This window comes from Homarus americanus, unplaced genomic scaffold (assembly GCF_018991925.1).
Source record: "Homarus americanus isolate GMGI-L3 unplaced genomic scaffold, GMGI_Hamer_2.0 scaffold30535, whole genome shotgun sequence".
In the NCBI taxonomy this organism is placed as follows: domain Eukaryota; kingdom Metazoa; phylum Arthropoda; class Malacostraca; order Decapoda; family Nephropidae; genus Homarus; species Homarus americanus.
Window position 1 is genome coordinate 2,824,672 of NW_024732440.1, and position 72,089 is coordinate 2,896,760.

Below are 72,089 nucleotides of genomic sequence, written 5' to 3' on the forward strand. Positions count from 1 at the left end.
TACGAGCCCTGTATGAGACGAACGACTATCTCAATTTTACATTATAATATGAGTGTTTGTCATATGTTTTCATATGGATTCAAGGCGGGTAGGTAGTGAAGAAAATCCCACAAGGAACTCAGACTATTCTTTAAGTTTCATTCACCCCCAGAACTTACCTTCCTCAATATACCTGACCCACTGTGCTTTGAAATCAATGAACAGCCCGTCAGGCTCTATGTCTAAAGTTGCGTGTGATATTAAAAGGAATGTGATAACTGCCAATGAGAACAACTTTCGTATCGAATTTGTGTGGATTCCGTCCCATGTTGGAATCAGGTATCATGACCATGTTGATAGACTGGCCAATGAGGCATGTAAGAAACAAAATGTTGACCGCGACCTTGGTCTGTCCAATGCTGTAATTAAAAACATTCAAGTCAGAATCATGAACTCTGATCTAGATGAAGTGAGAAATGCAGAGAGACCTGACAGTTGTAGCATTAGTAAATATGACAAATTTTGTAACAAGAGGTACCGGTATGGCCAGCATAAGGACAGAACCAGACAATGTGATGTAGTCGTGGCCAGAATTAGGCTAGGATACAGACACATCTGGCAAGTTAGTAACGCTGTACCCATACCGGAACACTCAGCATGTAAACTTTGTGATAAACCTTTGAAGCATACACTTGAACACTATATTATTGAATGTGACACTGTCAAAGACTTCAGGCCACCTGACTTACTGTATCTTGAACTATGTAATTACTTCATTGAATCAGGTGTGCTTGAGGACATTCTTGCTGTTTATCCCAAATTTGCTAGCCCACACTGATTAGTCTTCAATTAGAATATGACTCCAATGTATGTGATCCACTGACCTATATATGCTACTGGTGAATGTGATGTATTTCCTTCTTTGTGTACGAACCTCTGTCCTGCGTGGCAGTGAACAGTGGCATTACCCACATGAATCTGACCTATATATAGTGTCAATGAATATGATGCATTCTTTGTGTACGAACCTCTGTCCTGTATGGCAGTGAAAAGTGACATTACCCACATGAATCTGACCGACGTATATGTATGTATGTGTGCGTGTGTGCATGTATATGTGCGTGTACGTGTATATGTGTATGTATATACGTATATGTATGTATATGTGTGTGTGCGTGTTTATATATATGTATATGTACTGTCAATGAATATGATGCAACTCTTTGTGTACGAACCTCTGTCCTGCATGGCAGTGAACAGTGACATTATCCATTTGAATCTGACCTCTATACATTTATAGTTGTTAATGAATATGATGTATTTCTTTGTGTGTGAACCTCTGTCCTGCGTGACAGTGAGAAGTGATACCACCCTCAGTGTCAAGACCTGACTGAATTACTCAGAATAGGCAAACTGTACTACAAGCTCTGCCAATAAATTTGTTAAACTAAAAAACACTGTAGTGCGTCGACCGGGTGTGTTTAATAGCGTCCCTACCAACCCTCTCTACGGTACCTGTTAAAATTTCCCAAAAGTTAACGTTAAGGCCCAACCACAACTTTTCGGTAGTTTCAGAAGTCATCGTTCAACATGACCTACCTCTCTAGTGCTGGTGTTGCGAGTCTGGCCAGTGAAGGTGCTGTTGTCATCTACCCAGGAACTGCGTCAATTAAGCCACGAAACACCTTGTGCCATAACTCCATAAGGGCTATTACCTGCCTCGTCTTACTTCTTCACGCTTGGTGAGTTTACATTTGGAACATGATGCCGACCCACACAAAAACCCTGACCAACTATCGGGCAACTCGGCTGGAAGGGAGGACTAAAATTACTCTTTAAGGTGGATACGTCATAGTGGCTCTGGGGATCGAACCATAAAGATTACATAATATTCTGAGATCCTTCTTTTATGTGAGCCTTCTAGTATCAACAAACTACGCAGTATTCTTAGGTTTCTGCAATGTGAACAGACATAAATCAAACTGGTCACTTGGCTACTGCGTAAATAGAATGAAAGATAATAGATGAAGTGATAAATGTTCTCTAGATTGTTATTATCATTAATTGATTATTATCTATCACTTAAACCATATGCGTGAAGTAAGAGATATAGTAGATGGGGATCATTAAACATTAAGAAGAGAGATGTATAGAAGTATTTGGAGGGAGACGAATTAGAGAGTTAATGGATGCTACAACTACTACTAATAATAATTAATTAATGGTTGATTGAAAGAGCATGGCAGTCGAAAGGCTGAACATATACAGTTACATAATTGGGGAATGGATCACTTGATTGGCAAATAATATACAGTACAAGTAACATAAGTGATACAAATGTAATATATAACAACAAGGTGGGGAGAAGGTTATACTACAGGGCATTTTAACTAATATAACAGTGCAAAAAGGTGAGACGGTGTGTTGGTGGTAGGGAGGAGAATTTCGTGGAAGTAATACAGGAAGGCGATGGAGAAGAGAGCTTAAGATACACCTGTCTTTGCTCTTTGCTTACATAAATGCTCCCTTGATTTTATTTCCCTGTTGTGTAAAGCATAAAAAGATGACCGATTGAAGAATTTTGATGGTTTGGTGCAGATTTTATCCAACCACTATAATTCGAGGGACAAAAGATGTTTTCAATGATGTGTTTGATAGAGACGGGATGCATATAGCAAATATTCCTTCACTGATATCGTTCTTATACAGTCCTAACAAAGGTGAATGAGGAAGTTCATGGTGCAGAACTGCTTGAATGAAGCCTTTTACAACTCGTCTATAGTGGCCGGAGGCGTTGACTGTCACTATGTGTACTCCATGATGTGGTGCGTGTGCCAGGGAGTCAGTCTTCCATTGTGTATGGACTGGGAGGTGTTACACGCTTATTTTAACAAATACTAAATGAGAGAACGTGAGAAAGCCACATGAAGCGCGGAAAGGTCTGCTGCCGCTACTTGGACCACACGCACCAGCTGTAGACAAGTCGTAACCTTAATGATGATTGATGGTAATTAGACACAAAGCTCATTCAGGTATTGTGTTAAAGTCCTGGCGGTTGGCACAAATAGTTCTGGTACTATTCTCAAGGTATATAAATGTCAGTTATATATAGAAGCCTTGAATTGCATATATATTACTTGAGTTATGAGTTTGCTTTACTAAAATGATAATATGTGTGGATTATAATTCAATGTTGATTATTTATTACGACTTAATTGATAAGAAATAGTGTTACCTGCAAAAAGTGACTTGAGGGCGAGAAGCCACTTGTCTTAAGTTTACTGCTTACATCACAGGCAAGTTATCATACTGTAAAGATATAAACATAGTGTTAATGATTATGAAACATACATCATCTGTAATGATTCACTCAATAATAAAACCACCGTAAAGGAATTTAGAGACTTGAATGAAATGGAGAGTAGAAAGAACATAAGAGACAATTAATCCTGTCTATGAAATTTCTGTAGTTGGGTATCTCATGACTTTCTAGTACTACATAGCTAACACGCTGCTGTCGTCCAGTTTGTGTGGTAGATCACTAGTTCAAACATATGATCAAGATTACCTTAATAACTTCGACAAGAATGCTGCAGCCTCCAAGACTCTCCATGTGCCACAAGATTTGACAGGCCTCCCTCCAATCACCAAAAACGTTGAAAAACTTTTGCCTCGGTCCCTTAAGTTCTGTAGTGTCATTACATTGAAATAACGCGTTTTGCTTAGACCTTTATCTGCTCACACGATTTTTTGTGTGGTGGTTTTCCTTATGGCGCCATCTTCGTCAAGTTATGTTGGAGTACAAATGGTAAGCAAGCTCACGTCTCTGGTTTTAGGCACCACGAAAATTTCAAGAACACCTCGGAATAATTGCGTCCCGTTTTCTTATATGCTAAAGTTTGGCGTACGTCCACAATAGTCCTGACGATTTGCTCGTTATTTTGTCTTCTAGAAACTCTGATTTGGTGAGTTCCAGAAATCTTGTCATTCCTGAGTTAATGTGTAATATTTTATCCCTGTTGGAAATACCGCCTTCCTGTGATGCTGTAGTTAAATGTCTGAGAGAGAGAGAGAGGACGCGATGAGTCAAGCAAACTTAGTGTGTGGATATATAACAACAATCCCGACTAGAGTTATGACCCCTCGGACTTCATTATGGCGTAGTTAAAAAATTACCGTACGAAATTTTTTTGACAGTCTTGTAGCCATTTAAACAGAGGTGGTGGTTGGTTACGTTAGAGATGATTGTATGTTAATTGTTTGGTTAAATAGCTTGTGTTAGGTATTTGATTACGAGGCAGACACCGTCACTCATAGTTGATATCACGAGTTGCCCTGAGTAGTTGAGAGAGCGTCCAGGCTTCCTCACTCTTTATCAGTCTTTATTCATTTATCCACACGTCTCACGAGGGAGGACTGACTGATAACAGGGATCATATAGAAGCCCCCACCAAAGCTGTTCATCATATCACCCTCCCAAACACACCACCAAGTGAAAGAGACACACCCGAGAAGGACAACAAGTCTACCTCACCTCAGTCTGTTTCTCAGAAATCCCCCGGCGACCCTGAGAGATGAAACCTGATTGATACTTTGTATCCTAGCTCTCTCGCGCATACAACATTATTATATACTGTACGAATTATAAGCCAAACTAAGATGCAAGGCAAACTAAGGCAAACAGAGTATTGTGTTTTATATCTAGAAGTGTAAGTAATAAGAGTGCAGAGGTCTTATTGCAACTATATCTTGCGCTAGTCAGGCCGCACCTCGATTATGCGGTTCAGTTCTAGTGCCTTATTATAGAATGGATATCAATTCACTAGAGTCGGTGCAGCGAAGAATGACGAAAATGATTCCGAGACTTAGAAACCTTCCATATCAGGATAGGTTAAAGAAACTAAACTTGCATTCCCTAGAAAGACGAAGAGTGCGGGGAGATATGATAGAAGTATTTAAGTGGGTGAAAGGAATCAATAAAGGGGATATAGATAAAGTTCTTATAATATCCGAGCAGGATAGGACTCGGAGCAACGGATTTAAGTTGGATAAGTTTAGGTTTAGGAGGGAGATAGGGAGGAACTGGTTCACAAATCGGGTGGTGGACGAGTGGAACAAGCTTAGCAGCTTTGTAATAAGTGCTGGAACGCTGGAAAGTTTTAAAAGGAGGCTGGATAGATTCATGGCTGATAGAGAGTGGTAGTAACTCTCGACAGGAGCTGCCACGCACAGGCCAACCGGCCTATTGCAGACTCCTTATTTTCTTATGTTCTTTTATCAGTAATTTCTTTAAGTTCATCTTATTTTATGCTTCCTAATCTCAGTAGTTGAATAGAATTGCAACATATTATTGGAATGTGTAAATGTTGTTTTCCTGGTATTTTAATTGTTTTTCACGAGAACAAAATGATAAATACAAGGAAGTATTTTTCCAGTTAAGTGCACGAAGCGATGTACCTTGAACTCATCGTCAACCCTTTTACTTCTTGGAAATAATCTTAACGTGGTCTTTAATGAACTCCAGGTGACCCCCCACTGTTCATGAGCCTTGAAACATACAATTGTAATATTTGTACTATAGGTGTTTTTACCGTCACAACACACAAAAACACAGTTTGGTCACTACTGTACTCGGTCGCCTCCACTTCTCCACCTATAAAGAGCAATACTCATTCACAGCTGATTGGAGTGGGTTTGCCCCTGCCGTGAACCATCGCATTGCATCCACTCAGCCGCCACGCCCCAAAATGTCCCTGAAAAACAATACATGTACTCTCCAACACTGAAACACAACCTAAACTTAAGAATAAATATAACCGTTATATTACATAATATACATCGTTCGTCAACCAGAGACAAGTAGCACTGACGCATACAGTATATGACAGTTATACTTTTAAGGTTAAAAAGTATAACACATCGTATGTTATAAACAGAGTATATGTACATCGCCAGAGTAAATAAGGGAGTGAGAGAATTAACAAGAATATTGTATATGATAGAAAGATGTTGTCACTATAAAACTCCCGTAACACTGTAAACTGTATGAGGAGTCTCTTTTTTCATTGCATAGTGTGATGGGGCGGGTGATAGTGTCAATGCCTCGGGCCAAAAGGTTCACGAAATTGATTTAAATTTGCTCATGCGAGTTGTAATAAAATCAGACAAATTCTAGTTTTTGCTGTGATCTGCATTCCTAAAAGTAGAGCCTCGTTCTAGATTCTTCGAACACTACTGGAGACAGCTGGCAACTCAAGGAAGGCCGTTTGTTTACAATAGTAACGGGGAACTAAGTAACCAATCACCAATCACGTTTACTTTTATTCATAATTTTTACAACGTATTAAAGTAAACAACTAGCCTTGAGTTGCCAGCTGTTTCCAGCAGTGTTCGAAGAATCTTGAACGAGACTGTACGTCTTCTGTGTATATGTGTGCGTCAATTCAGCACCGTAAGAGATATAACATTAACTGCTAGGTATTTTACATGACGCAACACTAGTTTACTCAAAAAATTGGCTGCAGTTTGGTCATAAATTTTTAATTGAGATTTTATCACCAATTAAAGAACCGGTCCAGTGGGGACGAACTGTTACTTCCAGTTGTGTTGAATGCTGCTACACTCAGTACAGCCTGCCAGTACAATATTTCCCCATACACCTCACTCCCCACCCCTACACATTTGTCTCATCACTCCTACACATGTCTCCCCACTCCTACACATCTGTCTCATCACTCCTACACATGTCTCCCCACTCCTACACATCTGTCTCATCACTTCTACACATTTGTCTCATCACTCCTACACATCTGTCTCCTCACTCCTACACACCCATCTTCCCACTCCTGCACACCTGTCTCCCCACTCCTACACACCTGTCTCCACTCTCCTAACACACCTGTCTCTCCACTCCTACACACCTGTTTTCTCACGCCTACACAGAGGACCGACCTTATGGCTAACTCAAAATCAGAGTAATAATGTTTAGTTCTGCCAAACAGAGGAAACCTCATTCATTAGTAATATCGAGGTAGGGAACGAACTAGGTAACAGAAATCACAGAGAAGTGGGATTTGAAGAAGTTCATGTGAGACGCAAGGAAAATTCCATTAAAGTCCCAGATTTCAGAAGGGCAAACTTTGAAAGGTTGAAAAGGCAGCTGAGAGAAGGGGTATTAAGATTGGGGGTGAATTATATGACCGCACGTGAGGTGATCTCACACAATTTACCCGCAGAGGGCGACCTCACTTTACCTGGTGACCTGACAACGATAACCTCACAGAAAATGACGGTTAAGGATTACCTGACCACGAGATCTAAGGTTGACGAGCTCCACAACAGTTTAAATAATGAGTTATGCGCAAAGACAGAATCTACCATACAGAAAACTCAGATCAAATAACAATGACCCCAAATGGATAAATAATGATTTAAAGAATATTATTACATTAGAACATAAGAAAATAAGGAGTCGGCAATAGGCCGGTTGGCCTGTGCATGGCAGCTCCTGTAGAGAGCTACACCCACCCTCTATCGTCCATGAATCTATCTAGCCTCCTTTTAAAACTTTCCAGCGTCCTAGCACTTACTACAAAGTTGCTAAACTTTGTAGGGTTCCCTATCGTTTGTGACCAGTAGCAAGAGTAGCAGAGTGAGTTAAACGATAGCTTAGTTGGAGATAAGCATTGCTGTTCTCATTTTAGGATTTTTTATCAAATCTTGAAAAATTAATTAGGTTGATAATATATCCTCGTTTTTTTACGATCACTTAGAATAAGAGACATCGATCGTCCCATCATGTTAGCCACCAATCATCAGAAAATCTCTTGGAGCCAATCAGAGCTCACCCCCATGCTGCTGGTAAATTTACTGAGCCTTTTGAAAAAGTGAACGAAGGCTCAACAAACTTTAATGGCGTAATTTACTACTATCCAATAACGTCTGCCTCGCCAAGTCGGAGAGGGATGTGGGGAGGAGGGAGGCAAATCGCAAGCACATACAGTGATCGAGACTATAACCTTCCTAACCCAAGCCGGGGGGAACCTGTAACGACTTCCCCCCAAAATTTCAAACTTAAGAAGACACGAGTTGGTCAAAAGATAAAAGAAGAAAACGCGTTATAGGAGCGATGACGCAACTAATGCCCTACAGGAGAAACATCCACACAAAGAGCTCCTTGTGACAACGGTGAGCAGCCTAGGACACCGCCGTCAGGAACTCATTAATTCTGCACGAGACAGAGGTGTACACAGCGGGAGTATCGTTCCCGGTAGTAATAAAATTATATTCAAATAAACGCCTTCAATTAGACCAGAACGGCTGTGGTGATCAAAACAGTCCACTCTCTTCTGTACCCATAACCCTCCTGTTTTTGTGACCATGAAGTCATTTCTGCAGAAGGCGTTCAAGCAAGGGGATCCACTCGCCTCACTCCCTTGTTAGGTAACAACGAAGAAACTCATAGAAAGCCTGTCCAGCAAACTTAACACTTAGTTCTTATGTGATGGAACAATAATATATAACATTTACTTCAAATTTAACTATAAACATTAAAAAAGTTTCTGACTATTTTCCACGACAAGGACAACACTATTCCATTCTGCCCCAAACTCGTAATTTCAGGGAAGAGTTATTAAGACGTCACTTCTTCTTTTTTTATGAATTTCGGAAAAAATCAGTTACTCCGACAACAATATTATTATCAGGCCAATTATGTTATCTCATTTAACCGGTGGTACTTCAACTCGTCCCCCGGTTATTAGGATTGGGGACCCATAAGAATGGACGTGTAACAAAGGGTCTCGTTACAGTTGGGTCCGTCTCGATGGTTATGCTAGGTTTCAGCCAAGAATAACTTGGACCCATTAGGATTGTGACCAAGTTAACCAGTCACCACATCGTACTCCTTTGGTAAACACGCCCGTGGAAAGTTAAACATACACACACACACACACACAGTCTTCCAGTTTTAGTCTCCACCTCTGCTGCCGTCTCAAGTCCCTCGGAGTTCCCGCGCTTGAGCTCCTCAGTGTTTACTCAACAGTCACACTTTCCAAGCTCACCTATGCCTCCCCTGCTTGTGTCTTCCTCCCTAAACGCCACACAACGGAAACACCTAGAAAAGGTTCAGAGGAGGGCGGGCAAGATTATTCTCTCCCCCTCCTACTTCACATATCAAGAAGCGCTCAACACACTGACCCTCTCGGCTCTCTCTGATCGTCACCACGACCTCATCTGCAAGTCTGGGGAGAAGCTTCTGCACCATCATCGACTCCGTCTCCTGCTTCCACCCGAGATCCCTCGTCCGAATTGCTGTTCGACACTACAACAGCATCCAGCCCATACGACCACGTACTGATCGCTGTAAGAACAGCCCAGTCCCAACCACTGTAAAAATTATCAGCATCTTGTAGTTAACCAGTGTGTTCACTCCCAACCAACCTTACTTTTGTATTGTTACTATGCTGAAATTTCCTGTTGAATAACCCCCCCCCCCACTCCCCACTCCTTTTATTATATATCATATTTGTACCAATTATGTAATTGTAAATTTTCAGCCTTTTTAGCTCTTCTCTAAACATAACTTGTCTTGTTAAGATGGTGATATGTAAATGCTGTAATTACCTGAGGGTAAATGTACTGTAAGCTGTGGAACCTTAATAATTTCACAAGTGATAATATTTTTATCACCTGCACTTAAAAAGAAAAAAGTTAATCTGGTTCCGGCTTTTATTGATGCACTTTACTTCTAAGAAACTGTTGATTATCTCGCTTGGTTCTCGGTATGGCAGAGACAATGTACAGAACAAAATAATCGTTGAAAAACAAATTTAAAAAATGAATTGGAAGAAAAACAAGATTTACACATACTGTAATTTCATAGATTGAATTTCATAATTATTAAGTGAACTATTTACAACAGCGATCGGTGAATTAAATATAGAACTTTCCAAATCAAAAGTAGCTGATATTCGCATTATGTGTTAACGAGATCCAAGAAACCGGATACAAATTATAAGTCTAGAAGGATATACATCTACTAAAAGATTATTGTGAACCTTTACGGGGTATTGCAATATGACACACCGGACCAAGACCTCTGACAACACACAATTAGTTAAGCTGTAATCAAATTAATATTAATACTCATTTAATGTCAAATACAACACCAACAACACAAATTACAATAATATGGTTTTCGTTTTAAGAAACCCAACACCACAACGTTGCCCATCGAGCCTTCCATAATGAGAGTTAGACAGCCCCACCTACACCCATGCTAAGCCAGTTAAGCTATTAGTCTGTCCTCTGGCGTTCCCATTCCATAAACCATAGAAAGTCATGTTACCCTCTTGTGTAAACTACGATAAAAAACTTTCGTATAACTTCTGTCTGCAGTGACGATCTTTTTTATGGGTGGAGCACTGTTGGCTGGAGAGTAGCATGGTCTCCGGGGCGCTGTAGGATGCTTCACGAACGTAATAAAAGATAAGATTCGTCAGTTTCCCTCACTCACTCTCTCATATACATACACACGACTTTTATATTCACCTCTCATTAGAGATATACAGTATACTAGTATTTAAAACCTGATTTATCTAAACTTGTCCGAAAAATATCATAAAGCCTGTCTTCTCACAAATATTAGTTCGTCAGGCCTGCAATACCGCAGTATCATTAGGAGATTGTATGTGTGAGAGAAAGAGTTCCACGTGTTACTTCATTACGACAGTGGAAAGGTAAGTGTGGCTACGAGATGGACTTTTCAGTGTCGGTGTCAAGGACTTTGAGCCAAGATATGGTGAGAGGGAGGTGTTACTAGAGAACCAGATTGTAGGGGTGTGTTACACATGCTATCAGAAGCGCCACACAGCCCAGGTGTATTATTATCAACGCTGTACGTCTGCGTCTCTTTATCTCTTCTGGTTCCCTGTCACCTCACCCAAGGCTTCACACTAATTAACAAGGAAGAGAGTGCAAGGGAATCCTACAAGAATAGTGAATGAGAGGGCGTGTCCTCATTAGATGGTTTTAATAATATATAAGTTTAATTCTAACATGGTATGGGACACGGTATGAGACCTATAAAATATACCAGATATCAGTCACACACACTACGGCTACGCTTCTTTTTTCTTTTTTTTTCTTTTTTACGGGGAGTAGCCCACCCTGGCACAGGTCACTGACCAACATCAGGTCCTGGATGTAATGAGGACAAACACAAACAGGAAATAGAACAATTTGTTGCTATCAGGGCGAGCCACATGTGAGAGCAGGAGAGTCACAGGGGGGCGGCCTGTGTCTGGAGAACCCAGAATCAATTAAAGAATCGAGTGTATTCGAGATGACTCAGAATATCAGCTGGACTCTAATCTACGAGGATTAAAATGAGCCAAAATGCTACCCGAGGTATTGTTTTTACCATAATAGACCAAAGTAGAATCTGGGAAATTTGCAATGGTCAGTTAGAACTTTCAGTATACTGTACTCTAATACGGAAATTCAAATTTGTCCAAGTGAAACACAGAGGCTATGTTGAAAAGACAAGCACTGGGTCAGATGGAAGCTTGAAGGTAGTTTGGGAGAACATGGGAGTTAGGTGGGAGAGAGAACATCGTCAAAGAGAGTGAGGGGAGTGCTAGAGTGACCTTTATAAAATGTTATGTGATCAAAGGCACCTGGAATATGATTGGTCAGGACGCTGAAGCCTGTTTGAATAGTATTCCGGGAAATCCCGGATGGAGCCCTTCTGGCATAAGAGCGGGAAGAACATTGGGTTCTTCCAGTTCGTTGGCTGTGGTCAAGGTGAGGAACCAAAGTCTCTTATTACATAATGTATAAGAGTTTGTGGTGAAACTTTTCTCTCTTATCTTCATTTCTGCTTTATAATATTTCTTCTGAGGTAGTTTATATTTAGAGACAGATAATGGTTATATTTGTTTCGACTCGGTTACAAAGCTAAGTAAACAGACAAATGAAACAATTACACAAAGTGTAAGGTAAGACGCCACTTATAAACAGGTAATGTTGCCAACACATCAATACAGGCCAACTATTACTCTTAGTATCCATAAAGATTATTTTATTATTTACTTATTATGAGACTATCAAAAGATAATTTTATACCTCTCATGTGATTCATAGAAGACTGTAGTAGTGAGTGAAAAAAAAAAGTTGGTTCAGCAACAGCAGGTGCCCGACCCATGAGCGTGTCCGCAGGCCTGCCTCAGACGCCCGCCTCAGACGCCCGCCTCACATTATTAACAGGATCAATAGATTTCCTAACAGTTTTACTACTATGGAAAGGTGCAGGAATATACCAGAGTATTATATGAAGTAGAACACGGATTCTAAAAACGAAACTATTGCTATAGAGAGAATAGTTACCGACCATATACGCGAATTTACGATGGGGGGCCGTGGGAGGTGATGAACCAGACATGTATTGTGAATTAGTACTACACGAGACTCACACGAGACTCTTAATGTGGTGGTTGTGGGTTTTGTCTCGTTTACTTTATGTTAGTTGGGGGATGTGTGTGTGTGTGTGTGTGTGTGTGTGTGTGTGTGTAATAATAATAATAATAATAAACGGTTTATTAATAGAGTTGCAGCCGGTGGCTGATAATATACAAACTTACATGTGATTTAAACATAATGATTTGCGTTCAATACATTTACATGGCTGTACAGTACATTAATCAGGAGTTGTTTATTATTTTAACAATAGATGGGATGGTGCTATTCTTATATCTATCGGTGCGGGCTCTTATGGGCTGAATTTTGTTGTAGTGGCGGACTGCGCGAGGTGGATGGGGGGGTGCCGGTGGCAGGAGGTGGCGATGACGAGGGTGGTGCAATAGTTGGCTGCCAAACCTTCCAGTGGTGGAGAGCGCGTTGGTGTAGCCGGAGTAGTCAGCGCCGAGCATGATTCTGCAGGCCCTTTTCTGTACCTTCTCTAGCTGACGTTGTTGGGTGGAGTTGAGGGAAGACGACCAGGCTGGTGACGCATACGTTAGTTTGGGGAGAATAAAAGCGTTGTAGATGGTCCTCAGCTCTGGCGTGGGTGTCCCAAGTGACCTAAGTCGTCGTAGCATGTAGAGACGATATGAGGCTGCCTTGACTGTGTTATTTACATGGGCCTTCCAGTCAAGTTTGTTATCTATAGTAACACCCAGGAGTTTGGCAGACTGCACCAGCTGGAGAGGATGGGCACCCACTGTGACTGCTGGGGCTTGCACTGGAGTGGTGGCGGTATTGATGTGCATGACTACGGTTTTGGTGTGGTTGATGGTGACCTTGTTCTCCGTAGTCCATGCCTGTAGCCTGTCCAGGGTGCCTTGTAGCGATGAGTAGTCTGGTGCGGTGTTGTCCACTGAAACCCCCACAGTGCAGTCATCCACGTACTTCCACCTGTGAGGAGTGTCCGATAGAGCGTCGTTGATCAGGATGAGGAAGCACAGTGGTCCCATCTTGTGTGTGTGTGTGTGTGTGTGTGTGTTTCTTTATCTCTAGGAGCAGCTGACATAACAACAAAATACGCCTAAAGAAAATTAATATATAAATAAACAGATACCTTTAATACGTTTTGTGAAAGAGTTAAATATCACGTTTAATAAGACAGAATCTTTGTCAATAGAATGACTGACAGAGCATGGTGTAGAAGGACGTAGATGGAGAGAATGACTTAAGTAGAGATGTAAGGATGAAGATGTTTAATAATATGGGCGTTAGCGTGCTAGGGATGTGCGAGTGACTTAGTGGATAGTCACTCCACTTCTACCCTATTTTTTGTTATAGCCCGGAAGAAGCTTGGTAACTCGCCTATTATTATATATAAATTCTGTATTTGTTTCTAAGAATATTCATAGTCTTATTTTAACATAATGCTATTGTACGCTTCATATCACATTGTGGGAATACTGATGCTAAAATATTGAACCATATGCATTACAGATATGCCTCTCATAATGTTTAATCGTGATGGACTAGTGTAATTACTCATATTATTACGCACTTACAAATATATGCTGTTGTAGCTAAGTGATAACATTATAACATCACCAGTGAGTCTTGAAAGTGTATACATAAGGTTAAAACAACAAATAGCAATCCAATCAAGTGGCATAGGAAACCCTTGGTATGGGTATGGGGAACCTTGAGGTAGTGGTAGCCTGGTATATAAGGCGGGAGAGCTGACAAGGACTACATTCCCCGGGTACCTCCACCGCGACCATGAAGCTCCAGGTTAGTAACGCCTCTATTATTAATATACTATAAGTCTGCCCTCGGCCTTTCTGTTGCGAGCATAGGTTGTAATTCTCTCTCTCTCCCCCTAGCTTTAGTTACACTTGGTTCAGTTACTAATTTAATTTAGATAATACACCTGGATAGACAAGAACAAGCATAAATATTAAAGCTCTTTATAAAAAAAAATATACATTCACAAATCTTTCACGCACGATATTTTAAATTATAGACATAAAGTTTCGTCACATGATCTGAGGAGGATCTTGGGAAGCTTTAAATGTAGGTAGTGTGTAAACAGGAGCAGCCTCGCATGTCCAATTAACAAGTTGCTGTAGTGTACTATGTTCGTTTATTCTTTGTATGTGTGTATGTGTGTGTGTGTGATGTAGGTATTTTCATTACTTTGTGTAAAATAACGAACTACTTTATCTAAGAGATATAATTCTGAATATTGTTTTGATAATTTTGAGTATTATTCGTTTTTCTTAACCATTGTACGTGTTTAATATACAAGTTGTCATCAGTAAATACACGTGTTATTTCAGCTGATTGCAAATTATTAAAATTCATCTGAAAATATTTGACTAACGTAAAGAACTAATAGCAATGCTGGAAGTACTTCGGAAATATAATCCCCATTCTCTCCCTCTCTCAGATCCTCCTCGGTGTTGTGATGTGTGTCTACACAGCCTCAGCGATGCCCCAGACCTACGAGGCTTTGGGGGTGCTGCAGCCCAGTACCAGAGACCTCGGCCCCTACGACAACATGGTCGCCGCCACCATCGACATCCTCCCAGAGATCGCACAAGTCTTCGAGCAGATAACGAGTGACCCAGCTCGCAGCAACAACTTCGATTCTGGCTTCGTAGAGAGAGTTATCCTGGCCTTTCTCCCCATTTCTCGCAAGGTGATGGAGGCCATGGCCAAGGCTGAAGGCAAGAGTGTCCAGCAGGAAGACCTTGATAGACTGGCCAGGGCAGAGGCCATCATGCCGTCTATCTTAGCCTTCATAGAAAAACTCCGGACCACTGATTTTTACGGCATCGGAGAAGACTTCTCGGGGAGCGCTGGCAGTAGTGGCCTTGGGGTCTCCAAAGGAGGATCTGAACCTACGGCAGCAGCGACCACCCGGCTGACGAAAACCAGCAAGACCAACAACCTCAGCGCCTCTATTGTTAGGATGCCAAATGGTGGAACTCATTTTATTAACCACCCACGCAGTCAACAGTAAACTCTTCATTCTCTCTCTCTTTATCTCTCTCTCTCTCTCTCCATTTGTGTTATTTACACTCTTAAGAACAAATAAATATCTCTACAATACGTCTACAGGAAAACAGGAACATTTAGCATTGTCTGTAGCTTTCTTAAATGTTCTCATGGATACTGCAAATTTTTAGCAAAATGTAAGATGGTAAAAATATTCCATCTCCTGAGACTAACCTGGAACGCTTCTAGACCCAACTTTTTTTTTTTACGATCTTATCAGTTATTCTCTGTTGTTTACTAAGAGAAATGCTTCCTTAAGTTCTAACTATATAAATGTGCATATATTTAGTTTAATGATATGTATGACTGTACAACTTACACCACTATCGAATATCTGAAACGCATCTCTTCCGAATACTGTATTTAACAGTGTGTGTGTGTGTGTGTGTGTGTGTGTGTGTGTGTGTGTGTGTTTGTCTTCAAAGCATAACAAAACTGGTTTATCTATAATCGAATTATGTACTGTATGAAATCTGTTGTACAATACAAATAAATATACGTGATAAAATCTTCCAATTGTGAGTTTAACATAATTATCACCATCCCTTATTATATCATCTGACTTGCTGGAATGAATGGAAACTAGAATATGAAGATCACATGCACGAGTAACAATAAGTAATGAGAAAAGACTATACATGATCAGAGGTCATGAGCAACTGATTGGAAAATTCAGGGTTGTAATACCAATACTCGTATCTTGAATTTTGCTGAATAAAAGCATTGGATTCAGAAGACAATAAAGAGCATTACAACGTGCAGTATCCTTGAAGGGGTCTTACAACCTTAAATATTTATTATTCAACTCGTAAAATTGCCCGGCTTCCTTGACTGTCACAGTTTGCATTCCCAGACACGGGTAACCACCTCCCGCAATCGTCGTGGCGACATCTCAGTAGGGGAAGATTTCTAGTTCTTGCTAATAGCAATACCAAGGTGCACATCCTTAGGACCCATGTAATATGTATGTAAAGTTTCAGGTCTCTAACTGCTTCCGTTTTGGAGCTATGGTTTGAACAGACAGACACACTCACAGACAGACAGATACGTTCATTTATTATTATCGATATCACTGTGCACTCAACCACTTTCCCTTCCCCAACTCTTCGAGTCGGGTTTCTATTTACAGTTGGATGAACAAGAAGAATCCCAGGATCTAACCCGCGACTCTTAGAACAGGAGGTGAGCACTGTTACCTCTTGGCCACTGAATCCTTCACGATATAAATAAAATTCCATAAACTGGACACAAAACAACATGTTTTCTCTAATATTTTCCTCGGATATTATTTTAACTGTAAATTAATTCCTTCATGGAACTCACCTCTAATATTGTACTTCTTGAACACTTAGTACTCCTCACGACAAGATACTTAGATACGACAGCAACGTCAGAGGGGAACAGTCTGAGAAGATCACAGAGAAAAAACATCTGAAACTTCCCTTACATCACAGTCTATATACAGGGTGATTCAGCAAAGAGTACATTAAATTGGAGGATGAAATCATTGGATATACCCTCGTCTTCATCTCTTCTTCTTCCTCTCTCTCTCTCTCGCTAACCTAACCTAACCTCTTCTCTAAAGCCTTTGTTGTTGTCTACGTCATCAAGGTGTTACAACCAACTCATTAGTAAAGTAGTTATCAGACAAGTGAGTAAGAAGGGGATTAATTACAGGTCAAGTAATAAAAATTCAGGTCAGTAACTACACTATATACAGGTCATCTTGGTGGTGGTGGTAGTTGTGTGTGGTCGTGGTGGTGTGTCACACAATGGGTGGTGAAATGCTGCCGCCGCTGGCTAGCCCTCGTGGTGAACAGGGAAGCAACTTCAATAAGTCTTCCCCTGCCAGTACACAGCCTCCTCACCATCAAGACTCCTGCTGTGTATCCTCGTGGCAACACACGGTAACTGGGTGACTTCTGGGCCCAGGCAAGATCAGCAGGGGATCTCGGAATAGCAGTGGGCCCCAGAGGGACGGCGCATAGGCCCACTGGCATGTGGACACGTTTTGGCGCCTACCAGCCATTACCCCGCTGCCTTGCAGGTTAACCTAGGTAGGTATAAGGCTACGGGAGTAAACCCTGAACGAAATATCTGCGGTGGAGCCCCGCATCAGGCAGACATGATTACAGAGCTTCAACAAGACCCCAACGGCGGTATAGGTGGAAGAGGTGACCACCACGGAAACCCAACGACTACACCGTCGGACAAAGGCAATGCCTGATGGACAGGCTACTAAGGCGAAACCAAACAAACTGGGCTATCGGCAGTCCATTGCAACTCTCCCTCTGCCCAGTCGTTGCAACACTTGCACCACTGGATAAGGAAAAGGGAGAGCTAAGATGTGTGGTTGCAGCCTGTGCTCCTGCCTCACCACATAAATCAACTCACGTGCAGCTATCATCCAGCGCCACATACCTCTCATCATCATCAAAACACCTATACCCACAAAAGTCCTATGGCGACGGACGAGTGGCGACGGGGACAAGCATAGATAACTGCCGGGAGTCTCTAGTCACAACTCTGCACATAGGCGGCAAAGAGAAAATGGTCGTTTATGCACTGGATCTAGCCAGCAGTACAATCCGGTCCTGTCTGTGTGACTGAGCAGACCTTTCGAGGAACCACTCTGCTCACCCCACACGGGGATGGGGCTAGAAAAGATGCCCTAAACATAGCCTGCCTAAAAACCCAAAGTGGCTGGGCAACCGCACCCAGTAATGTTATCCTTATGCGGTCGAAAACACAATCAAAATCACAGATCCAAATAAAAACAAACCATACAACTTCTTATGGTCGCTGCATGGAATGGCAGGACCTTTCTGGATATTGGCACAAATGAGCATCCTGAAAGAACTGCCCTTGTGGCAAAAGAGTTGGCTAGGTTTAACATCTACATAGCAGCCATTAGTGAGTCCCGGTTCCCAGATGAGGGCCAACTCACAGAACAGGGGTCTGGCTATACGTTCTTCTGGAAGGGTAAGCCTGCTGCGGAGAGAAACCTCATTTATGGAGTTTGCTTTGCCATCCGCCAATGCATCCTACACACTCTAACTGAAATGCCTATTGGGATCAACGAGCGCCTCATGACGCATCGGATACCACTAAACCACTCACGCCATGCCTTTTTCATCAGTACATACGCCCCAACACTGGATGCAGAGGAAGACATTAAGGAGGCCTTTTACGTCGACCTCGACAGAGTGCTAACCTCTATCCCCAGAGAAGACAAGGTTGTGCTGGTTGGCGACTTCAATGCCAGAGTTGGCAGAGATACTAACACTTGGCAGGGAACCATAGGGAGAAATGGACTTAGAAAGTGTAATCCCGAACAGCCTACTCCTCCTCAGCAAGTGTGCTGCGCACAACTTCACTATCACCAATAATTTGTTTCAGCAGGCCGACAAGTTTAAGGGTTCGTGGCAACACCCACGATCCAAACACTAGCGTCTCATTGACTACATCATTGTCAGAGAAAGAGATCGCCGAGATGTCCTCATCACCTGTGTCATGCGTGGCTCAGATCACTGTGACACTGATCATCGACTTGTCAGAGCCAAGCTCTCACTTCACGTCGCCTCAAAAAGGCAAAGGCAGCAAGCCTCCAGAAGAAGTTTTAATACTAAGTGTCTGGAGGATCCAGCAGTAGCACATGCTTTCAGAGAGCAGTTCGAACATGGGCTTATAGACAACCCAACAGCAAACAACGCGAATCCCAATGCCGAATGGGATACTCTCAACACAGTTATGACAAACACCTGCAGAGAGACTCCTCGGCCAGATCAAAAGAATACACCAGGACTGGTTTGATGAAAATAAACCGGCAATCAAATTACTCATCGATGATAAACGTGCTGCTTTTACTGACTGGCAAAACAACCCTCAGTCTCGGACCCAAGCTGATACCTTCCAGCAAAGAGAGGTTGCCAAGGCATTGGCCAGAGTTTCTGAGGAACCAATAAATAATGAGGAACTTTTCATCGTTTTGGGAGAAGCTTACCAGGTGAAGATACGACGGGAAGGCAAAGTACTGTACGTGATAACTGGCGGCACTGTCGCTGCTCATAGGACAAGCATAAGGCGCTATGTTCTCATGAAAAGGCAGAAACGCGTATCGTTACCAAACATTGTGTGCTCTTAAACAAGGGACAAAGACGGTGGTGGTGCGCTGCGCGGTAATTACAGACAGCGTCTATCACATAATCGCCACTAATTGTGTAGTGTTTGGGTGTAATTCTTTGTTCAAACGAGAGGGGAATATACACTTCCATATATTTCCTAAAGATGGATTAACCTCATCAAGAGAAAAGACAACATTAATACTGTTAATACTCGGATCTGTTCGGTGGGCATTGAACAGTTGCCAGAGGCTGACAGAATCTGCAGTCCATTGTAAAAATAGTTTGATAACCATTAAATATGAATTGTATATATTTTTTCATAAGTTTACAAAAAATCTGCACTAGAGATTCCATAAATAATATCAAAAGCAAATAAATCTCTGTGGCCTGGTAGTGTTGTATAATGAATTGGAAATTCTGTCAGCCTCTGGCAATGAGTTTCAGGGCACTCCCACCCCGACCCCCTGTACTTTAGCTTAAGGTCCGCGTAGGTAATATTCCTACAAATCCTTCAAAAGAAAAGAAAAGAACAAAATTATCCCCACTCTCCTCCACTTCTCCCCATACCTCTCCCACTCCCTCTCTTTCTCTCTCTTAGAACATAAGAATGGGGGAAACTTCAGTGGGTCTATCGGTCCATACTAGTGTCACGGTCACTACTGAGCAATCCTCCTCTTTCAGCAGTGCTTCACTCGGCCCATTAATCAGACTCACGCTCTGAAATAACAGCTGTGGTTAACAGCTGACAATTGAAGATGGCATTTTCATACAATTACACTGGGAGCATATTACTGTACATCCAAGGAAACTATTCCTTAATTCGTGTAATTTGGGTTCAAAGTAACACCAGCTTATAACAACTAATACTTATTGTATTTACAGTAAACAAGAGTACAGACAATAATACTGCTTGGTCCTGTGACCCAACTAATTCCATAATATGGCTCTCCCTCCGTTCACAAAAGTATCACCTAACATTCACCCTTAATACCGGTGAACAAATTAATACTAAAACATAGAATACACAATGGATGAAATAATATTATAGTCACATTCCTAGTTTCACGACCACACCCTGTGTCTGCCCGGAGAGAGAGGTACATACATATTTTGTTCATACTTGATTCATAAAAAAAAACTGCTCTTGCAACTTTGACTGATACAAAATGAATATACTGTACAGCACACATCTTAATATTATGTAAATACATGAACATATGTAACACTAGGCAGCCCCGTTTACACCCAACCCATATCACCCACTTCTCAGGCGACGAGGTCACCTCATGTCTACATTATTAATATAATGAAAACAACATGGAGGAAAGAATATCCTGTAAGCAATTGTACGTGATTATAGTTAGAATTCTCTCTCTCTCTCTCTCTCTCTTTCTATTCATCGGTGCCCTATTTGTCATAAGAATATTAATAGCTGCAGAGTCAGCGACTGTCATCAAAGGTATATGAACTGAGAGGAGGCCAAAAGTGGATTGTGCAAGAAATTGAGTCGACATGGAACCTGAGGAAGAGAGACCAGTTCTGATCACTGAGGATCGACAACGTTAACTGGATGATATAAGGAGGGAGACAGATGCTCTTTTCATTGAAAAAAAAGAGAATGGGAGGAGAGGATTTATTTGCGTGAGAAAATAAAAAAATGCCTTTATTAAGGCTACTTCTAAAGATACTCTTAATAGTTATTTTTCCTTTTCTCAAGTGAATTTTTCTTTACTGGTAACCCTGTAATATACTGGTCTCACGGGGATATCAGTCAAGCACTGACCCTTCGCAGCTTAAGCCTGAAAGCTTGTCGCTACTTGCCTGATAAAAGTAAATTTCCTTTTCCGCCTATCAGTACACTGCATCGTTGGATTTCTAAGCTCAATGTGGAACCAGGGGTGTTGCATGCAGCTCTGCAACTGTTGTACCATAAATGTGAGTCTATGGATGACTGTGAATGTCTACGTATTTTATCTTTTGATGAAACAAGTGTGAGTGAAGGTAACTTTTGTCATGTGATGTCATAACTTCTGTCACCTCACCTTACACCTGCCCTAATTACCACTCTCCTCTATACTATGGCGTCAGTGACGGTAACGCTTGTCGTGTGAGGTCATAACTCCTGTCACCTCATTTCTACATTATTAAAACGAGTATATTGAGCGCAACAGGGAGAAAGGGATCTCTTGTAGGTAACTGTACATATAGCTATAACTTACTTATCATAGGCTACATTTATTTAAATACAAAGGTAGAATTAAAATGCATTGTTTTTCTTTTAACATTTCTTTGTCTGGTACTGAATATACATGCTGTACAGGTATATTCTTTATCACCCACTACACTGATTGGTGTCCTTAACTCGTTAGATGCAAAGTTAGACACTCTACTAGTATTATTTTCTATGTGAGATACAGAGATAACAAAGAATAGTATTTAGAACCTTAAAATGTTTATAAGGGATGAAAGGTAGTCGAGGGAACGAGGGAGTCAACCCGTTGATGTTAGCAAAGCTCCACCCACCTGCCCGCGGGTTGACCTCCTCTTCTATAGACCTTGGATACAGACATAATTGTGACATTTGTTGGGCTGTTCTTCTTGAGAGCAACTATACGAGGATGCTCTCACATGTGGGTAGCATTTGGAAGAGGAAGAAAATTTAGAAAACTAATGGTTAAAGGAATTCTGATCTTCCATGCCTTTACAGGCATGGTCTGCTTGGAAAACTTGGTCGGAGATGCCCGATGTGACAGAGGCATTTGTATACATATGAGATCCCCATTTATTGAAATGGTTGCTGCTAGACCAGAGTTTAAGGTGTTGGCGGAAGTTCGTCATCACAATGTATGACAACTCAAGTAAACCAAAGTCTGGGAATGATGAAAGGAGAAAGAATTCACAGAGAAGAGCTGTCTTGGGCCACCTTCCACCAACACTGGACGCACTGTTGCAACACGTCAAGCGTAACATTAAACAGGCAGGCTAAAAGGCCTTTGAGTTGCGTAGCACAGTCAGAAGTGTCCTCTCTCCCAAGAAGACTTTGGATGACTGTTCGATGACAATGATTGTAAAAGGTCTGTCCTGTTGTCAAAGATTCCTGAAGCTTGAGAGGCGTGTCGGGAGTTCATTCGTTGCTGCTGTAAAAGTAGTTTGTCATGTGCAGTTCGTTGTACAATAAATAAAAGCTGGCCTACGTTGCACAGAACGTGCACATTTTCGTGTTTAGTAGACTATCTCCACTAACCCCTTCACTAAGGGTCGCCACTTTTTATGTCTTGTTTGGCTAACGCCAGATGATTTTGTTCAGCTCAGAGGGGCACCTGTACACAAGGAGTTAAATGCGTGACACCTGACCTTAAACTGAAGCTAAAAAGAACTAATAGGTTAAGGTCACTATTATCATGATTAGTGTGGAAATGAAGGTGTGTAGAAAGTGATGTAGGTCGTGAGACAACTGAGCAACTGTGGTAGCCTGTAGTCAGCCTTGCGTGACTGACGCCGCGAGTTCACTCATTATTGTTTACATGACTGGGCAACATGGACACACCCACTCAGTCTTCCATAACAAATCGCAGAACCATGTGAGGAGGACATGATAGAGAGGCATTTAATGTGAGTCTCATAACTCCTTGAGACAAATAATATTAATAATGTATATAAGAGCTGATGCAACTGTCATACGTAAATCACTTTCACTAACTTACTATCAGTATATATTTATCACCATAATGGTCACCCGTCTCCTACATGTGTGAAGACAACCTTCCCTAAGGCCACCTAGACCATGTGTGAAGGTGTAGACCCTATCCTTCAGTACAACATCAGCACTCTGAGATAACCCAGGGAGACCAGCAAAATTCGTCAACCGGCACTGGTAAACCACCTAGTACTCGATCCGCTCATCAATTAATAATTAAGTCTCCAGCCACTGCTAGGTACACAATATATGCGTGTAGAGAGAGAGAGAGAGAGAGAGAGAGATAAAAATACAGTGTGTCCGTATGCATGCGAGTCAAACACGAGCTCTCACAGTATAAGAGGTAATTAAGGAAATGTTAAGATACGCCAGAAAAAAAGATCTACAGGAATATGAAAGGTTGAGGTGGGGGTAAAAGGTTGCCGTAGTCAATGCTATAATTATTGTCGAGCGGAGAGAGGAGGCTAGGCGACAAAACAATACTCGACTGTGGTAAAAAAAATAATGTATTAACTGCAGTGAGGAGAGAGAGAGAGGCTGTCCTGGGGTTCTTAGTAGTCCTGCATCACAATTTTCCACGTAGACGACAGACCTAGAGTTAGGGCCTAAAGCTGACAACCAAACTGTCATTAGACCCAACCAGAGATCAATTTGTCTTCTTTCTTCCGAAAAGATAATTTTTAACATGGGAACCTTTGAAAATCTTAACCCAAAGAAAGTTTTTTGGATATCTGAGAGGACGACAGACCGCAGCATAATTTTCTTTTTTAAATTTGGAGGAAACATCGAGTGATGGAATAACTAACGGGACTTGTTAGCAGCAGCACGGGTGCAGTCCAGTGATACAGTAGCAACTAAGCTGTAAACATCCGCTACATGAGTTAAAGAGACAGTGAATGATGGGTCAATGTGTGTTATCTTTGATCCGTGCTACCATACACCATGACCAGAGAAGTAGTAGGCAGCTACCAAACAGGGAGGTACTACAACCTGGGAAGATATTGGAACTATAATGTATTGCCTAATGGTGGACCCTGCCGCCATATGGCATCACAAAAATTGTGACCAAGTCCCAGGTTGTTGATCTGACTTTCTGCCTCAGATACACACAATTGCAGGGTCTCAATTGTTTTTCTTACTATTGACAACACAACATACATAATTATATCGTTTCTCACTTTTGATCTTTTTTTTCATTTTTGTGTTTACTTATGGTTCTTTATTATTATTATTATTATTATTATTATTATTATTATTATTATTATTATTAATTATCATTAATTATCATTATTATTATTACAGTTTTGCCCCCAGGCCCCGATGTGGGTCATTGACCTGTGCCCGGGTGGGCTAATCCCCGTACAAAAAAAATAAATAAAAAATAAATAAAAACTTGAAGGAGGAAAACAAAGGATTCACTTTACAATATTTTCTATGCAGGTTAAAGATTTAAGAAAGTGTGTGTGTGTGTGTGTGTGTGTGTGTGTGTGTGTGTGTGTGTGTGTGTGTGTGTGGAGTAGATCAATTTGCTGTCTTAGTTCTTTCCCCCCACTCCCACCCCGCGCTCCCTTCTCTTTAGATGACTGTATCTCTGCACCTTCCCTACACATACCATGAGTACAGATAATATATTAATCCAGAATAGATATTTGGAAGACTCGCATTCTTAAAGGTACGTGAATAACATTGTCTCGTTTCTCTTGACCCACAACAGTAGACAAAGCAGGTAATAACCACAGAATTTTTATCATATGATGGCTGGGTGTTACTGAGCACGTTCACCGAGCTCGTTCACCTGGATTGCTGTTCTTATGCCTCCTGCACGTTTACAACTACCGGTGCGGGAAAGTTTTTACCTTGCATATCTATGGGAAACATCTTATCGTACAGCTACAAGTGATTAACTGTACACAGGTATCTGGTACAGGTAGAAGGGTCAGCAGCAGGTAAGGTTGGTCACCATGCCATGGGAACAGCAGGTAAGGTTGGTCACCATACCATGGTAAGAGCAGGTAAGGTTGGTCACCATACCATGGTAACAGCAGGTAAGGTTGGTCACCATGCCATAGTAACAGCAGGTAAGGTTGGTCACCATGCCATGGGAACAGCAGGTAAGGTTGGTCACCATGCCATGGGAACAGCAGGTAAGGTTGGTCACCATGCCATGGGAACAGCAGGGTCAGATTATTCTTGGAGGTTAAAGCCAGATTAAAACTTAGTTCAACCGCCAGTGTAACCGTAGCCAGTCATCTCTCTGCTACTCTGTTTTGCTGCTTCTCGTTGTAACGACATTATATATATATATATATATATATATATATATATATATATATATATATATATATATATATATATATATATATATATATTAGCGTTCCTGGTCACAGTCATGGCCGTGGGCCGGGGTTCGAATCCTGGCGCGGGTTGTTAATTGTTGATTGTATATATATATATATATATATATATATATATATATATATATATATATATATATATATATATATATATATATATATATGAATATGAAAGAAAAAAAATTTCAAGAGGTATATTCGTTATGTCAGGTATATATATATATATATATATATATATATATATATATATATATATATATATATATATATATATATATATATATATATATATATATGAAAAAAAAATTTCAAGAGGTATATTATATATATATATATATATATATATATATATATATATATATATATATATATATATATATATATATATATATATATATATCGTTACAAAGTGGTTGCCTCTGGCACTGCAGTTAAACATAATCACAACTTCTTTGTTAATCTTTGTTTCTACTTTTCATAATGAATTCAGAATTACAGTCACGAAGCTGTGATTACATCAATATTTTATAACTACATATTTGGTGAAACTTAAACAAAACCATCAAAACAACATAAACGTTACAAGTTAAGTTTTTCTTAAAAAAAACTGCTCGTAGATCCTTATATACAAATTATAAAAATAGTTCTTCTTTGAACTTAAAATGGTGTGTTTGTATACATGGCTGACTGTCTAACACTTTTGTTTTGCGCATGTGTATGTAGTGTCTTTCTTTAGTGCAAGTCTATCAGTTTGCGTCAACGTACGTCACCAACTGGATGCTTTATGGATTAATTACCGGTTCCAGGCAAGGTGAAGAAGGCATTACCGTAGCTGGCCCTCCCCGAGCCTTGGGTGCCAGTGTTTACCTCGGTAGATAATTTCTGGCCATAGTTGATAGAAGACGAGTCAGTGGAAGTAAAGAGGACAGGTGGAGAAGCAGCGGCTGGGACGAGACGTACTTCATCGCCGTTAACTAGTGTTGGAAAATCCGCTTTTGCAATGTCGTTCATAAGACGAAAGTATGCAGGCAGGATCTCCTTGGTCCGGTCCAGTCTTTCTAGCTCTTCGGGCCTCAGTTCCCTGCCCTCAGCTTTAGCCGAGATTTTTAGTATCTTCTCGGTGATGGGAAGGAAGGACATAATGATGTCTTCCATAACTTTCAAGCTAACAGGGTCCGCTGATGGGTCGCGCCTACTGGTAATCCTTTGAAACACTTCCCTAATTTCAGGAAGGACGTCAATGGTGGCGCTTACCATGTTCTCGAAGGGTCCAAGGTCTGCCTGGTTTGGCTCTGGGTGAGACACCTCCAGGACTCCGTAGCTCTGGGGAACTGCTTTTACTGCGCAGGCGCACAGACACACAGAAGAGAGCACGACCTGTAAAAATAATCCTCATGTTAATTAAACGTTTCTCACCAGTAATTTTGTCGATTGCCAGTGTGGGAATATATTTTCGTCACCAAAATAGGTCCCGTTGACTTCTGTGTGTGTGCAGCAGAGCCTCGGACAGCGGTAATAGTTCACAAGTACAGTAAACTGTACAAGTACAACAGTGTTTCACATGGCTCCAAACACAAGGCAAGTAAAATAAAGCATAGATCAAGAAATGTTTTGTTTTGTTTTGCCTTACTTACATATCTTGTGTCTTCTTGCCAATACTACCGGTAATGTTACTTCCACTACTACTGTAATAATAATAATAATAATAATAATAATAATAATAATAATAATAATAATAATATATTCATAATTATTATAATAACAACAACAGGATGAAAGAAATGGATCACTCTTAGATATAAGCGCTGGTTGAAGTACGTGGCTTTATTCCACTACCTGTGCACTAAGCCAGTTATCGTCACACAAGTTACCATTACACTACAGAACAACGATTCAGACATTACTTTTGGTCAAACTCTTAACTTACAGTTAGGCCTGAGCTATTGCTTAATAGTATCCATGATGAGAACTCGTGGTTACAGCTCAAGTTTTCCTCCCAAACCCATCAATCATCAAGCGATTTTTAGTTTAGTGACCCCGCTTAAAATCACACCCTCAAACAAAGACCATTAATAACTTCCTTTGCATCCATTCTCACTTATGTCCACCAGAGAACCACTGTAGACAAATAGAACGGGGAAAGTTGCATGACAATCCAATAAGTTTAACTTTCTAAGGTAGGGAAGGACTCACCTGGAAGAACATGTTGCCTTTGGATCCTTCAGTGCAATAGTGTGGTGGATGAGGTAAGGCGCTCGCTTATATACTGTACTGCTTGCTAGCCAGCACGACCAAGGGCGAATGTAGGGTATTTTTTCAGGAACGTTGAACGTTTCAGAAGCTACATGTGCTGAAAAAAGTAGTAGTTGGTTTTCAGTAAGAACATATATTTTGCTGAACTAATATAAAAACAGATGTATAGAGCTAACTTCTCCACACAGAAACATATAAGACAATTTATATATATAACTGGCTTACCTGGCTTGGGCAGCCTAGCCCCGAGCACACGTTGCCCTTCCAGACACAGTAAAACATTCCGCACCATAATATTTTGTTCGTATGTTCTATAAAAAAGTAAATAATGTAATGTAAGAAAACTACCCCCTCCACACACACACACACACACACATGCAGTAACACTCAAACGTAGACGTGATTTCGAGGATTCCCCCACACGACGTACTGCAAACTGGTTATATTCCTGACCTTATAAACCGGATATTCTCGCTTTAGTTTGATTTAACTTGTGATCTATAAAGTAATTTACCAACATGTAATTTTATCTGGTTATGTTTCATGTAATCAGCTAAATCTTCTTTCCCTTTGGCTTATATTCTGTAATAATAATAATAATGATAATGATAATAATAATAATAAACGGCAGTCAGAGGCTGAACACATACTCTACACTGGACAAATATGACAAATACTATAAGGTTAAGTGACATTTGGGAGTGAGTTGTTGAACAAAAACTTTCATTACAAAAAATAGAGACAAGGAGTAAACTAACAAGTTAACTATGAGTCACAGTCAGTTTGGTGTTGTGGAGGATATCACGTGGTTGTGGTCCTTCCCTCTCCTGTGGTGTTGTGGAGGATATCATGTGGTCGTGGTACTTCCTTCTCCTGTGGTGTTGTGGAGGATATCATGTGGTTGTGGTACTTCCCTCTCCTGTGGTGTTGTGGAAGATATCATGTGGTCGTGGTACTTCCCTCTCCTGTGGTGTTGTGAAGGATATCATGTGGTCGTAGTACTTCCCTCTCCTGTGGTGTTGTAGAGAATATCATGTGGTTGTGGTACTTCCCTCTCCTGTGGTGTTGTAGAGGATATCATGTGGTGGTGGTACTTCCCTCTCCTGTGGTATTGTAGAGGATATCATGTGGTTGTGGCACTTCCCTCTCCTGTGGTGTTGTAGAGGATATCATGTGGTGGTGGTACTTCCCTCTCCTGTGGTGTTGTAGAGGATATCATGTGGTGGTGGTACTTCCCTCTCCTGTGGTGTTGTAGAGGATATCATGGGTTGTGGTACTTCCCTCTCCTGTGGTGTTGTAGAGGATATCATGTGGTGGTGGTACTTCCCTCTCCTGTGGTGTTGTAGAGGACATCATGTGGTGGTGGTACTTCCCTCTCCTGTGGTGTTGTAGAGGATATCATGTGGTGGTGGTACTTCCCTCTCCTGTGGTGTTGTAGAGGACATCATGTGGTGGTGGTACTTCCCTCTCCTGTGGTGTTGTAGAGGATATCATGTGGTGGTGGTACTTCCCTCTCCTGTGGTGTTGTAGAGGATATCATGTGGTTGTGGTACTTCCCTCTCCTGTGGTGTTGTAGAGGATATCATGTGGTTGTGGTACTTCCCTCTCCTGTGGTGTTGTAGAGGATATCATGTGGTGGTGATACTTCCCTCTCCTGTGGTGTTGTAGAGGATATCATGTGGTTGTGGTACTTTCCTCTCCTGTGGTGTTGTGTAGGATATCATGTGGTTGTGGTACTTCCCTCTCCTGTGGTGTTGTAGAGGATATCATGTGGTGTGGTACTTCCTCTCCTGTGGTGTTGTAGAGGATATCATGTGGTTGTGGTACTTCCTCTCCTGTGGTGTTGTAGAGATATCATGTGGTTGTGGTACTTCCCTCTCCTGTGGTGTTGTAGAGGATATCATGTGGTTGTGGTACTTCCCTCTCCTGTGGTGTTGTAGAGGATATCATGTGGTTGTGGTACTTCCTCTCCTGTGGTGTTGTGTAGGATATCATGTGGTTGTGGTACTTCCCTCTCCTGTGGTGTTGTAGAGGATATCATGTGGTTGTGGTACTTCCCTCTCCTGTGGTGTTGTAGAGGATATCATGTGGTTGTGGTACTTCCCTCTCCTGTGGTGTTGTGTAGGATATCATGTGGTTGTGGTACTTCCCTCTCCTGTGGTGTTGTAGAGGATATCATGTGGTTGTGGTACTTCCCTCTCCTGTGGTGTTGTAGAGGATATCATGTGGTTGTGGTACTTCCCTCTCCTGTGGTGTTGTGTAGGATATCATGTGGTTGTGGTACTTCCCTCTCCTGTGGTGTTGTAGAGGATATCATGTGGTTGTGGTACTTCCTCTCCTGTGGTGTTGTGTAGGATATCATGTGGTTGTGCTTCCCTCTCCTGTGGTGTTGTAGAGGATATCATGTGGTTGTGGTACTTCCCTCTCCTGTGGTGTTGTAGAGGATATCATGTGGTTGTGGTACTTCCCTCGCCTGTGGTGTTGTAGAGGATATCATGTGGTTGTGGTACTTCTCTCTCCTGTGGTGTTGTAGAGGATATCATGTGGTTGTGGTACTTCCCTCTCCTGTGGTGTTGTGTAGGATATCATGTGGTTGTGGTACTTCCCTCTCCTGTGGTGTTGTAGAGGATATCATGTGGTTGTGGTACTTCCCTCTCCTGTGGTGTTGTAGAGGATATCATGTGGTTGTGGTACTTCCCTCGCCTGTGGTGTTGTAGAGGATATCATGTGGTTGTGGTACTTCTCTCTCCTGTGGTGTTGTAGAGGATATCATGTGGTTGCAGTAACAGAGACGCCGGCGGTGTGGTGGATGAAGAAGTCACGTATTTGTCACAGTACCTCCTTTCCGGTGTGTCGTAAATAATTGTAAACACTGACCATTGACACCGGTAAGAGTGTTCCCACGGACCACTTCACTGATTTAACACCTTGTTGATTCCTTTTCGATGTGAAATTGTTACTCCCATGTCTATGATGAATTGATCGTCAATCTTTCCACCGTTGGGGGGACGGGGAGAGTCGACAAAATACTAACAACTCACCCAGAACGCTCCTAAGTACGTGCTGACAGTAGGTGGGCAGATGTGTGTGTGTGTGTGTGTGTGTGTTTATTACCTTGACTGGCGCCTGTCCCGGTGTGTCCTCAAATACTGTTGATTCCTGAGCCTTTTTTTTTTTTTAGATTGCCTCCGAGGGGGCTAGTTCATTGGGCACCCCATTACATCCTGTGCAAGGTGAAGCGCAGAAGCGTTTACAGCGCCCACCTGGGAAGCATGCGTAGCTCATGCTTGCCTTTATGACTCATGCATTAAGGGCTTAAAAGCCTGAAGGGTCATGGATTTTGTCAGCAAGTTACATAAAGTGACAGAATGATGAGTGTGTGGAGGAAAATTCCCGGTACAATTTATCTGTTTATGGCAAAGTATGGCAGGGGGGTGTCGAAACTTTGGATTGTGGCTGTACAGCCCCCCCCCGAAAAAAAAATTTAATTATATATATATATATATATATATATATATATATATATATATATATATATATATATATATATATATATATATATATATATATATATTGGATTACTTATCTAGGTTAGTAGTTCTACTAGTACTTTTATTCGATTACAAAATCTTCGTAATTTGACCACTGGAGGAAAATGGAGGAAAATGCAGCGGGGCTGTTGGTCCACACTTGGCAGCCCTGTTTACACCCAACCTATATAATATACGGTGCAGTAGTACCACGTTGGAAACATTTTCTTGTTTGATCAGTGAAGTTAAGCAACCTGAGTCTGGTTAATACTTGGATGGGTGACCGCCTGGCCCTAAGAACACCAGATGTTGCTGACATAAAGACTAGACTAGATACAAGCTTTTCGTGGCTAGTCAGCTGTCCTTGGTCAAATTGACTGAATATAAAAAATATAAAAAATATAAACATTATATCTGTCCAACCAATATTTCAAATTTCCTAGTGAGTTTGATTTAATGGAGGTGTTTAGTAACTTGTTCCACTCATTCACTTCTCTGTTTACCTAGTGTCTTACCCTTAAATCTAAATTTGTCGAATTTAAAAACAGTACTAAGTGTTCCCCCCCCTGGCTTGATAGCTTAAGTACCTTTGTTATATGGGCGTGAGATAACCGATATGGTGTATGGGCGTGTGATGACCAACGTGGTGTATGGGCGTGAGATAACCGATGTGGTGTATGGGCGTGAGATGACCGACGATTCACAATGTATTTCCCGTATAGTGATGTTTACAAACCATACCCCAAGGTCATTCGTGAGGACCTGTTGTCTCTACCATGGAATCAGCTGAGTGGTATGACGAGACGCTAATGCAGGGAGGAGATGGGGATATTGCAATGAATCTGTTTTGTGTTATGGTTAATAGTGATAAAACATTTAAATGCAATACAGATGCCAGAACGAGAGAAAAAATTAACAAGAGGAAAGTTTTAAGAGAAAAGATAACAAATATTAAAACAGGTATAGAAAATTAACACGAGGAAGGAAAGTAAACATTAAAAAGATATCTTATTGTAAAGGAAAGAATCAAGAATCCGATACATTAAAAATAAGTGTTAGATCAGAGAAAATAAGAAGGTAAAGGCGTAAAGAATAGAATGTTGGCAAGCCTGGAGGTTATTTCCAAAAGTTGAACAGAGATGAAATTTACTAGTAAAAGAAATGGAGTTTAATGATAAATAAATGTTAGAAATGTAAGATTATAACGATAGTAGCTTTGTTTGGGGGATGTTGAGCCGGGTAGCGTATAGAACTGGTACTCTGAGTCAGGTTGAAGTCAGGAAGGAGAGAGAGAGAGAGAGGCAGGGTCAGGAGAACTAAAGGTAGCATACATTATATTTTTCGTTCTCTTGCTCTCCGCTCGGTCCTAATTTAATCCATGTCATAATGCTTATTTACAGAGAAGAATTTTTTGTAAACTCTGCTTTGAGACGGTTTTTGAAAATACATTCCTTTACATTGCTTTTATTCAGTCATCAATTTCTGTTTACCTGTCGCGGAAAATTAAATTACTGTATGTGTTATATTCTTCTTCAGCAATGGTTCGTAGAGCAGTTCATTCACACAGGGACATCAGGAAAAACTGTAAAACAAACTCAAAGTAATGTACCGCACACCAACATGCATCCAATTTGCACTCTCTTTACAAAAATAACGTATACTTAAGTCCAAGGCTCAGCATGTAACCTCATTGACTCCTCCCACCTCACTAACCTGACATTACTGCTGCAGTGCTGCACTATTGTCGCCTTGAGCCATTCTTCACTCACCTGCATGTAACATGCAATGACAATTATTTTTGTTGCAACTAAGCTGCCTTAAGCACTTTCAGTGATCACGCAACAGCTTTTTTTAAAAGCCTTACCGCAACACTGCCTGATGCACCTTGGGAGAGGTTTGAGTATTCTTTAAATATTTGTAATCGAACGTAACAAGTCGAAAAATATTACACAAACTCTTTGTAATGGAAAATAAAAAAATATATTTTTTTATGTAATAGGCGTTTAGGTTTAGGGGGAAATAGGAAGGAACTGGTTCACAAACAGGGTGGTGGACGAATGGAACAAGTTTAACAACATATGTTACTGTTTGTCCACGCTGCAGCCAATTACCTGCAGCAGAGTAATGGTCAGAACTTTCAGTTACACGTCCAGATGAATCTAAGTCCTGGGGAATTTTTTCTTTCAGTGTTTCAAGTCACTATTAATTTTTAACTCTCAGGTCAGTTTTTCAGTGGCCAGTCGAGTTTACAAAACATTTTAAGTTGAACTCATTCAAGGGAAAAGCCAACGTGACGTCTCGAGGCACTTGACCAACATTATATCATTACTGCACTCAAACAATTATGGTATTTAAGGGCGTAACAAGGTCAGTAATTACACTATTACATCAACAATTAAAGATTATGAGAGATTAAACTCTCGAGGATTTAACCAACAACTTCAGAGCAACAGTAACTCAACATCTTTAGGCCTAAAACTATAGAGTTAATATATTTATGCTCGATTTTCGATGTGTTTCTGAATTCTTGGACTTTGTTTATATATATTAGACCTCAAATCTAACCAGGTGAAGAACTAAGGTCGACGACTCACCTGAGAGCGAAGTATGGATAATGGATGGTCAGGTGGTCAGAGATGGAGTGTGTCGACCACGGAGGAAACACTGCTTATGTAACCTTTTGGTCATTTACCTTCTCCACCACTCGAAGGTTAACCTCTTTCACATACAAGAGCAGATTGTGAAATTTTACTGGTGATACTGTCACTTACTATAAAAATGTCAAACTTTCTCCAACTAGCATTAAAATCGCCGAATTTATCTCGATAAAAAACAAAAACCTATGTCTAAAAACCCGTTCAAGTTTTACGTAAGATATCAACGATGTGTAGGCCAATTATAATTGTTACCCCTCGTTTTCGAGGGTGGCCACTGGCCGGCCCAAGGGCCACCTAGGCCTGATTTTGTTCAAGCTTTAGAAGCTGTCGCCAACACAACAACCACACCCTATGTTAACGAGTTGCATGACCCAGTGTCAGGGAATAATCAGAGAAGATCGATCAACTCTCCAACTGCACTGGCTAACACGATCAGCAAATCGATTAATATCCAGGTCCCCAATTACTGCTAGGTAGACAGACAAATGGCGGGTCATAATACAGGTATAAGTTCAAGTGGGCAGTTACCGTTTTGTTTTACAGTTGTTGCCTATGAACTCTAAGGGCGTAGTGTAGGTTAGTATATACACTAGTCGTTAACAATAAACAAAAACTAAGAGATAGTATCAGAGGCTACGTGCCAAATAAGGTTAAGTTTTATAGTATTGTAGGTAATCATCAGCTTGACGTATGTTAACATACACGAACACATAACCCATTCTAAACTTTTCAGTAACCAGCTATTGGTCTCGTGTTAAAGATAATATAACAAGTACCAATCGTCAGTGGTACATGGAACCTTATACGCACTATTCCTCAGCCACTTCCAACGGGAATGTCCAGTTTTTCTTCTCATCTTCTCTTAACTAGTAATTATGCCGAACCTGTGTCCACCATCCCAAGTCCTGCGGTCACCCTCTTTACATCTTCTTATAAAAATAAAGATAATTTTCTTTGTTTTCTTTTTTCTTCTTCTTACAAACGGGGAATGAACAGTGATGCATTTTCCTCTGCTGGCTGCCGACCGAAGGAACACTCATTCAGCACTGCGAAACCTCAAACTATTAGATACTATGCGGCCTTGGTTATATATGGTGAAAGTGCCGATGTGCATTATTATTTACCAGAAACTCAACAAGAATACCCTATACTGAGAGAGAACGCTACCATGTCACTGCCATTTATTGTCAGCCTATTGGTACAACACAACAACCCTCATATCAAATTTCTAAATATTTTTTCCTTAGTTGAATGGTGAATGGATTTTTTTCTCTCGTTAATATTTATCCCTGTATAAAAAGTGAATAAAGACAAAGAATAATGTTGAAACTCGTGAAGACATGAAGAAAAACGATTCTCATACCCATATTTTTCCTTCTCTTTCTTCCTGCGTCTTCTCCCCTTCATTGTGTGTCTTCTCTTTATCACTATTGAAATGTATGCCTTTGAGATGTTTAAGTGGATACAGCACTCGGCTCCTCTCCTAAAGGCACACTGGTTCAAGCCTGAGTCCCCCATAGTACTATCGTGGACAAAAGTTCGCTCCCTGTAGTGAAACTGAGACACGGGAATGAGTCTCCGAACTGACTTACCCTGATTGTTATCTGGTGCGGGTGTGCTGTGCGGGTCGATACTGCTTCAGTTTGGGAAGGAGCGAACTTTTGTCCACGATAGTACACCTAGACTACCTACCCCAAGATCAATAGGCTTTGGCATGAAAAGAAAAAATATGTAGCTGAATTTTACAGAATATCCAAAAATTTCCAAGTTTCCTCTGTCTTTTTGTTAAGTGAGTTACACAAATATTTGATATACCCGGAAACTAAAAATCAATGTTTTCAAAATTATAAAAAAAATATTATTTAGTTAAGAGCTCATATATTATGTCAACATATAATTAATTCCTTTCAAAATCATTCCTATTATTCATTTTCTTACAGTAAACGTAGATAAGATAATGAAACGGTAAAGATCTACTGATAACATAAAATTTGTATAATAGAGTGTCATCCACCTGGTGAAAATAGTGGCCCAATTAGTTTAAACTGAGGCATATTGTAGTCGAGACCACTTACTCCAAGAGCGAGACAAAGGCCGAGACCTACAATTCGAGATCGAGACGTATTTTCTAAGACCGAGGCCCTGAGACCTCGAAACCAAGCTCGAGACCAAACACAATTTCTGCATTTAATTTTATGTCTGTGCATAAGGCAAAATTTTAGGATAAGTTCTTGAGTCATAAATTAGGGTCTTGGTACATACAGTTATCATATTTTCGAGAGGCTTAAATTCACGATTGGTAGAATAGTCATTGGTATCTTGATTCGAACTCGTTAATTATCAGAGATTGGCTGGTAGCAGTAAGATCCCTGTATGACTAAACAAGAGTGCAGGAAGTACTCCATAATTCCCTGTACAACTAAGAAATCATAAATAACTACTTGGCAACTTTTACCTTTGTTTACTAAGCCAAGTAGTAAAATTTTGTGAATGAATGTAACGAGATCTGTAATTGGCTGAGTGACAAGGAGAAAAGATTCTAATCCTGTTCAATACGACTACGCCAAAGACCTTTAATGCAATTCATGTTAATGTTATTCCTCTCCAATTCCCACATTCTCTCAAATCACCTTTCTTGGATAATTTAGTAATGATTCCTAACTTCCCAGTACCTGTATCCCAAATTTCGTGAAATGAATTTAGCAATACCCGAGATGTAACGCCTGTCTACCGTTAACATTTCCCGTTATTCCACCCAGCCCAAGTGTCTTCCAATTTTTCAGTTCTTTTAATGCTTTTTTTTGTTGTCAATTTAGGTCATATTAATATCCATCTTCTGTTCTGAGTCTGATATATCAAGAACGTTAGTATTGTTGAACGCTATATTCCCGTACACGTTCCTCCGACATAATCAAATCACCATTTAGATCTCTGACTGGTAAACCTTGTACTTTCCTTCCAATCCCTGCAATGTCCTTGATTTTATTACATGCAACACCCACTCATTCCATGACCAACACCTGAGTTCAGTGCTTTATCTGCTTCTTCTGTCATATCACCAGAAGTTAATTTCATTACGTAACCTAATTAAGGGCAAAGCTTACCGAACATTTTTTTCTCAAAAACGTTATATTTCACACACATTGTTTCCCTTTTCCCTGTGTGATTTTATCAAGATTTATCTTATTCACGTTTTCATTGTGGATGTACACGAGAGATTTACTTACACACACACACACACATATATATATATATATATATATATATATATATATATATATATATATATATATATATATATATATATATATATATATATATATATATATATATATATATAATGCAGTCTCTCGTCTCGCATCAAGTCCAGCATTGTGTGCATGACTGGTAGTAATGAGGTTCAAGGTCCTTATCAGTTATTTCCAAAGCACCAGTTTATCCTTGTTCTTCACTATTGATCATACACTTGGACGCTATTATTCGGTATGAAAAAAAATATATATATATACTATATATAATAACGGTTTACTTTTTTCCATACTATAGATTTTATTATATTATACTAGTATAGACACTTTAAAGGTAAAATACTGTTATATGTTGTCATGGTTGCTCAAAGACGGAGACTTATTAGCTAATGCTATATTTTCCCAGGTTCGGTCATTTTTTTGCCTAATGGCCCTAGACTAATCATTGTCAGTCTTTCTGATTCTTAGATTTAGTCACCTGAAATCACTACTGTACAATGCGATATATTCTGGTACTCAAAATTCGAAGTCCAATACTTAATCAACTAAAATTGTCTACTATACCTTTGACTACCAAGATTATCTGGAAGGACTGTCATACTCGGATTACCATGCACAGGCTACAGACCCAGGCTATATAGAATGGGCTAGCATGGCTGAACTACCAGATTTAGGGTCACTCTTGAAGGCTACCTGAAGGGCTAACCTTACTTGATCGATGAGAATCAGACTAATTGGGCAAATTTGACTAAAATAACTACCATATGAGGACTATCATCTACAGGCTATTATAGCGAGGCTACTAAGTAGTCTGTAAAGGCCTGGGACTTAAGGATATGAATCCCTTGCCAGCCTAATCAGGATCTTATAAAAGGAAAGTCAAGAACCATGGTTTTCTGAGGGATAACAAACAACCGTTCGAGATTGACATCTCTTTACTATGAAATAACACAAAACTCTGACACCACTCACACAAACATCAAATTACAATTACGAGAGTCAAACAATTAAGAGAATCAAACAATTAAGGGAGTCAAACAATTAGGGAGGTGCCCAAGTGGAGGACGCGAACAAGCAAACGAGCGGCGGGCAACCATCCTGCTCGTAACAGCCCTGACATAGTCTACCATGCATGAACTACTAGATTCAAGCTAGTTGGACACAACTTTTCTCACATCTGGGGTGGCTCTTCTTCTGCCCAACTGTGGAATCAAAACCATTTCCTCTCCTCCTTTAGTTGATAATTTCTCTTCCCTTTCTCTTCGCTGCAATGTTGCTTTACTCTTTCTTTTACGGGTACTTTAACGGGCATTGTTCGGTGGATTTGGCATCCTGTGTACCGCCGGCAAGGCCGTGGGCTCGTAACAATCGTCTTGCCGCCGATACAAAGGGAAGAATTAACGTCTCCAGTAGCTGCAAAACCATGCAGTCTCGGGTCATATCAGTTCATGTACAGCCGACCAATCCACCAGTTACAAGCAATTCACTTCAGTTCTCCACAAGTCTCCATCGTGACAAGACGAGGGGAGGCTAGACGACTTTTAAGTTCTCTTGTGTTTTTGATCCAGTTATTTACTTCGTTGGAAGACATAATACTATAAGGTAAGAAATATTAAAGTATTGGTTAAAAAATATTGATGTGACTTTTGCTGCGGTACTGAGATTAAATATTAAGATTTTGTTTCACAGCATTGCGATTTTATACTAAGACACTATCCTCACTGGGGTACAGACAAAAGCCCCCCCGAAAAAAAGCCACCCAGACAACAGCCCCCCAGACGAAAGCCACCCAGACAAAAGCCCCCTACTTTGATCGGGGTGGCTTTTGTCTGACAACAGTAAGGCAAACTATTTAATAAATATATATATATATATATATATATATATATATATATATATATATATATATATATATATATATATATATATATATATATATTACTTCTTGATATGATAAGTGGCAGGGCTGAAGTAAACACTTTGTTGGTTTTGCTTTACTGTAGAAAAATATAGTTTCACAGGTACTTAGTTCAGTTGAGAGTATATTGTACCTTCTCTGTTCAGGGAAAGGTCTTAGTGCACTTGTATGGGAGAGCACTTAAGTGAGATGTTCACTGGGTTACAGTTGATATGATAGTCTCTCCCTCACCAGGGAGAGGGAGCTGTCAGGCGGGCCTTGAAGGATACGTGTCAGATTGGTGTTGTTGAACTGTGCTGACCAAGCTTGACCTCGCCTGCTCCCCAGAGGAAATGTCAACTCACCAATTGATCCATACTCATGGATGAATGACTTGGTGAATATATGGGTAATATACTATAGTGCACCAAAGTCGTGTCCACTACCCATCCACAGTGAGGATTCTAATAGCCTTGAGTCTGAAGTTTTGAACCGGCTGGGAGAAATGCTGTGGTCGGCCAACTGATGTCACCCACTGTAGTGTGTGGGGGGGGGGGCGGATTAGAGGAGGTGGGGGTTAGTCTAGTAACAGCCTGTGTGTAGGTGGAGCAAAACATCGTGAATTCCGCAATCACTGATAACAATATGAATGTCATGAAGATAGTTAATATTATTAAGCTTGGTGAGAGATGTGTAATGGGTAAATAAAAGCATTACAACGACCATACCTCTGCTGTTCATGGCTACGACGGTGCGAATGAATGGCACACCAGTAATTAATTCTCCGTGACTACCATTACTTGTAGTCACGGAGAATACACAAGTTGTTACCAAGGTTGGCGCCACCCACACCAGGGGAAGGAGGTGATATCAAACACTGAAACATGCCGAGGTCTCATTCCTACCATCGTCGTCACCAACAGGTAAGTCACATTAATTTGTCAGCATAGCCCATGTCGTCCTTATACTATTGCAGGGTGTCCCATGAGTGACAGCAGATATTTGTAGAGGTGAAAGAATTTGTGATATTGAGCCACCACGTCTCTATCTCCATCCGTTTCCCTCTATCTATAATAAAAAGAGTAACCCTACTCAGAAAAATAATGAATGGGCCCTCCAAACAAATTAAAGATGAGGTGCACCCCACCCAAATAGGGATGGGCCCTCCATTTCCTTTCGCCTTCTTTTCTCCACATCCTTTCCTCCCTCCCATCGCCCCAGTCACCCCAACCTACCACCCAATACCATGCAGTGGGCAGAAGGCCACACACTTTCTCTCCTCCTAAAAGTCTGTTCCGTTTAACCCACATTCTTTCACTACTAAACCTTCTTCCCCCTTTCCTATATTTCGCTATCGCTGTCGGTATCTCCCGCCTCGACTCCGCCATTTGTAATGGTTGTCTTGCGTAATTTGTAAAATCCACCTCACGGCTAAACGTAAACCGAAAAATCCATATATGTATAGAAGTTTTATACTCAGAATCACATATTCTTTCACCTCTACAAATATCTGCTGTAATTAGTGGGACACCCTATTATAATTATATGACAGTTGTTATATGAGCTCCTTAGTTAACTTCACCATAAAAATATGGTGTTTGATGTGCTATGCATTTGCCGCACGTTACCTTACTCGGTTATGTTACACCCCCAGTTGCAACCTGGGAGTTTGGGTTGGGTAATGTAGTATTTTGAGCAGAAATGGAATTCAGAACGACTCAATGAACATGAAGAAAAACGTTTTTATATAACGAACCCTAACGTAATGTAACCTATTACAGTTATATGTAATCTGGGACGAACATGTCATAGCTGAAAATTGTCAAAGAAATATGTAAAGCAGTGGAAAACCATATATTTTGATTATCGGCGAGGCTAACTACCTATAAACAATTAATATTTGACGATTGGCAAAAGTCCTGGGAAAATGAACCAACAAGTCATAAGCTAAAAATGATCAAATTATCAGTTTATCCTTGGTCATCATCAAAACAATCCTCTCGACATCACGAAACTATTCTGAATCGTCTAAGAATTGGGCATACGCGATTGACGCATGGCCAACTCATGTCTTCCCCTAATGGAGCCCCACCTATATGCTCCAACTGCCGAACACAAATAACAGTCCAACATATTCTCATTGAATGCCCTATTTATAATCGGTATCGAACAATGTGCTTCACTAACCCTACAATGTAAGATATTTTAGCAGAGACCCCAAAATTTTCGCTAAGTTCAGTTTTGACCTTTTTGAAATACTGTAATCTCCTCCAAACAATATAACACTAAATTATAGAAACACAAATATATGTTAACTAATCCCTCTGGCCAGCCCTAGGAGAGACTCAAATGGGTGTCAGTGGTCTGGTTAAACTAAATCTTGATGATGATGATGATTTATCGGCGAATGTTCACTCTACAGTCGCAGGGTGGTGGTGGAGGTTTGGGGGGGGGGGAGGATCCACTTGCAGTTCACTATGAATACATGAAATAGGAAGGGTTTCTTGGGCAGTTGATCCAAAAAGATTTACCAAAACGTTATGTCAGAGTAATAATACTTAACCTAGGTGTTACTAATACCATTAATTTACTCTAGTATATAAAAGCCTGCATCAGTTACCACAACATAATATTACTCTGCCATTTCAGATATGCCTGCAGGACGAGCAAATTCGTCGGCAGTGATTGCTGAGCGAGGCCAAATCATCGGGATGTGGAGAGCCGGGGCAACTGTGCCGAACAATGCTGTCGAAGTGGGAAGGAGCACCAAGACGATTAGGAGGTGGATTCGTCGGTGGGAGGAAGAGGGCTCAGTGGAGACGAAACCTCGAAGCGGGAGGCCACGAGTAACGTCGGCAAGGATGGACGCCATGATAGTGGCAGCTGCAACGGCATATCCAATGCGAACATCAGTGGAGCATACAAGAAATCTGGGCCTCAACTGCCATCACATGACGACGAGACGCCGACTTCATGAAGCCGGGATCGACTGCCATATTCCAGCTTACAAAGGGTGGCTAACACCTACTCACAAGGAGTGTCGACTCGGCTTTGCATTGGAACACCTTCCACATAGAGAAGAATACTAGAGAACCATTATATTTACCGATGAAACGGTGTTCAGGTCAGTGGGAGCCGAAGCAAGGCAGTGCTGGCGGCCCCCCAACACACGCTACCATGAGAAACACATTCAACATCGCGCAGTGAGTGGTAGGGTGTCAGCGTCATTCTGGGGGTGGATGTGGGCACATGGGCCAGGTGAACTGGTCAAGATCAATGGCCGTTTCACGGGTGAGCAGTATGTAGACATCCTGGAGCAAGTGCTAATTCCTACAGTCCGGGCTATGGCAGTTCCAGCCCCCCACATTATCAGGCTGGTTCATGACAACAGTCCCATTCATACCAGCAACATAGTGAAGGACTACCTCCAGGATCACCCTAAAATTGAGGTCATCGACTGGCCAACACTAGGATGTGATATTAATCCGATTGAACATATGTGGGCCATGATGAAACGTGATTGGGATATTAAGGAGCAGCGAACCTGTGCAGCAATAGAGGCCAAAGCTTACGACGTGTGGGAGAGTATACTTCGACGACCAGGGGTGTGCCTGAAGCTGGTCGACTCCATCCCTAATCGCCTTGACGAAGTCCTGAATGCAATGGGTGGCTGGATCAAATACTAAGATGTGTGTATTGGTGTATTGTTTGGATTTTAGTATTGTTTGTAAATACAATTAATATATATTAACTCACCTACAGTGTTATCTTAAATCCATGTCCTTAATGATGTCTTAAACCATATCTCATGAAAATTCATAACAAAGTAACTTAACAGCCACAAATTATGTATTGTGTGGTATACAATGATCTGTATGACACGTCATGGAATGTGTTGTCTTATAACACAATATAATTATATAGTTACAATTGCTACCATCATTGAAATGCTCATGATGTTCAGCACACAATATTAACGGTAACTGAGCACACTCCAAAATTTATGAAGCTTGCATATTGTGGTGGGGTGTTTAAACACTGGAACTTGGAAGAATTGGAACTAGATTAAGTCTAAATACTATTTTACAATACTGATAACTTTTTCACTCCACTCTTTTTTACATAAGTATATAATATTGCATATTATCACAAATATTTATTAAGCAAACGATGGGAGGAATATAAAATTACCATAATCTCTTTGTCGGAATAACAACAAAATTGTGACGTGGTCGCTGAGTAAAACTAGCTGACCAAGGCCCTTCACCCTGATCCTTGCATATTTCACTTTTATCCTTAATGTATATTCCATTCTTTAAAGTATCATTGTGACCTGAGCGGCAATAAGCACCCAGGGCACTGCACCTGTTCCATGAATTAGTATCCATAAAGAAACAACTGTAAGACAAAACGTAGTTAAAAAGGCAGCTTGAAATTATGGTGGTATAAATAATAAATAAACCTGCCTCTCACCCCCCCCCCCCCCACCCCCCAACACACACTTCAGTGGGCGACATCTATTGGCTGACCACAGCATTTCCCCCAGCTGTTTCGAAACTTCAGACTCAAGGCTATTTGAAACCTCACTGTGGCTGGGTAGTGGACACGACTTTTGTGCACGATAGTACAATTGTACATCAACATGATGACACAAGAGAACAATTACTCTGTGTCGCCACGAACAAATACTGTTGACCTTTCCACTGTTGACACCATTATAAGAACACCAGCATATCAATAAAAAGTTGCTTGTTAGTTGCGTCACCCAAGAAGTGTCGTGTATTCATGTTCATCGTCGTGTCAGAAACAAAATTCACACTTTTTTCCTATTAGGCCTTTGTGTGTCGGAGATGATTTGTTCCCCTGGTTGATGGCTGATCACTGTAGCCATAACTAAACTGCTCCTTTCCCATATTTCTGGATGACTTAACCGACATACATCTAACAGATTGCATTACAGGGTCGTTTCGACCTCGCGGCCAGGGAAGCCTTAGCACTACAGTATGAAGTGACCCTTCATCAAGGACATACTGGACTTCTTCTGGGATATCTTTGGTAGATTAAGAGTCGGAGAGCAGCCATATGGCATCAGCTACAGCTGGATTGTTTGTCCCTCTCATCAACCAATCCGTTTCAAATAATGCTATACGATGAGCACACAATTTATAGATGGAAAATGATGCTACATCATCTGCTGATGCCAAGTCCCTTGTAGTAGAAATCAGGCGCTGAAAATATCACTTGGGGGTCGACCTGTACCACATAAATTTTCAAGAAAGTTTGAACACTAAGTGTAACTATTTGATCTTTCTTTTTTAATGCAAACTCACTGTCATCACTTCCATTCATCAAGTTAACTATCCTTCAGCCAAATTCCTTTGTTCTCTCGACATTGACTGTTTCATCAGCAGTGACTACCGTGTGAGTGTGTGTGTGTTTGTATGTGTGAAAAATTATATTATTTTTTTTACGGGGATTAGCCCACCCGAGCACAGGTCATCGACCCACAACGGGGCCTAGGGGGCGAAAAAAATTAGAGTAATAAGAAATTAAAAATATAAAAGAAATTTTTTTTATGAATTTATACCACGAAGATGCCGGAAAACTAGCCTTTAGAAGTGAGACAGGTTATATGAGTATGGAAACACAGAAGAAGGCAGAACATTCCACAGTTTGGCAGTGTGAGGAAAGAAGGATATACCCTACCGAGTTATTCTAGTGTGACGGACAGCTACCGAGAAACCGTGGGCACCGAGGGCAAAACGAGTACTACCACCTTGCCGGCGGTACACAGGATTCCAAATCCACCGAACATTGCCCGTTCAAGTACCTGTCAAAGAGAGAGTGAAGCATTTATATTTTCTTAATTTCAGGTTCATTTATGATGATTTAACGTGAATTTGAAGACAGTCCATGATATTTTTTGTAGGGGTGTTAAAGGATTTCCTTTTCATAGTATCTCAAATTCTATAGGGCAACGTTATCCATACAGGAGTGAAACAACAGAATAAAACAACTTTTAAAACGAGTGACCTCTTGCGCTCTGAAGGAAACCTTTTTACATTTATTATCAGTGCGAGCACGTGGTTGTTGGCAATATAAAAGGGTGTCATGCTGAGGAGCCCGGCACTTAATGTTTGTCTCCCATAATAATATGTATTCACAGGTGAGTGTTTCTGTGTTCAAATGAGTGTCACGCTGTAACCTAGTGCCCGCTTCGCAGTATCCAGGAGAATGCCACTCTATGACCAGGTCTGTTTCGCTGTCTTCAGGTGAGTACCACATTGAATCCAAGTGAGTGCCTGGCTGAGTATTTGTGATTCCCTCCTTACCTCTAGGCAAGTGTTAGGCTTTATCTTGTGATAACTTGTCTTGTGATAGCTAATAAGGCTATTACTATTATTGTCTGAACCTGACGTACTGTACAGTCCCCCAAAAGTATCGTTAGCCATGGGGGTCGATGTGATTCAAGACTTTCCGAGCAATGTTACTCAACCTGTTTCTGGACGGTTGGTAGTTCCACATCCGAGACCTTTGAGCATGAACGAGTATATACTTTTTCGAACGATACATGCACTAATATAGCTTAATGGTATTTCTTGTTATATTGAAGTATTTAGTACGCCATACATGGACGACTCCCTCCCCCAATCCTACCCCCATCTCTTAACTGTTGTTGATATGGCGAGTAGGCGTACCAACTTATGTTGATACACTGGGGATCATATCAAAGCATTTCGTCTAGACGTTTCAAATTGTAGCGACGGAAAACCATTGTGTCACTGTAATAATGATACAGCACTGTGAGACGGGATTTTTATCATTATGAAAACTTTTGAGCGTGTCCAGTGCAATTCTATTACAGTGCAGTATCTTATTTGCTTCTGGTCCGGACTAATCAATGTAGAATCGTGTCTATACTTGTTCACTTCAAAACTTTTCGATGGTTACAAATGATAAAACCTTATAGTAATACAAAGTTACCCACAGTCAACAGATTTGTCTTGATAACTCTTAATATTCCCCCTGAGGAGAGACATTTATTTTATATTTTCTTATCGGTGTTGCGTCACTTCGGTCCTCACTCTGTGTGAAACATTATGAGACCACGGGTGACAGATATTGGGACATGCCAATATTTTTTGAGATACTGTACACACTGTCAGGTTTCTTTGCTCGTAGTTTGTTTCTAGGCATCAGAATACATAATTGGTTTTCTATACATGTTATTTGTAAGACAATATGTTAACAGTTTCATAATTCTTCACCAGACTGCAATGTGCGTGGCGTTGTTCGCCTGCCTGGCAACACCGTTGCCTCAGAGTAAAGAAGCTGGCAAGATCTTCGAGACCAGCGATGTGTTACAGCCCCAGGCAAGAATACTTAAAAAATCCGAGGGAATAATCTCCACCGTCCTCGACATCATACCCAAGATATCTCACTTCTCTGGCCTGGGAGGGAATCAGACCTCCAACAATCTAAATCGTGGCCAGGGGAATATAGTAGGGCTTTTACGTTCAGTTCGTCCAGTTTTACGGGCCAGTGCAAACTTTCGGGGCTTCAAGGTTAACAGGGATCACATTGCCAGCCTGGATGCTGCTGAGGCTATTACTCCCTCCATATTCACTTTCCTGGACAAACTGAGATCTCTTAATGCCACACTAGAATAGTATCAGTAACTTAACAATATATACTAATTATACCTATACACTGGTAATAACTATCATATATTAAATTATTTTTTTCACCAGTTGCTCAGCATTTTTATTACCGCATTTTACATGTTTGTTTAGAATGACAAACTATTATCTCAAGGTGTACACCATTCCTACAACTCTACTTGAATATTGTACACCCCCCTACCCCACCCCCTCCAGGTGGTGAGCAGAGCGGGTAACAGTGGTGAGTGATTACTTCATTTGTTCGTGGTCTTTGAGTTAAGAAGGTGAAGTTTCGACACCGCAGTAACCATCTGCTTTGATAAGAATATATTTTTATATTATTTTATACAGCCCCCCCCCCCCACACACACACCCACCTTGCTCCCCTATTCCCTCTTCAGATGTTCCGTGAGGTGCAGGACGGTGCTCTACTCATTAAACATACAACTACCTGTTTTGAATTTAGTCATAATTAAGTTTCATTATGCTTCTGAAGTTCAATATCAAGTATTTCGTCTAAAATATTTAACACTTAAAAAACGCTGAAGTGCCCTTCCTTTAACCACATGTGAACTGACGGCCACTGACTCCCACCACTGCTACCCCACCACAGGTCACACAACCCAGATACAAAAAGAAAATAAATTATGTAAGTTTAGGTTAGGTTTGTTTACTCTTTTTTTTTTACATATCAAGGTATGTTTTCTTAATATTTAGTGTTCATTTACATTATTTTCAAGGGATCCTTTTCTCTGTTAGAAGGTTTCTCGAATTGCCTAAACCAATGTTGTTTTTCTCTTAGTTTTCTTCCTTTATTATTGTGGGAATTAATTTCCACCTTTATCCTCCAGGTCCTTAAAGCACCGCAGTAGTAGTGATCTTGAATGTTATCGGACTTGAAATAACAATCCAATGTGGTATATGTAAATAATTTGCTAATTAATTAATGATTTAATTGGCTCGTTAGATTAGGGAAATGATTACGCGGTGTACAAAAATTAGCTGTAAAAACACTAGTTGGCACCCGCAAGACGGATTACTTTTCGGGAAGTAGTAAGGTATTCCTCTTTCTCTATTGATCACGTTAATATCGTTTAATTTACTCGATATCACTAACAATAGTTAAATAAAAAAGTAAATATGTATTTCTATTAAGAAACAGTATTATAAAGAAAAAGAATAATGAATATTGTTCTTATTTATGTATCATTGCGCGGTTGTGTCACGCAATTGTACAATGCGATAGAAACGCCAATCTCACAGCACTTCGGTCACCAGACGAGCGGACCCCGGTTCGGGGACGTGTCACTCCGAAACTGACCAAGTCCACGAGTGGGGGTTGGTGGTAAGAGCTATGGTCCGCTCACACTTGCAAACCTGCAGTGTCCTTTCATATCCCCAAATCCCCAATCCTGTCTGGCTGCGCCAAGAGCTCCAGCCGGAACCACCAAACGGCCGGGCCGCCTTTTTGTGCAAGAGATAGGAAACGTAGGACTAGGGTGTGTTTTCCTGGGGCTGGGATAGAGCATGTAGCTGAGAGGATAGATAGGGATTTGTCAGGGGAGGGTACCAAGCCAGTAGTGTGACTTTGTGTAGGAGGTAACAACACAGGTAAAGGTTAGGAGTGAGGAACTTTTCAAGAGGTATAGGGAGGCGCTCGGGAAGGTTAGAGATAGGGGAGGGATCCTGATAGTATGTGGTGTCTTGCCTAGAAGAGGAGTTGGTGGTGAATGGCTGTCCAGGGCAATTGCTATAAATTGCCGACTGGAGAAACATTGTGCAAGCAATGGTTGGGCATTCATTGATATCTAGCAACCATTCTATGGCAACGACTACCTGTACAGTCGTGACGGAGTACACTTGTCTCGCGCGGGGGTAAAGACGTTGTCTGCATCCCTGGAGCGTAAAATTGTCACTGGAAAGGAGGACGGGGTGGGGGGGGTAAGTGGGAGTCAAAAACAAGCTGGTCCTGGGGAGTAAAATTGGTTACTTAGGACAAGGGGTAAAACAGGACCAGGGAAGGGTAAGTTTAAATGTAAACTATACAAACAGTAGGAGCGTTCGAAATAAAATAGACTTGCTGAGAGCGGTTGTATGTACCGAGAATGTAGACGTTATTGGAATTACCGAAACTTGGATGAATCTGGCGAGCAAGAACTTTTTATCAGAGTACCACATAGAAGGGTACAACCTTTTTCACAAGGACAGGGAAGGTAGGAAGGGGGGAGGATTCGCACTTTTTTGTCAGGGATACATTAAAATGTTGTATTAATAATTCAATAAAGGGTGAAATAGGAACTGAGTCTGTATGCGTAGAAATTGCAGAAGGAAGAGAAAAACTAATTATGGGAGTGATTTACAGGCCCCCAAGTCTTGAGAAAGAAGCTCAGCTCATATGGCAGGAAATGAATAGGACAGCAAAATACACTAACCTGTGCATTATGGGGGATTTCAACTTCAGAAATATTGACCGGGACAACATTGTAGGTGACTGAATCCGAAGACTTCCTAGACGCAGTACAGGACAATTCTTTTAAAACAACTAATTACAGAACCTACTAGAGGTGACAATATATTAGACCTAGTATTAACAAATAAAGAAAATATTATCAGAGATATCACAGTAGGGAGAACTAGGGAACAGTGATCACAGAGAAATCAGGTTCACCCTAAATTGGGAATCGAAAAACAATGACAATATGGTCAGAGTCCCAGACTTTCGATTGGGGGATTATGAGGGGTTAAGAAGGTACCTAGGTGAGGCCACCTGGGAACAGTCAGGTTCAGTCCCCGGTAGGAACGGGTGAGGTCACCGGCGACACAACAATTGATCATGACTATAATATATTCACTAGTATACGGGGAAATGCTGTTCAGTTCTGGTGCCCTTATTATAGAATGGATATCAATTCATTGGAGTCGGTGCGGCGAAGAATGACGAAAGTGATTCCGGGACTTAGAAACCTTCCATATCAAGATAGATTAAAGAAACTAGACTTGCATTCCCTAGAGAGACGAAGAGAGCGGGGAGATACGATAGAAGTATTTAGGTGGGTGAAAGGAATCAATAAAGGAGATATAGATAAAGTTCTTATAATATCCGAGCAGGATAGGACTCGTAGCAACGGATTTAAGTTGGATAAGTTTAGGTTTAGGAGGGAGATAGGAAGGAACAGGTTTACAAATAGGGTGGTAGACGAGTGGAATAAGCTTAGCAGCTTTGTAGTAAGTGCTGGAAACTTCTAAAAGGAGGCTAGATAGATTCGTGGATGATAAAGAGTGGTTGTAACTCTAGACAGGAGCTGCCATGCACAGGCCAACCGGCCTATTGCAGACTCCTTATTTGAAGATGTTCTTATTGTGGCAAACCATCATAAGATTTTCAAAGGTGCTGTCAATCAGCCAACAGACCTGGGAGTGTGGTAATGGAGACAGAGATGGTACTTAACCAAAGTTCAGACCATGTCATTGTAGGAATAGAAAAGTCAGGGATCAGGGGCCGCCTACTCAAAACACCTCATCAGTTACGTACAGTATCAGAGATACAGTACCTTAACTTACAAACTCCTTACAGTCCCGAAAAGTTCTCATACTCAAAATTTAATTACAGTCCCGTAAGCAGTCTGTAACTCTAGTGTTTACCCTGGTTGGGTAGTTTGAGTACCTTTGTAATGTCACCTTTGTTTAGCCCTGACTTCCATTTATACACCTGAATCATATCAAATTAAGAGGCTTTAACCTGTCTCTGTACTCAAGGTTCATAATGCCCGGGATTAGTCTTGTCATTCTCCTCTGAATTCTTTCTATGGATTCTATATCCATTCTGTAGTATGGTGACCAGAATTGAACTGTGTAATCCAAGTGAGGTCTCACAAGTACAAGATATAGCTTTAGGATGACCTCGCTAGTCTTGTAACTAACACTCCTTTGTATGGACCCAAGTACTTTTTTAGCCTTGTTTCGAACAAATACACATTGTTTACTTGGTTTAAGATTCATACTTATAAATACTCCTAAATCTTTCTCACAGTCGAATTTCTCTATAACATCGTTGTTCTTCTGGGATCTGTTTCTCTGTTTACATCTCTTAGACTAAGTACTTTATACATCTCCTAGGCAGGCTAATAGTGTCAAACTACTTTAATAGGCTTCCATACTTAGCCATGAGATTTAGGATTCGTGATTAAGGTTACATGAAAGGGCTTACTACATCCGGATGAGCCTAGTCAGTTATTAGATCCCGGCTGTCTGATTCCAAGTATTGGTACGGATCACACTTCCTGGTAAGAGTGTCGGAATCCCAGGTTACTGAAACGGGGCTACCAGATAGTACAACCTGACCTGCTCTCCTGATTCTAACCCAAATCTTTAAATCAAGCTACAAAAGATGAACTATCAGAATTAGGCATGCACATATAATAATAATAATAATAATAATAATAATAATAATAATAACAACAATCAACGGTTTATTGAAATAACATAACAGCCAAAGACTGAAAATATAAAATTAATAAAGATGATAAAAGTTATATGTGGTGACATTTAGGAGTGGGTCACTTGAAGAGCAAGAATTTTCAGTACAAAAAAAAAGAGAATAATCTTCGAGCGAACACATACGTTTTATGTTCTAGGTCCTTTAACCGTTGATTCCATCTGGGTTAATGAGGCTCGAACATGTATATTATATAGGGTTTTAGTAGCAAAACCCAATTGTCTGTTATCTATTTATTTAGGAACTATCTCAGATACAGTTCCAAGTGTATATCACCGTAACTTAATCCACTGTAGCTATGAGTGTTAAGAGGAGGACGGAGGCTATGTTAAATAGCTCGACTAAATACGTCCGGTTGGTGTGAGGTGTCAAGTAACAATGCTGCAGGCAACCAGCTTTTAAACGCTGACCTTAACAGTCTTAAGGCCGTGCCTCAAGGAACCTACCCATCACGTGATGTGACCATGTCAACTCATAGCCAGTGGAAAGTTGCATGGGGTGATATGATTATATAAACCCAATGTACTGCCCTGACATTTATATAAAGACTAAGGGGCTAATACATCGCTCGGTCACCACCTTCCAAGCTTCCACGAGGAATAAACTAATCTCGTAGAATACATCCTATACATAAACCTAACCATGTTTCAAACATATGTGTAGACTCTAAGCTGGGGACTCTGGAACCGTAGGCTCATCAACTACTGGGGTCCTAGACTTAAGTGTCTTACGGGCTAGTATCTTATGTACAATGTTCAACTTGGAAGACACTGACTTATAATAGCAAAACAAAAATATCACTGCCAGAATTAACACTATAGTGGGAATAGTTAAACTCGTTATTGAAAATCCCCGTGCAAAATAAAATGGCAGATGATCATCTAAATCAGCAAACTGTGACTCTTTCAAGTAAAAATAACTGTCAACTTCTCTGAGACAATATTAAGTTCACCAATAATGAAGTTAAGGACTTGAAACAAAGGAATTAAATCTGAAGTAAGATTTAAATTCAATGCAAAATGCTGATGAGAAGGCAAGGTCTTCAATGAACTACAAGTTATCTCGCAGTAATCCGGAGCCTTATAATAATCTTTCACAACTAACTGCTTACCACCATCGTGGCATTTTAAAATGACATTAGTTTCATCAGGAAAGAAAAAATATTGCACATTATGTACATGCGCATGAAACACAGTTTTTCTAGTAATTGGCGTATAACTACATTGTGATAACTACATGGTGTTAGCGCTGTGCGTACGTTAGTTTGTATGACTGCCAATTCACATATCCCTTCTGCAACAGGAATAAATGCGAATACATAGGCAATATGTATATGGTAGTTTCCTCAGTGGTTATAAAAGAGCTGGCCTTGAAACTACCCCGTTAACTGCCACGACGCGCCAGCAGTACCCTTGACAACAAGATCCACAGATTACCAACCAGGTCTACTCCTCTGAGCGAAAACGCGTTCACCTACATGTATGGCATCACTTGGGTCCTGTGGGTCGCGCGTGTGACCCCCAGTGTCTAGTGGGACTGTGGGTCAACAGGTCAACCTACCACTCAGCTGCTCAGGTTCTTAATTGGCTTAGCCTAGTCAATATGATATTATTATCCACGCTGTGACTGTATTTTCTGGCTAAATAAACTCTTTCAATATTAAAACTGTTTCGATATCAGTGACATCTTATATTCCATTTCACCGTTTCTCATCTACTATGATATGACGAAGAATGCCTAATTGTGCAGTGCTTGGGTGTTATTCGGGCAGACAGTAAGGAAATGTTGAGGTTTATCACTTTCCCCAAAATAAGGAATTGAGACAAAAGTGGACTTATCTCTGCAGATGTTAATGGCACCTAGTCCTGAATTTTTTAAAAACTGAAGATGATGGGAAGTGTTTTAAGTGTCAGCACGGTAAACAGGCTGGGTTGTTAAAGTGCTTGTAGTAGATGTAGCTCAGTATGTAGGTTTGCCACTGGATACAATTACCTTCCTTGTTCGCTGTTGCATGTTTTTTACACCTATCACGAGGTTTTGGTAGGACTTCCCACCTCACACAGAGAGTTCTTGTTTCTCACCCGGTGTTGCTGGGTGTCCTCATTTCACATCCGGTGTTGGTGGTGGTCTTCGCCACTGGTGCATGTAAGGTCCAAGTTGGCTGTGACCACTGACTGCTGACCACTGGTTTGTCAGTTATGTCCACTGTCCAACACTTGTTTCCATTCTTTTCGAATTAAAATTGTCACTTTCGTATGTCAATTGTGTGTTGATCGCCAATCTTTACACTGAATAACATACAGTGCAAAGGGTGTTAATAAATCCTGGTGGAGAGGAAGAGTCAGGGAAGGAGGAAGAGGGCCAATGAACTGACAGGAGAGGCGCCAAGTACTATCGTGGACAAAAGTTCGCTCCCTGTAGTGAAACTGAGACACGGGTATGAGTCTCCAACTGACTTACCCTGATTGTTATCTGGTGCGGGTGTGCTGTGCGAGTCGATACTGCTTCAGTTTGGGAAGGAGCGAACTTTTGTCCACGATAGTACGTCCTCACTTCATGGGGGCTGAAGACTGTGTTGACATGCTAGCGTGTAGGCACAATAATGTGTAAGCATACAGATGATGTAAATTATCTATTAGGTATGATCCAGTGATATATGCAGATCAACAAGTGTCAAGTAACTTATCAGTATCGCTGCATCTCATTGTACAGTATCGAGTGCCCCCCTCCCCACCCGCGCACGCACACACACACACACACACACACACACACACACACACACACACAACAAAATGTAAGTACAATATTTCCCAAGACTTACACCTCACACTCCTAAGTTTTATATTCATGTAATTTCAGTCTACTGAGAAACTTTCATAAAATCTTAAGAATTGTACATGGAATAAGAGTGGCACACCAAAAAGTGTTTTCACCTACACACAAAATGTATAATATGTAAAAACTGTCAGTTTGCCCCAAGAAGATCAACTGGGCGATGTAATGGCCCCTGATTCATAAACAGAAGAATTATATAAACGGGTTAATTACATTTGATTTATATATTGATTCATCCCCTGTAACTTTCCACTAGCTATGAGGTGACATGTTCAGTGCACGTGATAAGGTGTGTCCATGGGAAGCTGCGTCATATTATACTGAGTTAAGACATTAAGTAGCCGGCTCCACGGCCACCTAAAGCGGGCAGTAGTTTGATATCCTTGACTAGAGGAAGACGTTATTTGAGAGCCATCGTGGATGGTTCCATCTTCCCTCGAGGGAGGACGACGTGCCTATTCCGTTCTCCCTCGATGGGTCACTACTCATAGAAGTCCCACTCATAATCTCACATCGAAAGGACATGATTAAACGGTCTATTTACATAGCCGCCGTCCTTTCTCTTCACACTCATAAATAGTGGAAGTTACGGTTGATATACACTCAGGAATTGTATGAATGATAGTTCTTCAATAAAGGAAGAAACAGACAATTGGGTTTCGCTACTCTAACCCAATATAACATAAATGTACCAGCCTGGTTAACTTCGACAGAACCTATAATTAACCAGCTATAACAGCACACACTCATCTCAGAGAACCCAAAATTAGAAGGGTTGAAATACATTCAGGCTTAATCATAACCTTTAGCACTTCAGTTGACCTTCCAACAGCTGGTGGCATCGAGCGTGGACTTCATGCCGACGGTATCTAGTGCACGTAGCTCCCACAGCCATCCACTCTATTGAACAGTCTGGAGACTACCAAGGCGCAGATCGTCTTAGAGCGACCCGTTCGTTCCTGGAATTACTTTCAGACCTGTTCCATATTGTGTGACCGTCAGTATATCAGTAACCACATCCACGGATAGAAACTCCGCCACAAATCTTGCTCAGATATCTAAACCGGATCCAATATACCCTGTCAAGTACCACCTACAGTATATGCATATAAACAAGGAATTAGTTAGAGACCTGACACTTTACACACCTTTGCACCTTGATATTACCATTGATCAGGGACCCCAGGTGGTCCTGGCAAAATTAATAAAATCTTGTGATAGCGTCTGGCTACCACCACACTATTGTCTAGTACTCTTGGTAACAGGTTCTCGAGGTAATTACGTCTTGACATTTTCTGTATTTTATTGTTTATACACACTGCAGTATGTACGTATATTGATAAGATCTAAGAGGATATTATGTAAATCCTCTCCAGGGAAGAACTGTAAGTAACACTTAGAGGCTACTCTTAGTTAAGCCTCTTGAATTCCCTGTCCAGGGATTATGAATTAACTGTTGTCACCCCGGGTTGGTACTAACCGGGAGGCAGGTGGTAGCAGCTCGGTTTGTTTACATTGACCTCATTCATTCTGTTGGCCATCCTGCCTCCAAGGAGAAAGGGACAGCTAATGCTGACAATGAAGATGCAGGGGCGGCATTGCCTGCTGGTGTTGATCCAGTCTCCCATGAAGTAGCATCATCGACTGGTGCCGGCCTATGAGCCGCTGAAGCAACGGTAGCAATTAATGCCTGCACAGGACCCACCGTAGTAAATACAACATTCTTAGATGTCGATGACTGGGCATTGAGGGGAGGAGTCCTGTCAAGGGAGTCCCCATTGTGGTTGTGCTTTCTTATATGTACAACCAGTGGGTGTGAGAGGGGGAGTTGTCCGTAGACTGTGGTCTGGCTGCGGGTCACGAACTTGGTGGCGAGCTATGGCGCTATGTAGGTCTCACCAGTGTGAACGGAGTGTAGAAAGGTTTTCTCCTTTGCTGGAGCAAAGTAAAATTACCTGGTAGTGGAAGTAGCAGAGTGCAGGCTTATGTATGCACTACTATCATGTTTCTATTGGCTGCAGGACACACACGCCAGGCGTAATTTTTTTCTCCTCTGACACCTGCTAATGTGTCCATTCTGTTGACAATGATAACATCTCCCAAAGTTGTCCAAATACTGTTTCATCGCGTAATAGCACCAGGCGAAGCTTGCCTCTCCTGCAAGGTGGAGGAGATCAAAGGTCACTACCCATACTTTAGTTAAATGCTGTGTCCTTATTGCCCCGAAAATGTCTGCCTCAGACTTTAGACAGAAAAATATTGTTACAGAGTGGACAATAATAACAATATTGACATGGCTGAGTCAATTGAGAGCCTGAGCTCTCTTAGTGGCACTTGATATACATGTATACTGTACATTTAGCCCAAGGAATTTTCATATCACATTTAGTATAATCTGGATTAGTACAAGTAACTTGGTGTTAGTAAATAGAGTACATTTGAGAAAGTTACCACGATTAACACTTTAACTCATATAACATATAATGGTTGCCCCTCGTGTAACGAGGATGGCTGGCCCAAGGGCCACCTTGCCGTGAATTTAAGGTAGGTATGAGAATAAATCTATAAGTAGGAGAATAAATTGTGGTGAAGTTTACCTCGGAAGATTATTATAAGGAATTGGCCAGTAGGGTTAAGACCGAGATAAGAAAGGCAAAGAGGAATAATTAACTGAAGGTAGCAAGGGAGGTGAAGTCAAACCCCAAGGGATGCTTTCAAATGTGAGCTAAATGACAATTACGGAAAAATGAGCAATAATCTGAATAGATATTTTTCAACAGTTTTCACCACCGAAAATTTAAACATGATACCCGAAGCACCGACTATATACAGAGATAGTGAAGGAATTAGATTAAGCGAGATAGTAGTGACTAGTAACGATGTTAATAAGTAAATAGACACGCTAAAGCCTAATAAGTCACCAGGTCCCAATGAAATATTTGCCAGAGTATTAAAGGAATGTAAGGAAGAGCTTAGTATGCCCATAGAAATTTGTTTAACATGTCCTTAAAAAAGAGTATAGTACAAGAATCCCGGAGGATAGCGAATGTAATGCCGATTTTCAAGAAGGAAGAAAGATCACTATCCTCTAACTACCGTCTAATCAGTTTAACATCAATTGTAGGCAAAATACTGGAAACAATAATTTCAAACTCTATTCGAAATCACCTGGAGAAGCACAAGTTGATCAGTGATTCCCAACATGGCTTCACAAGCGAGCGTTCATATCTAACTCATCTATTATCATTCTTTTCAGCTGTTTTCGAATAAGTGGACGACAGGCACGACTATGATGTGGTATATCTTGACTTTAGCAAAGCCTTTGACAGAGTCCCCCACGAAAGACTAATAAGAAAAGTGGAGGCTCATGGCATTGGAAAAGATATTCTAAAATGGATTAGTGTGTGGTTACACAACAGGAAACAGAGAGTGAGCATTAACGACACTAAATCCGATTGGAGTAACGTCACTAGTGGAGTACCCCAAGGCTCAGTACTTGGACCATTATTATTTATTATATATATATATATATATATATATATATATATATATATATATATATATATATATATATATATATATATATATATATATATATATATAAACGACATAGATAGCAACATAAGTAAATTTGCTGATGACACTAAAATAGGGCGAGTAATTAAATCTGACGAAGACTCCACAAAACTACAGAAAGACCTAAACAAATTTTTCGAATGGTCTGAAAAATGGCAGATGAAATTCAATGTTGACAAATGTAAAGTACTTCGTCTAGGAGATGTAAACAGAGAAACCAGATAAACAACGATGTTATTGAGAAATACGACAGTGAGAAAGATTTAGGAGTTATGATAAGTAGGATTCTTAAACCATGTAAGCAATGTGTATTTGCTCGAAACAAGGATAATAAAGTACTTGGGTTCATACAAGTTACAAGACTAGCGAGGTCATCCTAAAACTATATCTTCGCTTGTGAGACCTCACTTGGATTATGCACCTCAATTCTGGTCACCGTACTACAGAATGGATATAGAATCCATAGAAAAAATTCAGAGGAGAATGACAAGACTAATCCCGGGCATTAGGAACCCTGAGCACCGAGACAGGTTAAAGCATCTCAATTTGCACTCCCTCGAGAGACGTAGAGTGAGTGCCGATATGATCGAGGTGTATAAATGGAAGTTAGGGCTAAACAAATGTGACATTACAAAGGTACTCAAACTATCTAACCAGGAACGAACTCGTAACAATAGTTTCAAATTAGACAAATTTAGATTTAGGCGCGAAATAGGTCAACATTGGTTTGGAAATAAGAGTAGTGAAAGAGCGGAACAAGTTACCAAACATCATCATTAACTCGAATATGCTGGATAGCTTCAAACATAGGTTGGATGGATATACAGGGTGATTCAGCAAAGAGTACATTAAATTGGAGGATGAAATCCTTGGATAATTCTAAACCACAATGTCAGATTCTGCATATGCCCACGTGTTCATGACAGGTGCGAGCAAATTAAACATAGTCCAGGCACTCTGGAAAGCGTCAGACAATCACTGGTACGACGTGTACAGGTCTGCATTGAGACAGAAGGGGGCGACTTTGATAATTTCCCCTAAGGTTGTAACAAAGAAGGGTCACACTGTAGAGATCTGTGAATAAATGATTACTAAAACCTACGGGGGTTTCACTTCAAATTCACTCTCATTAATACAACATTTTAAATGTATTTAACATGGAAACTATACAGAATCTGACATTTTACCATAGAGACATTGTGGTTTAGAATTATCCAATGATTCCATCCTCCAATTTAATGTACTCTTTGCCGAATCACCCTGTTATGAGCAATTGGGGTTGGGTGTAAATGGGACTGCCCAGTATAGGCCAATTGGCCCGCTACAGTTTTCTCCACAGCAACCACACTCTGAATTAACGAGCTGCATGACCTAGTGTCAAGGAATAGTCGGAGACGATCGGACAACTCGCCAACTGCACTGTACCCCGGAATACGATCCGCAAATCGAATAACATCCAGGTTCCCAATTACTGCTGGGTAGACAGAGGCAAATGGTGTGAAGAAACTTGCCCATAGTTTCACCCTGCCCTGGGCTCGAACCACAAGTTGCCACAGGTCGCCATTTCTATAACATATGCACTGTGTTCAGGGTGTGTGTACAGTGTGTGGTGTGCGTTTCTCTCTTCCTCTCTCCTCGTCTCCACTCTTTCATCCATCCTTTCACCACGGCACTTCCTTTACCATACATTTCTTTCCTAATCCGTAACTTTGCTGTAAGTCTCCTACAGTTTCTCCCGTCATCTTATGAACACACTAACTTCATAACCTATCATTAAGAAGTTCGATGACTGACGGTGATGTTTACCTAGATCAGGAGTCAGCAACCCCTGCCACGCGTGCCAAAGTTGGCACGCGAGAGGGTTGACCATGGCACGCCAAGTGATTTTAAAAAATATTACAAAATCTAAAAATAATAGCGCCATTTCAAATAAACAAACTGTGACATGAGCTCGAGCTAGTACTCACGGTGTCCAGTACCCGTCCGCTCAGCTGTAGCCATGTGTTGCATCAAACCCAGTGTTGCCATTTTAGTTACACAAAATAGGTAGCTCGCCTTGTGTTCTTTTTCTCGGATATTTTCTATATCTAATAAATTGGCGTATAATTATATGCTTTATTATTTTGAATATGTATTTACATCACTTTTATTGAAATTACACAATCATTTTTTCTATTAGTATTCAATCTACCGGATATTTTATTTGCGGGAATTTCTATTTCTAGGTGGTAACACTGGCTACTCAAACTGCCAGGCACGGTCAGTGTACTTTCAGCCGCGGCAACAGAAGCTACTCATAATTAAGTAGCCAAGAAAGCCAAACTAGACTTTCGATCGTTTCAACCCTCTTGGACAAAATACTTTAGATTTATTCTAAAGAATGGTCGAGCTGTGTGTTCTTTGTGCTGCGAGAATGTTGTTTGCCGGACATCAATGTAAAGAGACATTATGAGAAGACATTTAAGAACAATGCAGACAAGGCTGAAGCAATTTAGAAGGCACTATCCCGCTATAAAAAACAAAGTGTTATGAAGAATCTGAGTGAAAACAAAGATCATGCAACTGAGGCCAGCTACAAAGTTTCTCTGTATTGCTAAACATGGAAAACCATTTATTGGTGGGGATTATATATTGTAAAGGAGGCCTTTCTCAACAGCTCTCAAGTTTATTTAGCGATTTACCAAACAAACACACAATTATCTCAAGGATAAAAGACGTGCCTGTTGCAGCCAGGACAGTAGAGAGGCGCATATCAGACACGGCTGCAAATATAAGAGAACAGCAAACTGTTGCATTAACTCATACAACTGTGTTCAGTATTGCTGCTGATGAGAGTGTTGATATAAATGACATACCACGTTTGGCTATTGTCGCCAGGTACAGTGACACGGAGGTACACGAGGAGTTGTGCTGCCTAAGACCTATATATGGTACTACCAAAGGAGATGACATTGTTAAAACGTTCATTGACCATTTTGGGGAGAGAGAAGTTGATATTAAAAAAAATATTTGCAGTTACAACGGATGGCGCTCCTGCTATGGTAGGAAAACACAGGGGATTTGCCAAGCTAATTGAGAATAAAATCGGGCACCCCCATCCTGAAGTTACACTGCATTATTATTCATCAAGAAAATCTGTGCACCAGAATTTCAAACTCTGATGTCAATAAAATAATGGCCACTGTGACAAAACAATTCAATTTTTCGTTGAACGATCTGCTCTTACACACAGACAATTCCAGTCTTTTCTTGATGAGATGAATAGTGCATATGGAGACATACCCCTTTACTCCAATGTTAGGTGGTTAAATTGCGGGAAGGTTTCAGAACGGTTCGTGGAATGCTTTGATGAAATCAGGATCTTTCGGAAAGAAAAGGACCAAAAATACCTCGAACTGGAGGGTGGAGGGTGACCAATGGGTAGGGAAACTTATGTTTCTCTCAGACATCACCAAACACCTCAGTGACCTTAATCTTCGCCTTCAGGGTGCAGGGCAAACAGTTGTGGATTTGTATGACACTTGGAAGACTTTTATTGCAAAGTTGGCAGTTTACTTGGTGGATATTGAAACTACAACTTTCTGCTGCTTCAAGCACCTGAAGGGGTGGTCAGCACATCATCATTTGAACGCTACAGAGATTGCAGTGTACATGCAAGAACTGAAGTCAGAGTTCTCTGTCAGATTTCAAGATTTCCAGCACATTGGCCCAACGTTTTCCTTTTTAATTAAACATGAAAACTTTGAGGAGAATGATTTGGACTTGTCTTTATTTGAATGGATGGAAATTGGGGACTTGGAGATGCAGCTGATCGATTTTAAGTCTTCTTCATTATGGGTAGTAAAGTTCACGGAACTACGTAAATCACTTGAAACGACTGTGAGTGATTATGAGGCCTCCATCCTACGCTGTTGGGCATCCCTACTAGAGAAATTTTATTGCATGAAGAAGGTTGCTTTCGCACTGCTTTCAACCTTTGGATCGACATATCTATGTGAGCAGATATTTTCACACATGAAGAATATCCTCAATCCTCATCGCAGCCGAGTTACAATGATTACTCCGAGGGGTGTGTGCAACTTAAGGTGCCCAGATATACTCCCGACATAGCAACGCTGAGCAAGGGGAAGCAGGGACAGGGATCACACTAAATGGTGAGAGCACTTTATAGTATTTGAGTATATATCTTACCAAATATATGTGAAAGCATTATTTATTAGTATACACATGACAATAATTAGTATACTGAGAATTATTGTTGGCACGTATGGCAGTAGAAATGTTAAAAACTGGCACAGTTTGTTCAAAAGGTTGCCGACCCCTGACCCTGATTATTGTTTCAACACAATTTGGAACTACTGACACTTCTACTTCATACACAAACCGCCTGGTGATTGTGCAAGACCATCCCTTGGGTCGTGTACAATCACACACACACACACAGAGCTGAGGACCATCTACAACGCCTTTATTCTCCCCAAACTAACGTATGCGTCACCAGCCTGGTCGTCTTCTCTCAACTCCACCCAACAACATCAGCTAGAGAAGGTACAGAAAAGGGCCTGCAGAATCATGCTCGGCGCAGAATACTCCGGCTACACCAACGCTCTCTCCACCCTGGAAATGCCATCCCTCAGTGACCTCCACTACCAATCACTGGAAAGATTTGGCCGTGGACTACTGCACCACCCTCGCCATCGCCACCTCCTGCAGCCCCCCACCCAACTCACGCAGTCCGCCACTACAACAAAATTCAGCTCATAAGAGCCCGCACCGATAGATATAAGAACAGCACCATCCCATCTATTGTTAAAATAATAAACAACTCCTGATTTATATACTGTACAGCCCTGTAAATGTATTCAATGCATATTATATCATTATGTCTAAATCAAATGTAAGTCTGTAAATTTTCAGCCACCGGCTGCAACTCTATTAATAAACCGTTTATTATTATTATTATTATTATTATTATTATTATTATTATTATACACACACATACACACCTTCAGATTAGATTTTTTTAGATTGCCCACGAGGGGGCTCGTTTATTGGGCATCCTCTTACATCCTGTGCAAGGTGAAGCGCAGAAGCGTTTACAGCGCCCACCTGGGAAGCATGTGTAGTTCATGCTTGCCTTTATGACTCATGCATTAAGGGCGTAAAAGCCTGAAGGGTCATGGGCTTTGTCAGCAAGTTACATAAAGTGACAATGATGAGTGTGTGGGGGGAAAATTCCCGGATACAATTTACCTGTTTATGGCAAAGCGTGGCAGGTCCCTAATAATGTCAAGTGCCAGGCCATAGGCATTGACAATATTGAGGGACATACCTTTTAGTGTGATTGTGATGGAGTGTATGTCGGTAGTGTCGGCTTCAAAGGGGACGTCGAGAGGTTGGTAGTAAACGTCCTTCTTGGCATAGATACGTAGGTTACTAGCATGTCCTCATGGTGGTCAATTGATGTGGAAAACTGGAGTGGCTGGGTCCCAGGTGCCGGCATGCCGGTGGGGGACGGGGAGCCGGGGGTGGTGTCCTCAGGTCCATGAGCAGGCGCGGCATTACTGTGGGTGGACAGGGGCAGCCGGGCACACCGGGGCAGGCTCGGTAGGTGCCACGCCAGCAGTGATGCCAGGCGGCGGTGGAGTAGGCCGTGAGCAAGAGGAGCACACAGGAGGGACTACCAGCTTGTGTCAAATCAGAAGAGGGGGGTGACTGGGTAGCAATTAGAGGCAGGGGTAATCTGCGTAGGTTGGAGATGGCGGTACAGAGTATATCAAAGAGTCTTTCAACACGGTTGGTAAATTCGTGTAAGAGGGATATGATCTGTGTCGCGTCACCGGAGGGGGGTTGTGGGGGGCACCGGTGGGAGCACAAGGCCTGACAGAGTCAGAGTAGAGACGGGGAGGAGGCCCAGTAGTAGTTGAGTTAGGAGACGGCCAGGACTGCTGTGTTGCAGCCAGGTGAGGCCAGGCAGGGGCAGATGTTGTTGAAGAAGGCGTTGCTGGAGACAGAGGGGACGCAGAGGGATGCGGCCCGGTAGGCTGGGGGGGAGGTTGAGGTTGACGCAGCCTTCGGGGAGGCTTTTCTCCTGGGACAGGCGGACGTTTGGGGCATTGCCGTGAGTCAGCAGTGCCAGCCACCACAATTACAACACCTGGGGTCAACAACATAGCCCACACCATCCCCATTAAGGTGGGTTTTTTTTTTGGGGGGCACAGACTGAGGAGTGATGGTTATGTGAACAGAAGCGACATCTGGGACGATCACGTTGGCAGCAGGCGGTGAAGGTGTGACCCCAATGGGAGCAGATGACACAAAAAGCAGGCCCGAGGTGATAGGGTTCTGCATACAGTGGAGGGAGGACTGGGTGGGCCTCAACAGTGGTTGGGCACTCCCTCCCCTTTCATTTAACTATGACAGCTGCTTGTGGGGTCTTCCCTCTGTAGTGTCGACGAATACTGAGTATACGTGGATTAAAGTTACGAGCATCTTCGACTTCAGCGTATAAGGGAATTGTTTAATTAGGATGTGACAACATTCCTTCAGTCTCCTGCGCTTAACTAACTGTCTACAACCTCTCACCCATACAATACAATGATACTGACCACACGTAACATTCCAGCAACTTTTTTCGCAAACTAAAGCTATCGTCTTAGAGGTTGAACTATGTCAGCTTTTCTGTAATAATTAACACCAGACCTCCATGGCTGATGAGTGTAATATATTTCTGAAGGCTTGGAATGAGGGTAACATACCTAAGTATAAGACTGAGGCAGTGGTTGTACAAAAATATAAGGTGATTATTCTTCAGAAATGTGGTAATCAAAGGGCTAGTTGAGAAATTCGTGTAAAAAAATAGATAGATAGTAAATTAAGGGGTGAGATTATCGGTTAAGAATATACCCAATTAGAAAGGCTCTTACGACCTACAGCGTACTGTACCTAGTTTCTCTCGTTTGGGTAACACACAGATAAGGAATGGCTGAACTCAATACACATCGTGAACTTTTCCTTGTAAACTGCCAGTCATGCTGAGTAGTGTCTCACTGTACCTAACATAATATTTGACTTTGTAACAAAAAAAGCAAAAAAAAAATAGTTCAACAACTTTCAAGGTTTTAGTTTTCTGTTATAAGGAGCCGCCAAGTATTGAAAATAATGCAAAGATTTATTGACACTTTATAATAAGGATATTTTTTTCAGGATTCTACGTAAGGAATTGGTTACAATGGAAAAGCTGAGCGTGATCTGAGGAATAATATGGACCCTACAGTATACATGAAGTCTTCAATGCTTGGTCAGGACAATCAAAGAAGCGGACAGAGTCTTGCGGTGTACAGAATGTAGCAAAGTTATTAAATGTGTTATTCTACAGACACAATCTGTGGTTAACTATGTATGTTAGTCCCGATACATCACATTATGACGTACTGATGAGTCACTCTTGTCTTGGTATGAATATTTGAAATCTCCAATTTTTTCTTTGAATTCATTACAAACTACTTCGGAAAGATTCCCGCCAGGTAGACTAACACCGTATTCACATCTCCTTGAGGGAAAAATTTTATGAGTTTCTCAGTCGTGTCAGTCATCAGAAGACGCTCAGAAACGGGGAACCTTGTGAAGAGTTAAGAGGTCGGCGTGGTGTAGTAGCTGGGTTTGTATCATATAATATTATAGTCCAATTAAGTTGAGAATGATATTTGTGAAGTAAGCGCACCAGAGAGCATGGGCGTGTATACTGACCGGTAACATTCAAATAGCCACGTTTGGAGCGTGTCCAGCCCTCTCAGGTAGTGGGTGTTAGTAACGTCTTTCCTGCTGGTGAGATACCGATATTACGTGGAATTATTGGTGTACGCTCTACCATTCATGCAAGTTGTACATCTTCACCTTTATTTCAGTTTTCATTATTCATTACAGTTGTGATCTCCATTTAAAATTAAGTCTTACAAGTTTCTTTTTGGGTGACTATTTCTAAGACTTTAAAACTAATCACGAAGTAAATTTCCATTCTCAGCTGATTCAGTGAGTAGTCCTGGGTGATGAAGGAAGGCTGGAGCCCTGGGTGATGAATGGAAGCTGGAGCCCTGGGTGATGAAGGGAAGCTGGAATCCTGGGTGATGAAGGGAGGCTGGAGCCCTGGGTGATGAATGGAAGCAGGAGCCCTGGGTGATGAAGGGAGGCTGGAGCCCTGGGTGATGAAGGGAGGCTGGAGCCCTGGGTGATGAAGGGAGGCTGGAGTCCTGGGTGATGAAGGAAGGCTGGAGCTCTGGGTGATGAAGGGAGACTGGAGCCCTGGGTGATGAAGGGAGACTGGAGCCCTGGGTGATGAAAGGAAGCTGGAGCCCTAAGTAATGAAGGGAGGCTGGAGCCCTGAGTGATGAAGGGAGGCTGGAGCCCTGGGTGATGAAGGCTTTTACACTCCAGAGTACTTCTACGTCCACATATACAGGGAGTTCTATCTCTCATAATTACAATTGTTGATGGACCAGTGTAATTACTAAACTTATTATGCACTTCAAACCTTTGTTGTTGAAGAGATGTAATAATATTATAAGACCAACGAGGTCCATAATATATCCCACATTAGGTCAACTTTGATGTCGGTTTTGACTTTTGTAACAAGGATTAGTTTCGTGGGGAACATCGCCTCCTATCCAGTTTTTTATAACAGCTTTTTTGCTGAATACCCGTCGTTTGTTGATGAGATTTCTATTTCTTGGAACGAACTCAGCCCAACTAAGGCGATGCTGACATTTGAATGATGATAATGTTACATATTTTATGCCAAGAGTTCATTCAATGAAAATGTAATTTCAATCATCATTCTTTAGCCGTGTTTCCAATATATAATGCTGGTAATTAAAATCGTATGAGGCGGCCAAACATATTTCATTGCTACATTCAGGAAATTCTGACCGAATCCGCCCATGTTATGAAGTAAACCCGCTATCAATTGACGGGGCCCTTTGTGGTCGTAGCTGGGAAAGATGGTTAGTGGGCTGTGGCTGAACGATGATTACTGGAATGTATGAAATGTATGAGCTGAGCCGCGGTTTAGATGGTCATGACTGGAACTGATCTAAGTCATGGAGGTGTACTGTATGTGACCTACATGAAGACTGGATTATATGCCTAGTTCACGGTCCTCCTGTATTCACTCATGGAACATCAGGAAACCGGCGCTTATTTCATACATTTTCCGTCTCAAAATAACTTATTAATAACACCTGTTAATCATGGTACAGGTTCTGGCCTTTCCCTGTGGCTTCTCAGTGACCAGTAAACTCTCCCCCAAACCTCCCAGTTTATCCATCGTAAACACAATTTTTTTTTTGTTACTCTTTTGTCTTTAACATTCAGTCATTCTTTCAAATATTATCTTCATCTGCTGCATAATGTATATTTTTCGACTAAGATAACGTCCTTCATCCTATATCTTCATTATCACCCTTCCTTCATTGTTTCCTCCAAGGCTTTTATCTCCAATTATCCTTCCTTCCTCCCTTCCTTCCTTCTTTCCTTCACTATCCTCTTCAAGTCTTGAATAAATAAAATCCTTCTCTAATCCTTATTTATCCTCTTCTTTCATTATTCATTAACCTTTCCATTCTGTCTCGCCCTAATAGACCCTCACATCACCTCAGCTAACCACCAGGACGCGGCCCATTCCAATGTGCTCTAATCCTAATACATAGATTAAGATCAATTGAAACTTATTAGGGAGACAACCACTTGACCTGCAGCTTCTTCCCAACGTGATACCCTGAATCTACCCGAGCTTTCGCAATATGATTTCCTTCATTATTTCTATCGTTTCTTAGATTATTTCTATCACCAGCAAAATAATCCAGCATGGCTTTACATTTATGGAACAATCTTTATCCCATATACGAGGATAATATTCTTGTTACGTTTACGATACATTACTAAAACACAAGAAATTTCTCATATTTTGAAAGGTTAGGAATTAAATGATCATACGACAGACAAGACACGGTGAGACAGTGAACACAACGCGTCAAACAACATACTGTAGACATAATGATTTAAGATTAGTGTAATTCTCCTCTTTCTCATGACATTTGTATACCAGTTTGGGTGCTTATAAGGACTAGGTATAACAGGTGGATCTAATGTAACTCAAATCATTTTCATGGTCACATTGAATGCCTTAATAATTTATCCACATATTTCATCCACATAATTCGTCCACGCAATTTCTTCCACATAACTTTATATACATCTTCCACACAACTCTTCAGCTTGTCTCTCATATACCTACAGCTTTCTCCTTATTCTCAAATGGCCAACACCTTCTCCTCCCCCTCCCATTATCACTTACACAACCACCTTTCCTCACCTCCTCCCATTTTCTCTTTCATTAACTTTCACTTCAAGGTATTATTCCCCTTCTCCACCTTCCCCTTCACTACTCGCCTTCTTCACTACACCCACCATCTTCTTCACTACTCATCTTCATTAACAAATTCAGTGTTTTGTTTCGTCATTGGGTGAGTTTTTACAACCCAATCTCTTAAAGACGAATATGTAATGAGCCATCTTCAGACTTTTGACCGCTCCACGCTTCTGAACTCCGGAGCAACACGAGAAGGTATACTGTAGATGGCCATCATGGTAAGAAATATTTACTGTATATATACGCGGACCTCAATACCTGTATACAAGCAATACCTCACTAGTCAGGAATCCAAGCTCCAGCAGAAAGTGTTACTATACTTTAACACTAATTTGCAAACCCATGCTGGGTCTGCCACTAAGACATTATTTATCTACAAAAACGAGTTCGTTTCACTTCTGAGTCTTAACATCACAAGAAACGTTCGCAGCAGGAGAGGTCAGTCACTCAAGTGTCAACCTGTGGTATTAATTGATGTAAGAATACATACGACGGTGTTGTCTAATTAAGAGCCAAGAACTTTCACAATATTTATCACAATATTAATATCAAGAATTTATAAAAAAAAAAGTGTATAAAGTTCTGTGGAAGAATAAGTGTGATTATAGTTAATGAGACCTAACATAGGAAAACTGATGATGTGGATTACTGCAGTACATAGATTGAGACTATGAGTAACCTCGACTGAAGGTGTGGAGTTGACTAACAGTCTAATTTATTTCACCCACCGAGTGGCGGCTATGTAATTCAGATTTCAACACCAGACATCCATGGACTACATGATACTTTGCTCCGTCGAGTGAGTGTGTTGTCAAAATTATGGCTTATACATTTTAAGCCCGGAAAAATAACTTGAAAATTATGTATGTCTTGATCAAAGGGTGTGATGGTGGACTTGAGAATATAAAGCAATTTGTTGAGTTTTTTACATGTTCGGCTGCCTTATTGATTGTGGCTTGCGTGTTGTAACAGCGTGCATAATGGAGCTTCACCCTATGCTTAGCTTGGTCCTACCCTGCCTCCTTGCATGTCAGCCTATTGCATTACCAAATACGGCATTCACCACCGTCTCTCTCTCTCTCTCTCTCTCTCTCTCTCTCTCTCTCTCTCTCTCTCTCTCTCTCTCTCTCTCTCTCTCTCTCACATAATAGAAAGGTAGATATCTGAGACGTCGAGATGTGCTACAGCAGCATCTGGCTTTAAATCTCTACTCTAGACAATGTAAATACCTCCGTGTTCCCTTAACATGAACCGATAAACTCATTCACTGTAGAAAGAAAGATACATTAGAAACAAGAGGTGACAGGAAATACCCTTCACATAAAAAAGTTCCCATAACACTGACAAAATATTTGCTATTAGTTTCCAAGAATTTGCAAATCTTGAAAGAAAAACACCCCAAATAATCTTAGCTCCAGGTACAGTGTCAGGGAACATGTCCTTAATAATAACATTAAAAGAAATCAAAATTGTCAGCATGATAACCTTTTAACATCTGCACAGAGAAATGGTGATGAAGTGTGGAAAGCTGTATAGACCTCGTTGCCTTGAACACCGCGACTTTCCAATGTTACGGTTGTGATGATGATTATGATGATGATGATGATGATGGTGGTGATGATGATGGCTCCATATACAAGTCATAAAGAACTCTATATCCTAAGAAAGTCAAACCCAGAAGACTTGAAAGATTTGGCTCTGGTTGGCCAAGACGGAGATATACTTGACTGATTGAGACAGCCACGTCTACTATTAACGAAGTATAATTTTGTCTAAACTTCTAATATATTCCTTACTTTTTCATGAAGCATTCAAAATTATTTCAAGATTAATTTATTTGGAATGAATTTTGAAAAATCTAATTCTCTCATAAGTTTGTCATTGGTCAGATAAGGCGAACTGAGCGTGTTTTACTTCTTTTTTCAATTCGATATTTAAGACCCGTTGTCTCTTGACCATATGGCATTGTTCGGTAGTGATAATTTTGTGGGGGAAATCGCTGATTGGTTGTTAGCTATTTGGGCCGCTTAAGGCTAGCGCCTGATCGAGGTATTAGCTTTTCCCTCTGAATGTGCCATGAGCACAAGTCAAAAGCAGCGTCTACGCATACAGAAGAGCTAACGCGTTAGCTTCTCTTTTTTTTTTTTTTTTACGGGAATTAGCCCACCCGGGCACAGGTCAAACGACCCACAACGGAGCCATACTCTGTCAAATGCTTTGGAGATGTCGAGAGCCACGACAAAAGTTTCCCCATAATCCCTAAGAGAGGATGACCAAAGATGGGTGCAGTAGGAGAGCAGATCACCAGTAGATCTTGCCTGGCGAAAGCCATACTGGTGATCCGACAAAAGAGAAAGGCGTTCAAGGTGACGGAGAAAATGGGAGTTCAAGATAGTTTCGAAAATCTTAGAGAGGGATGAAGTTAGGGCAATGGGGCGATAGTTAGAGGGATTAGAATGGTCACCCTTCTTCGGGATGGGCTGAACCAAGGCATGCTTCCAAGAAGAAGGAAAAGTTTGGGTTTTGAGGCAAAGGCGAAAGAGGCGAGCAAGCACAGGGGCCAGGGCTTCAGCACACTCCCTCAGAGCACGAGGGGGTATTCCGTCCGGTCCATGCGCCTTACTCACATCCAACCTGGATAACACACCGGCAACCCTGCGAGTGGAGATTATAGGAAAGTGCATAGGTTCAGTAGGAGGTGCAGGGGTAGGAGGGATAGAGTGGGAATCGTCTAAGGTGGAATTAGAGGAGAATAAGGTGCCAAAGAGGTTGGCTTTGTCAGGGGGAGAGTTGGCTATAGAGTCATTGGGGCGGAAGAGGGGAGGAAAAGAAGGTGTGCAGAAGTTCTTACAGATGTTTTCAGTTAAGGACCAGAAGGATTTACTAGAGGAGGAATTAGTCAGGACAGCGGTCTTTCTTTTAATAAAATTCCGCTTGGTCCTACGAAGAATAGCCTTACAACGATTCCTAGAAGTAATGAAAGAGGTGTGGGTAATAGGAGAAGGAGATAATTTCATAGCTCGATATGCCCTATCTCTCACCCTGCAAGCAAGAGAGCAGGAGCGATCAAACCATGATTGTAATGTGAAAGTTTTGGTAGAAGATGGAATAAATGCACTCATACCGCCCTGTATAACCCCAGCAATGCTGTCAGCACATACCGAGGCGTCCCGAGTGGAAAAGCAACATTCATCCCAAGGAAAGTCGGTGAAGAATTCTCGCAAGGATTGTCAGCTTGCCCTCCGATAGTGCCATAGTTGACGTTTAGAGGGGGTGGGGGAGGTGGTCGTGCCCAGTTTGATTTAATAGAATTAAGGTTGTGATCAGAAGACCCTAAAGGGGCAAAAATTGAGTATGAATAGTGTGAAGGGTTAGAGGTAAAACAAAGATCAAGAATGTTAGCAAGTTGATCGTGTCGATCAGGAACGCGTGTAGGGTGTTTGATTATTTGTTCCAAATCATTAAGTAAGGAAAAAGAGAGTGCCTCAGCTCCACCTGGGTCATCCCTTGCAGAGCCAAGCCACTTTCTGTGATGTACATTGAAATCCCCTAGGTAGCTGTTAATGAATATGATGTATTTCTTTGTGTATGAACCTCTGTCCTGCGTGGCAGTGAGAACTGATACCACCCTCAGTGTCAAGACCTGACTGAATTACTCAGAATAGGCAAACTGTAATCCAAGCTTTGTCAATAAATTTGTTAAACTAATTTAAAACATCATTCACTTTATCTGCGCCAGTCACACCCAAGACCTGGAGGTGTACAGTAGCTAAAAAAGGTACCTGATAGGGTGGGTCCGATGACTTTCACAATTATACGTACAACTCGTGATGTCTCGGGA

At 41.1% G+C, this 72,089-nt stretch overlaps 3 protein-coding genes across 3 annotated transcripts; 2 read left to right on the forward strand and 1 right to left on the reverse strand.

Annotated features, from left to right (window-relative positions):
• The first annotated feature begins 13,992 nt into the window (after nt 1-13,992).
• Nucleotides 13,993-16,011, forward strand: LOC121868687. Its single transcript, XM_042369523.1, has 2 exons — nt 13,993-14,226; nt 14,885-16,011. The coding sequence occupies exons 1-2, from the start codon at nt 14,215-14,217 to the stop codon at nt 15,458-15,460; spliced, it is 588 nt and encodes a 195-aa protein (XP_042225457.1). The 5' UTR covers nt 13,993-14,214; the 3' UTR covers nt 15,461-16,011.
• Nucleotides 16,012-26,245: 10,234 nt separating this feature from the next.
• On the reverse strand, nt 26,246-34,133 carry LOC121868760. Its single transcript, XM_042369645.1, has 3 exons — nt 34,048-34,133; nt 27,864-28,020; nt 26,246-27,047 (listed from the first exon to the last, which is right to left on the reverse strand). The coding sequence occupies exons 2-3, from the start codon at nt 27,873-27,875 to the stop codon at nt 26,460-26,462; spliced, it is 600 nt and encodes a 199-aa protein (XP_042225579.1). The 5' UTR covers nt 27,876-28,020; nt 34,048-34,133; the 3' UTR covers nt 26,246-26,459.
• Nucleotides 34,134-45,383: 11,250 nt separating this feature from the next.
• On the forward strand, nt 45,384-47,008 carry LOC121868761. Its single transcript, XM_042369646.1, has 2 exons — nt 45,384-45,421; nt 46,527-47,008. Exons 1-2 carry the CDS (start codon nt 45,389-45,391, stop codon nt 46,923-46,925), a joined length of 432 nt encoding a protein of 143 aa, XP_042225580.1. The 5' UTR covers nt 45,384-45,388; the 3' UTR covers nt 46,926-47,008.
• Nucleotides 47,009-72,089: the final 25,081 nt, after the last annotated feature.

Coding starts and splice junctions, on each gene's coding strand:
- LOC121868761 (XM_042369646.1), top strand. CDS start 45,389: ATGTTTGTCTCCCATAATAATATGTATTCACAG. Junction 45,422..46,526: donor ATAATAATATGTATTCACAG/GTGAGTGTTTCT, acceptor ATTCTTCACCAG/ACTGCAATGTGCGTGGCGTT.